The sequence below is a fragment of the Ranitomeya variabilis genome, chromosome 2 (genome assembly GCF_051348905.1).
Source record: "Ranitomeya variabilis isolate aRanVar5 chromosome 2, aRanVar5.hap1, whole genome shotgun sequence".
NCBI classification, from domain to species: Eukaryota; Metazoa; Chordata; class Amphibia; order Anura; family Dendrobatidae; genus Ranitomeya; species Ranitomeya variabilis.
In genome coordinates, this window is record NC_135233.1 from 1,012,201,770 (window position 1) to 1,012,273,858 (window position 72,089).

A 72,089-nucleotide genomic window follows, 5' to 3' on the forward strand; every position below is an offset into this window, starting at 1 on the left:
CCTTAGAGTCTAGGTAGGGAATGCAGCAGCAATTTTAGGGTAATTTAATGGGAACTTGTCAGCAGGATTTTGCTGAGTAAACTGTAGACACAGTCAGGTTGGCGCCGTTATACTGATTAAAATGATACCTTGGTTGAAATCTGTCTTGTGGTTGTTATTTAACCTGTATTTGTAGTTTTCAGTTAATGAGATTCTGGTACTTCGGGGCAGCCTGTGGGTTGGGCTTTATTTGATGCTCTGCTTACATATGCACTGTATGGGCTTATGAGAGGTTACTGATCCTTCAGTGACCTGCCCCCTACTTTACATAATGCACATAATATTGTGGGCTTAGAAAAAAATTACATCCGACAAATTGGTGCCAGCACCTGCACAGCAGCATCTATCTATTACTGATAGATGCCTCTGCGCAAGTGACGCCTCCGCCAAATAGCCGCTGACAGTTTTGTTTTTCCCCAGCAAAATGGTGTCAGTGGATGCTACTACATAAGTGCCACCACCAATTTTCTGGAGAAAAAAAATGTGGCTGCCGCAAAATGGCGCCGGTGGTGGTGCCTGCGCAGTAGCCTATAACAGCATGTGGATAGATGCTACTGCATAAGCACCACGGGCACCAATTTGCTGTAGCCACACTTTTTTTCCTTCAGTAAAATGGCGGCAGAGCTTGGGCAGTAGCATCTATCGGCAAGCGATAGATGCTACTGCATATGCAAAGCCGCTGGTGCCATTTTGCTAGAGGAAATGTTTTTTTTTTTTTGCTGCAGCTTAATGGCATCGGCAGCGGTGCTTGCGCTGTAGCATCTATATGTAAGAGATAGATGCTACTGTGCATGTGCCACTTGTGCCATTTTGCAATGTTATATGCATTATGTAAAATAGGAGGCATAAGCCCATAAAGATGCATATAAAAGCAGAGCACCACAAAAAGCCCCACCCACAGGCTGCCCCAAAGCAAGAGTTGCGAGTTTCTAGCATTGCACATGCAAGTGTGACACCGGCCTTAATGCCGGTGTCACACTTGCGTGTGCAATGCTGGAAACTCGCATCAATACCCGGGACTAGGGTTGAGCGACTTTCATTTTTTTAAGATCGAGTAGGGTTTTGGGAAACCCGATTTTGTCCAGAGTCGAGTCGAGTGCAGTCGGCCGATTATCGCTAAAAGTCGGGGATCGACCGAAACACGAAACCCAATGCAAGTCAATGGGGAAGCATAGTCGGCAGTGAGTGGAGGCCAGGAAAACACCTACAGTGCCCATTTTAATGCCAAAAACATCCATTCTTGTTTCTGAAGCTTGCCAATCTTAATTAACTGTATAATAATAGTTGGGCATAGGGAATTGGGGGAAAGTTGTGGGGGGAGTAGGGCTGGCTCAAGTTTTTCGTGGGCCCAGGAAATGCGGACTACGTCACGGCGGTGTTGCAGGGAAAGGTAAGTATTTAAACGTTGCAAGTGCTGTGATCCTGAGCAAGCAGGGGGGGGCCCACTCGTTCGCATTGCCACTGGCACAGGGCCCCTCAAAGTACGGCGGTGTGTTTGCATGGCGGGGGCGCCTCCCACCAGCAGCGACACTTTTGCGTACTCTGAGGGGCCCTGTGCCAGTGACGTCGCCAACGAGTATGCCCCCCCACCTGATGAAGGAACCTGCACTTTCATCTGCAACTTCCTCTTTGTCCCTGTGTAAGGTGGTATAACATGCGGGAAGGGGAACCTTACTTTCAGCAGGGTCAGATTCTGGCTGTGTAGAGTACAAGGGGAATGTAGTGGTCTAGGTCAATGTACCAGCAGACTCATTTAGCAGTGGCTGGGCAATGGGCAGGATGAGGAGGAAACAGATATAGGGCCAAAGAATAAAGTAGGCTACATGCAGTTCAAAATTGGTAACAGGACTAAACAGGCGGCATTGCTTTGTTCAGTGGAGTAGCAAACCCAAGAGCAGCAGACACTGTTTCAAGGGCCTAACCACACTAGTAGGCCAAATGCAGTTTAATATCTGATAGTATAGGGCGAAAGCCAGAATGTGGAAGCTCAGCTTTGTTCAGTTGAGGACAACACCAGGGAGGGGCAGACACCTTTAGTAGGCCGGAAAAGCCTATTGCATTTTTTAAAATGGTAATTTGGAGCAGAAGGTTGAAGCTCAGCTTTATTTAGTTGAGGACAACACCAGGCAGGGGCACACAGACAGACACCTTTAGTAGGCCGGAAAAGCCTATTGCATTTTTTAAAATGGTAATTTGGAGCAGAAGGTTGAAGCTCAGCTTTATTTAGTTGAGGGCAACACCAGGGAGGGGCAGAAGCCGTTAGTAGGCCCTAACCACCATTTTTTTTTTTTAAAACCACTTAATGAGAGCCGGAAGGTTGAAGCTCAGCTTTATTTAGTTGAGGACAACACCAGGCAGGGGCACACAGACAGACACCTTTAGTAGGCCGGAAAAGCCTATTGCATTTTTTAAAATGGTAATTTGGAGCAGAAGGTTGAAGCTCAGCTTTATTTAGTTGAGGGCAACACCAGGGAGGGGCAGAAGCCGTTAGTAGGCCCTAACCACCATTTTTTTTTTTTAAACCACTTAATGAGAGCCGGAAGGTTGAAGCTCAGCTTTATTTAGTTGAGGACAACACCAGGCAGGGGCACACAGACAGACACCTTTAGTAGGCCGGAAAAGCCTATTGCATTTTTTAAAATGGTAATTTGGAGCAGAAGGTTGAAGCTCAGCTTTATTTAGTTGAGGACAACACCAAGGAGGGGCAGAAGCCGTTAGTAGGCCCTAACCACCATTTTTTTTTTTTAAAACCACTTAATGAGAGCCGGAAGGTTGAAGCTCAGCTTTATTTAGTTGAGGACAACACCAGGGAGGGGCAGAAGCCGTTAGTAGGCCCTAACCACCATTTTTTTTTTTTAAAACCACTTAATGAGAGCCGGAAGGTTGAAGCTCAGCTTTATTTAGTTGAGGACAACACCAGGCAGGGGCACACAGACAGACACCTTTAGTAGGCCGGAAAAGCCTATTGCATTTTTTAAAATGGTAATTTGGAGCAGAAGGTTGAAGCTCAGCTTTATTTAGTTGAGGGCAACACCAGGGAGGGGCAGAAGCCGTTAGTAGGCCCTAACCACCATTTTTTTTTTTTAAAACCACTTAATGAGAGCCGGAAGGTTGAAGCTCAGCTTTATTTAGTTGAGGACAACACCAGGCAGGGGCACACAGACAGACACCTTTAGTAGGCCGGAAAAGCCTATTGCATTTTTTAAAATGGTAATTTGGAGCAGAAGGTTGAAGCTCAGCTTTATTTAGTTGAGGACAACACCAGGGAGGGGCAGAAGCCGTTAGTAGGCCCTAACCACCATTTTTTTTTTTTAAAACCACTTAATGAGAGCCGGAAGGTTGAAGCTCAGCTTTATTTAGTTGAGGACAACACCAGGCAGGGGCACACAGACAGACACCTTTAGTAGGCCGGAAAAGCCTATTGCATTTTTTAAAATGGTAATTTGGAGCAGAAGGTTGAAGCTCAGCTTTATTTAGTTGAGGACAACACCAGGGAGGGGCAGAAGCCGTTAGTAGGCCCTAACCAAAGTTGAAGGCCAAATGCAGTTTAATTTCTGATACTATAGGCCGAAAGCCAGAAGGTGGAAGCTCCGATTTAGACAGTGGAGGACAATTTGAATTAGGGACTGCAGACAGACTTAGTAGGCTGTCCCCTGTGGACCATGCATCCACCACATTAACCCATTGCGCCGTAATGGACACGTAATCTTCCGTGGCCATGCCTACAGGTCCATGCGTCTGTTGTCAGGTGCACCTTTGTACTCACAGATTGCCAGAGTGCATGGACAATGCGGTCTTCTACATGCTGGTGGAGGGTTGGGATGGCTTTTCTCGCAAAAGAAGTGTCGACTGGTTAGCTTGTAGCGTGGTACAGCGTAGTCCATCATGGCCTTATTAATAGTAAATAAAATATATAACTAGGCTCTATGAACTTTTAAATAGGTTCCAGGGGTACACGGGCAGCATTGGTGTGGTCAGTGGAGGAGTATTGCAAGTAGGGGCTGCAGACAGGCTATCAAAGGCCTAAAATAACAAACAGTAGGCAGTCATGGCAGTTTTACATCGGTTACGTGGATACACAGGCAGGCACTCCAGGCAGCATTGTGGTCAGTGGAGGAGTATTGCAAGTAGGGGCCACAGACAGGCTATCAAAGGCCTAAAATAACAAACAATAGGCTCATTGCAGTTTTACAGCGGTTACATGGATAGACGGGCAGGCAGCTTGGTGGTGAGTGGAGGAGTATTTAAAGTAGGGACCGCAGACAGGCTATCAAAGGCCTAACATAACAAACAATAGGCTCATGGCAGTTTTACAGCGGTTACATGGATACACGGGCAGGCAGCTTGGTGGTCAGTGGAGGAGTATTTAAAGTAGGGACCGCAGACAGGCTTCAAAGGCCTAACATAAGAAAATGGGCTGGCTGTAGGCACTTTATAATTGGTTCCAGGGGTACACGGTTAGCAGTGGTCTGGCCAGTGGAGGACTAGTGGAAGGAGGGACCGCAGACAGGCTTCAAAGGCCTAACATAAAAAAATGGGCTGGCTGTAGGCACTTTATAATTGGTTCCAGAAGTACACGGGCAGCAGTGGTCTGGCCAGTGGAGGACTAGTGGAAGGAGGGACCACAGACAGGCTTCAAAGGCCTAACATAAAAAAATGGGCTGGCTGTAGGCACTTTATAATTGGTTCCAGGGGTACACGGGCAGCAGTGGTCTGGCCAGTGGAGGACTAGTGGAAGGAGGGACCGCAGACAGGCTTCAAAGGCCTAACATAAAAAAATGGGCTGGCTGTAGGCACTTTATAATTGGTTCCAGGGGTACACGGGCAGCAGTGGTCTGGCCAGTGGAGGACTAGTGGAAGGAGGGACCGCAGACAGGCTTCAAAGGCCTAACATAAAAAAATGGGCTGGCTGTAGGCACTTTATAATTGGTTCCAGGGGTACACGGGCAGCAGTGGTCTGGCCAGTGGAGGACTAGTGGAAGGAGGGACCGCAGACAGGCTTCAAAGGCCTAAAATAACAAACAATAGGCTCATGGCAGTTTTACAGCGGTTACATGGATACACGGGCAGCTTGGTGGTGAGTGGAGGAGTAGTGCAAGGAGTGTCTGTCCCAGTACTCCCAAAATATAAATAGATGTTAATGTCTCGCAAAACAACCAAAACAAAAAAAAAGGTGGCATACTTAGGTACAGGGGTGGGCTCATCTGCTGAGTTTCTGACATAGTAATTTGGCAGTAACTATTTAATGGTGCCAATATAGGACACAGACACAGACTACTTTAAGTTGCATCATAGATGTCTACAAATTTGTATTGTCAGTGCCAGACATTGAATGATGTCAGCGAATAGACTAAAGATTGGTGGAGCTGTGCGACATAATTTTGCATGTGGTAGAGCACATTTTGAGCTGGGGTACGGGGGGAACTCTCTAGAGGCCGGCGGGACCGCCCCAGGGCCCCTCATGTTACAACGGTGTGTCTGACGTTGGGTGCGCACCACCACCGCCAGAGACACTACATTGTACTATGAGGGACCCAGTAGCAATGCCGTCAACCAAAAGCGAGCACACCCACCTCTTCAGACAAACAGCAGTCTCACGGGTGCTTGCGCCAAGTCGCGATACCACGGCCCCGTGTGGGGAGTTTGGCCATTTAGGGAGGTGTAAACATGTCGTATGCTGTACAATCAGCTGCAGCAAATTAGACATTAGAAAAGTAATTCACAGGCAAGAGCCTTTCATAGGAAAGCTAGGTGTCGGCCGGGCAAGGTGGGGCAAAAGATTTCGAAATCCAGTTGTGGTTCATTTTAATGAATGTTAGATCGTCAACATTTTGGGTAGCCAGACGAGTCCTTTTTTCGGTTAATATTGAACCTGCAGCACTGAATACTCTTTCTGATAGGACACTTGCTGCCGGGCAAGCAAGCTCCTGCAATGCATATTCTGCCAATTCTGGCCAGGTGTCTAATTTGGAGGCCCAGTAATCAAATGGGAATGACGGTTGAGGGAGAACATCGATAAGGGATGAAAAATAGTTAGTAACCATACTGGACAAATGTTGTCTCCTGTCACTTTCAATTGATGCAGCAGTACCTGTCCTGTCTGCGGTCATAGCAAAATCACTCCACAACCTGGTCAGAAAACCCCTCTGTCCAACGCCACTTCTGATGTGTGCACCCCTAACACTCCTAGTCTGCTGCCCCCTGGAGCTCGTGTGAGAACGATCACGTGCGCTGTGTGCTGGGAATGCCTGAAGCAAACGGTCAACAAGAGTTGATTGTTTGGTTGCTAATATTAGTTCCAAGTTCTCATGTGGCATAATATTTTGCAATTTGCCTTTATAGCGTGGATCAAGGAGGCAGGCCAACCAGTAATCGTCATCGTTCATCATTTTCGTAATGCGTGTGTCCCTTTTTAGGATACGTAAGGCATAATCCGCCATGTGGGCCAAAGTTCCAGTTGTCAAATCTCCGGTTGTGATTGGTTGAGGGGCAGTTGCAGGCAAATCTACGTCACTTGTGTCCCTCAAAAAACCAGAACCCGGCCGTGACACGCAACCAATTTCCTGTGCCCCCGGGAAAGGTTCGGCATTAAAAATATACTCATCCCCATCATCCTCCTCGTCCTCCACCTCCTCTTCGCCCGCTACCTCGTCCTGTACACTGCCCTGACCAGACAATGGCTGACTGTCATCAAGGCTTTCCTCTTCCTCTGGTGCAGACGCCTGCTCCTTTATGTGCGTCAAACTTTGCATCAGCAGACGCATTAGGGGGATGCTCATGCTTATTACGGCGTTGTCTGCACTAACCAGCCGTGTGCATTCCTCAAAACACTGAAGGACTTGACACATGTCTTGTATCTTAGACCACTGCACACCTGACAACTCCATGTCTGCCATCCTACTGCCTGCCCGTGTATCCTCCCACAAATAAATAACAGCACGCCTCTGTTCGCACAGTCTCTGAAGCATGTGCAGTGTTGAGTTCCACCTTGTTGCAACGTCTATGATTAGGCGATGCTGGGGAAGGTTCAAAGACCGCTGATAGGTCTGCATACGGCTGGCGTGTACAGGCGAACGTCGGATATGTGAGCAAAGTGCACGCACTTTGAGGAGCAGGTCGGAGAACCCAGGATAAGTTTTCAATAAGCACTGCACCACCAGGTTTAAGGTGTGAGCCAGGCAAGGAATGTGTTTCAGTTGGGAAAGGGAGATGGCAGCCATGAAATTCCTTCCGTTATCACTCACTACCTTGCCTGCCTCAAGATCTACTGTGCCCAGCCACGACTGCGTTTCTTGTTGCAAGAACTCGGACAGAACTTCCGCGGTGTGTCTGTTGTCGCCCAAGCACTTCATAGCCAATACAGCCTGCTGACGCTTGGCAGTAGCTGGCCCATAATGGGACAACTGGTGTGCAACAGTGTCATCTGCCGATGGAGTGGTTGGCAGACTGCGTTCTGTGGAAGAGCTGTAGCTTCTGCAGGAGGACGAGGAGGAGGAGGAGGAGGGGGTGCGAACGCCTACAGCCAACTGTTTCCTAGACCGTGGGCTAGGCACAACTGTCCCTAAATTGATGTCGCCTGTGGACCCTGCATCCACCACATTCACCCAGTGTGCCGTGATGGACACATAACGTCCCTGGCCATGCCTACTGGTCCATGCATCTGTAGTCAGGTGCACCTTTGTACTCACAGATTGCCTGAGTGCATGGACGATGCGCTGTTTAACATGCTGGTGCAGGGCTGGGATGGCTTTTCTGGAAAAAAAGTGTCGACTGGGTAGCTCGTATCGTGGTTCAGCGTACTCCATCAGGGCTTTGAAAGCTTCGCTTTCAACTAACCGGTAGGGCATCATCTCTAACGAGATTAGTCTAGCTATGTGGGCGTTAAAACACTGTGTACGCGGATGCGAGGATAAGTACTTCCTTTTTCTAACCAGAGTCTCATGTAGGGTGAGCTGGACTGGAGAGCTGGAGATCGTGGAACTTTCGGGTGTGCCGGTGTACATGGCAGACTGAGAGACGGTTGGAGACGGTATTGTTTCCGCCGGTGCCCTAGATGCAATATTTCCTCCTACAAAACTGGTGATTCCCTGACCCTGACTGCTTTTGGCTGGCAAAGAAACCTGCACAGATACTGCCGGTGGTGCGGAAAATGGTGGCCTTACAGTGACGGAAGGGATGTTGCGTTGCTGACTAGCTTCATTGGCCGAGGGTGCTACAACCTTGAGGGACGTTTGGTAGTTAGTCCAGGCTTGAAAATGCATGGTGGTTAAGTGTCTATGCATGCAACTAGTATTTAGACTTTTCAGATTCTGACCTCTGCTTAAGCTAGTTGAACATTTTTGACAGATGACTTTGCGCTGATCAGTTGGATGTTGTTTAAAAAAATGCCAGACTGCACTCTTCCTAGACTCGGATCCCTTTTCAGGGATTGCAGACTGAGCTTTAACCGGATGGCAACGCTGTGCTCCAACAGGTTTTGGCTTTGACACGCGTTTTGGGCCAGATACGGGCCCGGCAGATGGAACCTGTTGCGATGTTGATGCCTGCTGCGGCCCCTCCTCCACCTCCGCTTCTGAACTACTGCCGCCTGCACCCTGTTCCCCCAATGGCTGCCAATCGGGGTCAATAACTGGGTCATCTATTACCTCCTCTTCGAGCTCGTGTGCAACTTCGTCTGTGTCACTGTGTCGGTCGGTGGTATAGCGTTCGTGGCGGGGCAACATAGTCTCATCAGGGTCTGATTGTGGATCTGTACCCTGAGAGGGCAATGTGGTGGTCTGAGTCAAAGGAGCAGCATAGTACTCTGGCTGTGGCTGTGCATCAGTGCACTCCATGTCAGAATATACTTGTAATGGGCATGGCCTGTTAAATGTTTCACTTTCTAAGCCAGGGACGGTATGTGTAAAGAGCTCCATGGAGTGACCCGTTGTGTCGCCTGCTGCATCCTTCTCTCTTGTTGTAGTTTTTGCTGAGGAGGACAAGGAAGCGACTTGTCCCTGACCGTGAACATCCACAAGCGACGCGCTGCTTTTACATTTACCAGTTTCGGAAGAGGAGGCAAAAGAGCTAGAGGCTGAGTCTGCAATGTAAGCCAAAACTTGCTGTTGCTGCTCCGCCTTTAAAAGCGGTTTTCCTACTCCCAGAAAAGAGAGCGTTCGAGGCCTTGTGTAGCCTGACGACGAAACTGGCTCCACAGCTCCAGACTTAGGTGGAATATTTTTATCCCCACGACCACCTGATGCTCCACTACCACTACCATCATTACCAGCTGACAATGAACGCCCACGACGACCTCTTGCACCAGACTTCCTCATTGTTTTAAAATCTTAACCAAAGTAACTTTATTTGTTGCTGTCAAACAACTTACACGGTGAGCTATAACTTCAGTATGATTTCAATATCCCTTAACAGGTTGGTGAGACCACAAGGAAAATCAGGCACAATGTTACACACTCTGTTTTCTGTGGCACAAAATCACAGAGATGACACACACGCAGGACTGTCACTCAAGCACTAATGTCAATATTAATCTCCCACCTAATTTATTTATTTTTTTTTCTCAGGGAGACTTTAGAAACCAAATAATATTAAAAAAAAAAAAAAAAAAAAAAGGCTTTCTATGGCCCACAATTAGAGAGAGAGAGGTGGCACACCCAGGAGTCAAGACTGGCGCACAAGCTGAAAGGGCAATATTACTCTCCCACTGTTTTTTTAAGTTTTTTTTTAATTTCAGGGAGACTTTAGAAACCAAATAATATTAAAAAAAAAATAAATAAAAATAGGCTTTCTATAGCCCACTGAATGAGAGAGAGAGGTGGCACACCCAGGAGTCAAGACTGGCACACAAGCTGAAAGGGCAATATTACTCTCCCACTGTTTTTTTATGTATTTTTTGTTTTTTAAGGGAGACTTCAGAAACCCAATAATATTTAAAAAAAAAAAAAATAGGCTTTCTATGGCCCACTGAATGAGAGGGAGAGAGGTGGCACACCCAGGAGTCAAGACTGGCACACAAGCTGAAAGGGCAATATTACTCTCCCACTGTTTTTTTATGTATTTTTTGTTTTTTAAGGGAGACTTTAGAAACCCAATAATATTTAAAAAAATAAATAAATAGGCTTTCTATGGCCCACTGAATGAGAGGGAGAGAGGTGGCACACCCAGGAGTCAAGCCTGGCACACAAGCTGAAAGGGCAATATTACTCTCCCACTGTTTTTTTTATGTATTTTTTGTTTTTTAAGGGAGACTTTAGAAACCCAATAATATTTTTTTAAAAAAATAAATAGGCTTTCTATGGCCCACTGAATGAGAGGGAGAGAGGTGGCACACCCAGGAGTCAAGCCTGGCACACAAGCTGAAAGGGCAATATTACTCTCCCACTGTTTTTTTATGTATTTTTTGTTTTTTAAGGGAGACTTTAGAAACCCAATAATATTTTAAAAAAAAAATAAATAGGCTTTCTATGGCCCACTGAATGAGAGGGAGAGAGGTGGCACACCCAGGAGTCAAGACTGGCACACAAGCTGAAAGGGCAATATTACTCTCCCACTGTTTTTTTATGTATTTTTTGTTTTTTAAGGGAGACTTTAGAAACCCAATAATATTTTAAAAAAAAAATAAATAGGATTTCTATGGCCCACTGAATGAGAGGGAGAGAGGTGGCACACCCAGGAGTCAAGACTGGCACACAAGCTGAAAGGGCAATATTACTCTCCCACTGTTTTTTTATGTATTTTTTGTTTTTTAAGGGAGACTTTAGAAACCCAATAATATTTAAAAAAATAAATAAATAGGCTTTCTATGGCCCACTGAATGAGAGGGAGAGAGGTGGCACACCCAGGAGTCAAGCCTGGCACACAAGCTGAAAGGGCAATATTACTCTCCCACTGTTTTTTTATGTATTTTTTGTTTTTTAAGGGAGACTTTAGAAACCCAATAATATTTAAAAAAAAAAATAAATAGGCTTTCTATGGCCCACTGAATGAGAGGGAGAGAGGTGGCACACCCAGGAGTCAAGCCTGGCACACAAGCTGAAAGGGCAATATTACTCTCCCACTGTTTTTTTATGTATTTTTTGTTTTTTAAGGGAGACTTTAGAAACCCAATAATATTTTTAAAAAAAAATAAATAGGCTTTCTATGGCCCACTGAATGAGAGGGAGAGAGGTGGCACACCCAGGAGTCAAGACTGGCACACAAGCTGAAAGGGCAATATTACTCTCCCACTGTTTTTTTATGTATTTTTTGTTTTTTAAGGGAGACTTTAGAAACCCAATAATATTTAAAAAAAAAAATAAATAGGCTTTCTATGGCCCACTGAATGAGAGGGAGAGAGGTGGCACACCCAGGAGTCAAGCCTGGCACACAAGCTGAAAGGGCAATATTACTCTCCCACTGTTTTTTTATGTATTTTTTGTTTTTTAAGGGAGACTTTAGAAACCCAATAATATTTAAAAAAAAAAATAAATAGGCTTTCTATGGCCCACTGAATGAGAGGGAGAGAGGTGGCACACCCAGGAGTCAAGACTGGCACACAAGCTGAAAGGGCAATATTACTCTCCCACTGTTTTTTTATGTATTTTTTGTTTTTTAAGGGAGACTTTAGAAACCCAATAATATTTAAAAAAATAAATAAATAGGCTTTCTATGGCCCACTGAATGAGAGGGAGAGAGGTGGCACACCCAGGAGTCAAGACTGGCACACAAGCTGAAAGGGCAATATTACTCTCCCACTGTTTTTTTATGTTTTTTTTTTTTTTTCAGGGAGACTTTAGAAACCAAATAATATTAAAAAAACCAAAAAAAAAATAGCCTTTCTATGGCCCACTGAATGAGAGAGAGAGGTGGCACACCCAGGAGTCAAGCCTGGCACACAAGCTGAAAGGGCAATATTACTCTCCCACTGTTTTTTTATGTATTTTTTGTTTTTTAAGGGAGACTTTAGAAACCCAATAATATTTAAAAAAAAAAATAAATAGGCTTTCTATGGCCCACTGAATGAGAGGGAGAGAGGTGGCACACCCAGGAGTCAAGACTGGCACACAAGCTGAAAGGGCAATATTACTCTCCCACTGTTTTTTTAGGTATTTTTTTTTTTTCAGGGAGACTTTAGAAACCAAATAATATTAAAAAAAAAAAAAAAAAAAAAATAGGCTTTCTATAGCCCACTGAATGAGAGATAGCACACACAGCAGTGGCACACAAGCCCTGACTGAGGCCAATATTTTTCTCCCACTGATTGATGTAGTGTTTTTGTGTTGAGGTAGAATTTAGAACACAAATCACGGAAAAAATAAATAGGCTTTCTATGGCCCACTCAGTGAGAGATGGCACACACAGGGATGGCACTGTAGCAGAAATGCAAATCTTAATCTCCCACAAAAAAAAAAAAAAAAAAAAAAAAAACAGGGACTGTCCTACAATTACTATCTCCCTGCAGTAATCTAAGCCAGGTATGGCAGGCAGCAATAGGAGTGGACTGATGCACAAATTAAATAAAAAGTGTGGACAAACAAAAAAGATAGCTGTGCAGAAAGGAAGGAACAAGAGGATATGTGCTTTGAAAAAAGCAGTTGGTTTCCACAGTGGCGTACACACAGCAATACAGCTATCACGGAGCCTTCTAGGGCAGCCCAATGAGCTACAGCGCTGAGGGGAAAAAAAAAAATAAATAGCTTCCACAGTCCCTGCACACCGAAGGTGGTGTTGGACAGTGGAAATCGCTGCAGCACAAGCGGTTTGGTGGTTAGTGGACCCTGCCTAACGCTCTCCCTGCTTCTGACGAAGCGGCAGCAACCTGTCCCTAAGCTCAGATCAGCAGCAGTAAGATGGCGGTCGGCGGGAACGCCCCTTTATAGCCCCTGTGACGCCGCAGACAGCAAGCCAATCACTGCAATGCCCTTCTCTAAGATGGTGGGGACCAGGATCTATGTCATCACGCTGCCCACACTCTGCGTTCACCTTCATTGGCTGAGAAATGGCGCTTTTCGCGTCATTGAAACGCGACTTTGGCGCGAAAGTCGCGTACCGCATGGCCGACAAGCACAGGGGTCGGATCGGGTTTCATGAGACGCCGACTTAGCCAAAAGTCGGCGACTTTTGAAAATGATCGACCCGTTTCGCTCAACCCTACCCGGGACTGCCGCCAGCGGTTCATACTGGAGCATTTAGCTGCATAGAAATACATGCAGCTGCACGCTCCGGTGTCGAGTGCTGGCGGTAGTGGCAAGTATTGAGGTGAGAGACTCGCGCGAGTTTATCGCATTGCACACGCAAGTGTGACACCGGCCTAACTGAAATCTACAAATGCAGATTAAGAAACAACCACAAGACAGATTTCATCAACCCAGTTATCATTTTAATCAGCATAACAGCGCCAAATTGGCAGCGTCTGTCTGCAGTTTACTTAGCAAAATCCTGATGACAGGTACACTTTAAGAGAGGGTTTCAGAGTACACAGCAATAAAAACGAGGAAAAAAACACATGCGGATTACGTGCAGAAAAAGTCCGGTTTTGTTCAGGAAATTTCTGCAGATATTCCTGAATGTGTGCACATAGCCTATCAGTGACACCATCAGTTTGATCAGTGTCCTGCAAAGTTTGGGCTGTCTGATCACAAATGACTAACAGACAACATTTTTGGACCATTTTTAATTAACCACTTCACAACATGCACCGTATTAGTACGGCGCATGTTGTGTTCCTCCCTTTGACGAGAGCTCCGGCGCTGAGCCCACATCTTTCCCCGCACATGTCAGCTGTTTTGAACAGCTGATATGTGCTTCTAACAGCTGCGGGTGGAAACGCGATCCACCCATGACTGTTAACTAGTTAAATGTCGCTGTGAACCTTTGACATCGGAATTAACGCGTGCTTCTGGTGAGTGCGCCGGAAATCCCACCCATCGGTTGCCCCGTCATGTGATTGCTTTTATCATTACTTACTACCCCTTGTCACCTTTAACAGGATCACACACCTCTAACTCTAGCTGATTTCCGCAGCAACACTATATACTCATTCTAGAAAGAACCTCCACCAAAGGTATGTCTGCCTTCTCTAGTGTATAAGATATATGCTTTGCCTTTGAAACTTAGTTTCTCCATAGCATGTCCTTGTATCATACCAATATATGTACCTGCAAAAAAACATATATATATCTGTAAAAAACATATATCTTTAGATATGTTTTCTTTTTGGCTAATGGTCCTGACATGTTTTCGAATTGTATATATGCTTCGTCAACTGTATATATGTATGTATTTGATTTTTTATATATTTATTTTGTGATTTTCTGTTTGTTACAGCGATATTGTGATCAAGGCCACGGGTTGCCCGAAACGTAAAAATATTAGCCTACCGCTTCAATATTGTTCGAATAAACTTTTCACCTGAGCATTTTCCATGGTACGAGTGCAGTGATATTATTACTCTACGATTGATGGGACCATTGGCTCCGTTCACTATCACCGTCACATCCACACCAGTCAAGTGCTAGCCTTCTGTAGTTTCTACGTGATTGCGGGTCACCAATGTGTTGGCATGACAACCAGAGGTCTTCAGAAAACCTCTATGCTTGTTACTACCAGATTGCTATGAGTGCCGCCCGGTGGTTGGCGCTCATAGCAAGTGAGCAATTCTGCTACATACAGGCGATCTGATCATTGCCTGCATGCAGCAGAGCCGATTGGATTATAGCAGCTTCTAGTCTCCCATGGAGACAATTGAAGCATGCCAAAAGTAAAAAAAATATTTTAAGAAAAAATTAAAAATATAAAAGTTCAAATCACTCTCCTTTTGCCTCATTCGAAATAAAACAATTAATTATATCAAGCTATAACAAAAATTAATCCAAACAGTAAACGGTGTAGCAACAAAAAAAAATCAAAACGCCATTATTACATATTTTGGTCGCCGCAACATTGCATTAAAATGCAATAATGGGCGATCAAAAGATCATATCCACACCAAAATAGTATAATTAAAAGTGTCTGCTCGGCCCACAAAAAAGAAGCCCTCATCCAAACCGAGATCACAAAAAATGGAGATGCTACAGGTCTCGGAAAATTTCGCAATTTTTTTTTCTTTTAAACAAACTTTTGATTTTTTTCACTACTTAAAAAAAAAGAACCTTGACATGTTTGGTGTCTATGAACTCGTAATGACCTGAAAAATCATAATGGCAGGTCAGTTAAACATCTTAAAAACAGTCTATGAAAAGGTTGTGGAATTGCACTTTTTTTGGAATTTCACCACACTTGGAATTTCTTTTCATGTTTTTGAGTACATGATATGGTAAACAAATGATTTTGTTCAAAAGTACAACTTGTCCCACAAAAAACAAGCTCTCACATGGCCACATTGATGGAAAACTAAAAAAAGCTATGGATCTGGGAAGAAGGGAAGCAAAAAACAAAAACACAAAAATGAAAAAGGGCTCAGTCAGGGGTTAGAAAAAGAAGATCTGCGAGTGTGATATGTTAAATGGGCTGTTAGTTACTATAAGGTCATCATTCATTTCTATGGTGAGGACACTGACAGTATTATATCCGTGCATGTGCTAAAAAACATGAAAGTGTTTAGATGCACTCATCCTCAATTGGAGGATTTTTAGTATTGGTATTTGTGGTGAATTAAATGACAGGAAATTAATTTTTGTGGGGCAAATGTGTTGAATATGACAGAGTCAAATTTAAAAAAAAATCATAAATCTGGTTTAAATTGTATCTGCACAGCTACCAGCTCTCAAAGTTGTGAGAGTGGCATAAAATATTGAAATGTCATATATTGCAGCAAAACAAAATCTGTGACAAAAAAGTATTTACGAACTTTCCCCTGGACATGTCAATAGCAAATCTTTTTTGAACATTATAGCTTTTGGTCCCAGCTGAAGACAAAAGCCAACATTCAGCTATGTACACATTCACAGATTCTTTTTAAAAAAACGATGACACCAATTGTGCCCAATCTCACTTCAATTGGTGGGTAGAGTAAAAATGTAAGAAATGACTGATGACATATTTATCCTCTTACAAACATAAGACAAAATATTGTGTGATATGTGAGGTCACTGCGCAAGAAGCAAGCTCAGAAGTTGGGCCTGCATTATTGCAGATAATGGCTGCGCAGATAACAGCCATCATTTGCCTCTAACAGCAGCAAATGGAGCTGAGCTCCATACGCTGCTGATAACTTTTTAAACGTCGCTATCAATCTCTAAAAGAAGAATTACATGTCCCATTGTATCCTGTCCAAAACTAAACTACGGGGCACCGATTGGTGTTATGGCAGCTAGGGGTCTGCTGATGACCAACTTACCTACCAGGATGGTGCTTTGGTGATGACAATTCAGGATGTGGCCAGTGCATCTAATGGTATCACATAGCCGCCATATTAACTTGCTACTGAGAATTGCAAGTGCACGTCATGACTTATTGCTGATAACCCTCAAATGATCTCTGTCTCTTTAGGTTCCCAGATACACACCTCACAGGAGTATGAGGAGGGGAGAAATGTTTATCAACTAAGTATATAATTGAACTATGATAATTTTATAGGGACCAGCCTTTCTGTAAATTTTTAATATATATTTGGCTTATTTCTATGGAGGTTACATTTTTACCTTTGTTGACATTGCATATTGATTCTCTATTGTGAGATAAATTATATTTTAAGTTTCCATAGACAAAACTGTTTGATTACCCCAGGAACATGAAATAGAGAGCCAGCATTGAGTTGGGGGTGCCTTTGGTGCTTATCCATTAGGTTGCCAACCTCTACATCATGTTAAGTCTTTTAAAATGATGTTTAGTAATTAGTGATTGAGTCATATGTCTATTTTGCTGAAAGACCCTATAATTAAATATTATATTATCAAATAGGTTGCTACTGTACCACACTAATAATATTTTAAGAGATTTCTCAGGAAAATATTTGTTTTAAATTAGGGTTAATGTTGCTAGCATGGTCACATATAGAAACCTTGCTTTCTGTTTGATATCAAAGTTTTTCTTGGTTAACAGTAAAATGAATGGCACCATTCAAAACGTGTCCCACAAAAAACACATTCATTCAGCCATGAGGATGGGAAAATAACACAGTTCTGGCTCATAAAAGAAGGGGACAAAAAAATTGACAACTAGTGTTGAGCGATACCGTCCGATACTTGAAAGTATCGGTATCGGAAAGTATCGGCCGATACCGGCAAAGTATCGGATCTAATCCGATACCAATACCCGATACCAATACAAGTCAAAGGGACTCAAGTATCGGACGGTATCCCTGATGGTTCCCAGGGTCTGAAGGAGAGGAAACTCTCCTTCAGGCCCTGGGAACCATATTAATGTGTAAAATAAAGAATTAAAATAAAAAATATTGCTATACTCACCTCTCCGACGCAGCCTGGACCTCACCGAGGGAACCGGCAGCGTTCTTTGCTTAAAATGCGCGCTTTTCCTTCCTTCCGTGACGTCACGGCTTCTGATTGGTCGCGTGCCCCCCATGTGGCCGCGACGCGACCAATCACAGCAAGCCGTGACGTAATTTTCAGGTCCTTCTAGGCATTCAGTATTTTAAAATTACGTTCCGGCTTTGTGATTGGTCGCGTCGCGGTCACATGGGCGACGTGACCAATCACAAGCCGTGACGTCACGGGAGGCAGGAGACATGCGCATTTTTAAAATTACGTCACGGCTTGTGATTGGTTGCGTGCCGCCCATGTGACCGCGACGCGACCAATCACAGCAAGCCGTGACGTAATTTCAGGTCCTGATGCCTATTTCTGCATTCAGGACCTGAAATTACGTCACGGCTTGCTGTGATTGGTCGCGTCGCGGTCACATGGGTGGCACGCAACCAATCACAAGCCGTGACGTAATTTTAAAAATGCGCGCATCTCCTGCCTCCCGTGACGTCACGGCTTGTGATTGGTCGCGTCGCCCATGTGACCGCGACGCGACCAATCACAAAGCCGGAACGTAATTTTAAAATACTGAATGCCTAGAAGGACCTGAAAATTACGTCACGGCTTGCTGTGATTGGTCGCGTCGCGGCCACATGAGCGGCACGCGACCAATCAGAAGCCGTGACGTCACGGAAGGAAGGAAAAGCGCGCATTTTAAGCAAAGAATGCTGCCGGTTCCCTCGGTGAGGTCCAGGCTGCGTCAGAGAGGTGAGTATAGCAATATTTTTTATTTTAATTCTTTATTTTACACATTATTGTTGTATTTTACACATTAATGTTGTTTCGATACTGATACCCGATACCACAAAAGTATCGGATCTCGGTATCGGAATTCCGATACCCGCAAGTATCGGCCGATACCCGATACTTGTGGTATCGGAATGCTCAACACTATTGACAACACAAAAAAAAAAAGAAAAACTGACAGTGGTTAAAGAGTCAACTCCCTTGGGACCTGTTGATCAATTTGTTGCAAATCATAGCAATGTCACCTCCAGAGGGACTGACTTAAGAAACATCACACATAATCATTTTTTTTCACAAAGTCACCACTGAATTAAGGGTCATAAGAATATAATACATGAATATTTCCTTTGACTAAAGCTTTCTCAAGCAAATAATTGTCCTCAGTCAGGCTATTTATAGAAACTCAGTAATAGAAGGGATGAAAAGAATAAAATATATTAGAGTTAAATTTGTGTAAAGCATTGGTGAAGTTCAAAGTTTATTTATTTTTTAATTTCTGCTGCATAATTATATATTCTTTCCTTTTACTTTGATATAAATGAAGAAAGTTCCTTTTAAATCTACATGAGTCTGTTTTTTTTTTGCATTTGACTCAACAGCATCCCACAGCCTGTTCAGAATGACTTTGAATTCGGAACTGTGATTAAAGTACTGTTATCTCATATTTCCCTTCAAACACATTGCAAAAGCCTGCAAAGATCTCTGCATTTCCTGTATTTCCACTAAATAGTCATCTACTTGGAAAATGCCTCAGAGCTATGGCACTAATTATACAAAATATACATAAATATTCCAATAAATTAATTGGGTTTTTACCTTCTTAACAGTGGGGCACATGGTGTTATTTCAGTGTCATTTTTTTTGCAAGATGTAAAACCAAGAGTTTTTACCAAGACAGTTAATAAAAGTGGTAAAGTTGCTGGATTTTTCATAATCAGTACAAGAAAGTTTTATAGTAACTGTTTCTGCCTAAAAGAAAAGTTTTCACAAGCAACAATCACATGTACACTGGAGCTCCCAGCTGGAAATACCGTCACTCTTAATCATTTCCACACTTATTCGCCCTTAGTTGTCCTTTCTTGCTGGGTAAAGGCATCTTAACCCACTGGTTGTTAGTAGTGTTGAGCGATACCGTCCGATACTTGAAAGTATCGGTATCGGAAAGTATCGGCCGATACCGGCAAAGTATCGGATCCAATCCGATACCGATACCCGATACCAATACAAGTCAATGGGACTCAAGTATCGGACGGTATTCCTGATGGTTCTCAGGGTCTGAAGGAGAGGAAACTCTCCTTCAGGCCCTGGGATCCATATTAATGTGTAAAAGAAAGAATTAAAATAAAAAATATTGCTATACTCACCTCTCCGACGCAGCCTGCACCTTACCGAGGGAAGCGGCAGCGTTCTTTGTTTAAAATTCGCGCTTTTCTTTCCTTACGTGAAGTCCCGGCTTGTGATTGGTCGCATGCCGCCCATGTGGCGGCGACGCAACCAATCACAGCAAGCCGTGACGTAATTTCAGGTCATTCAGTATTTTAAAATTACGCTCCGGCTTTGTGATTGGTTGCGTCGCAGTCACATGGGCGACGCAACCAATCACAGCAAGCCGTGACGTAATTTCAGGTCCTTAAGGATTTTAAAATTACGTCCCGGCTTTGTGATTGGTTGCGTCGCAGTCACATGGGCGACGCAACCAATCACAAGCCGTGACGTCACGGGAGGCTGGACACGCGCGCATTTTAAAATGGGCGCGTGTCCAGCCTCCCGTGACGTCCCGGCTTGTGATTGGTTGCGGCGCGGTCAACCAATCACAAGCCGGGAGGCTGGACACGCGCGCATTTTAAAATGGGCGCGTGTCCAGCCTCCTGTGACGTCCCGGCTTGTGATTGGTTGCGGCGCGGTCAACCAATCACAAGCCGGGAGGCTGGACACGCGCGCATTTTAAAATGGCTTCCCGGCTTGTGATTGGTTGACCGCGCCGCAACCAATCACAAGCCGGGACGTCACGGGAGGCTGGACACGCGCCCATTTTAAAATGCGCGCGTGTCCAGCCTCCCGTGACGTCACGGCTTGTGATTGGTTGCGTCGCCCATGTGACTGCGACGCAACCAATCACAAAGCCGGGACGTAATTTTAAAATCCTTAAGGACCTGAAATTACGTCACGGCTTGCTGTGATTGGTTGCGTCGCCCATGTGACTGCGACGCAACCAATCACAAAGCCGGAGCGTAATTTTAAAATACTGAATGACCTGAAATTACGTCACGGCTTGCTGTGATTGGTTGCGTCGCCGCCACATGGGCGGCATGCGACCAATCACAAGCCGGGACTTCACGTAAGGAAAGAAAAGCGCGAATTTTAAACAAAGAACGCTGCCGCTTCCCTCGGTAAGGTGCAGGCTGCGTCGGAGAGGTGAGTATAGCAATATTTTTTATTTTAATTCTCTCTTTTACACATTTTTACATTAATGTTGTTTCGATACCGATACCCGATACCACAAAAGTATCGGATCTCGGTATCGGAATTCCGATACCCGCAAGTATCGGCCGATACCCGATACTTGCGGTATCGGAATGCTCAACACTAGTTGTTAGTCAATCATGAAATGGGACTCTGAAGAGCCCCCTTTGATGGGAGCAGTGGTCGATTATGCTCACTGTGGTTAAATTAATTGTTTTGGGAGTGTGGAAAGACCAACTGAGCTCAAAGCTCAACTATCACCACTGCATTCTTATGAGATCCTACAGAACCTCAATTCTCAGTTTCGATAACGATTCTACAAGTCAAACCCCAAGCAATCAGTAAGCTAGTCATTGGATTTCGGATTACTGCCAAACCTGAGAATACCCCTAAATTTGACAACAAATCAATTTCCAAGTTTCTGACTTTTCTAACACATTGGAAGGGTGTTGTACCAGTCAAACATGGAGGGCACGTGATGGTTGCTTGATCACCACAGTCCCTTAATTCTTTTATTGGTAGATAGAAAATTCAGCATTTATATGATGCTGCTAAAAAAAGGAGGGGATAATGATTTCTTGGCTCCTATTACATTTTGAGGCTGCTTTTTGAAGATATGCTTGGTCTGGTCTCAAAATCACTATCTTCTGAGATCGGTATAAATTGGTGGTTGACCTGTATAAATGGGTGGTTGACAGATAAAATATATAAATCACTGACCCTGTGGGCTGATGTTAGGGCCACTAATATCACTGTTTTTAGTGTGAGTATCTTGGCAGGTAACTCCTCTAAGGGTTTAAAGGGAGATCTTGTTAGTGCTTCCAGAACCAGGTTCAAATCCCAAGATAGCATCTTTGGGGCCAGAATTGGTCTTGATCTGTCACGCCATAATGAACCTAATTATCCATCTATCTGCTGCTAGGCTGTAATTACATAATGCACTTAAAGCAGTTACCTGCACCTTAAGGGTGCTAGTGTCTGGGCCCATCTAAATACCCCTTGGAAGAAATTCCAATAAGGCTTTTATTGAGACTTTTTCCCCCACTGATCGTCCTGAACTAGGCAAGAATTTTGTCCATGTCCTCCCATATATCCTAGTTGTTACTGGCTTCCTGCTGAGCAGCAGGGTAGAGACTAAGACCAAGGAGAAGCCCTTTGGAAATAATAGCGACCTCTCAAACTCCAGGCCATCAAATGCAGACCTGACATTTGAGGATGACACACTGGGCCCTGCCTGGGGAGAATATTCAGGAGAACCCAGGAATCTGACAAGGACATTATCCTCATCCACGAGAACCATGGCCTCTTGGGCTAAAATGGAGCAATTAGAATGATGTCTACTCTCTCCTCCCAAATCTTCCTTAGGACTGCCAGAATTAACACCAACAGGGGGAAGGCATAAGCTATTTAGCTATTTTGAAGTCCCAGGGAATTTGTAGTGCATCCATAGCACTGTTGTGATTTTGCTTTTTGCTCCCTCTAGTGGTCATTAGTGATTTGACTCTGGAGCGTCTGGCTTTTCCTATATCCTCACCTGGGCCGTTAGTTCAGGGGCGTTGCTATATAAGCTCCCTGGACCTTCAGTTCAATGCCTGGCATCGTTGAAATCAGAGCTAATCTGTTGTGCTCTTGTCCTCTGATCCTGGTTCCTGTTTTTCAAGCTAAGTCTGCTTCTTTGCTTTTTGCTTTTGTTTTGTTTGGTATTTTTGTCCAGCTTGTTCCTATCTGTATCCTGACCTTTGCTGGAAGCTCTAGGGGGCTGGTGTTCTCCCCCCGGACCGTTAGACGGTTCGGGGGTTCTTGAATCTCCAGCGTGGATTTTTATAGGGTTTTTGTTGACCAGATAAGTTATCTTGCTATATTCTGCTATTAGTAAGCTGGCCTCTCTTTGCTGAACCTGGTTCATTTCTGTGTTTGTCATTTCCTCTTACCTCACCGTTATTATTTGTGGGGGGCTTGTATCTTGCTTTGGGGTCCCTTTCTCTGGAGGCAAGAGAGGTCATTGTTTTCTTCTCCTAGGGGTAGTTAGATTCTCCGGCTGGCGCGAGTCATCTAGCGATCACCGTAGGCATGATCCCCGGCTACTTCTAGTGTTGGCGTTAGGAGTAGCTATTTGGTCAACCCAGTTACCACAGCCCTATGAGCTGGATTTTTGTATCTTGCAGACTTACACGTTCCTCTGAGACCCTGTCCACTGGGGTCATAACAGTATGCCAGGCCAGTATTAAATGTTTAATGCATTGCAGAAGTGGGATTATAAGAAAGAAAATTTTGAGTTTTTTTCTTTTCCCTCTCTCATTTTTTTTTTTTCTTTTCCCCTTTACCTCAGAGTGGCTTAAGCTTGCTGCAGACATGAATGTCCAGACCTTGATTACAAGTGTGGACCAGCTTGCCGCTCGTGTGCAGGGTATACAAGATTATGTTACCAGAAATCCTAGATCTGAACCCAAGATTCCGATTCCTGAACTGTTTTCAGGAGACCGATTTAAGTTTAGGAATTTCAGGAATAATTGTAAATTATTTTTGTCCCTGAAACCTTGTTCGTCTGGAGACTCTGCTCAACAAGTAAAAATTGTTATTTCATTCTTACGGGGTGACCCTCAGGATTGGGCTTTTTCATTGGCGCCAGGAGATCCGGCATTGGCTGATATTGATGCGTTTTTTTCTGGCGCTCGGTTTACTTTATGAGGAACCCAATCTTGAGATTCAGGCAGAGAAAGCCTTGCTGGCTATGTCTCAGGGCCAGGACGAGGCTGAGGTGTATTGCCAAAAATTTCGGAAATGGTCCGTGCTGACACATTGGAACGAGTGTGCACTGGCCGCTAATTTTAGAAATGGCCTTTCTGAGGCCATTAAGAATGTTATGGTGGGTTTTCCCATTCCCACAGGTCTGAATGATACCATGTCCCTGGCTATTCAAATTGACCGGCGGTTGCGGGAGCGCAAAACCGCAAATTCCCTCATGTTGTTGTCTGAACGGACACCTGATGTGATGCAATGTGATAGAAAAACCGCAAATTCCCTCATGGTGTTGTCTGAACGGACACCTGATTTGATGCAATGTGATAGAATCCTGACTAGAAATGAGAGGAAAATTCATAGACGCCGGAATGGCTTGTGCTACTACTGTGGTGATTCTACACATGTTATCTCAGCATGCTCTAAACGTATATCTAAGGTTGTTAGTCCTGTCACCGTTGGTAATTTGCATCCTAAGTTTATTCTGTCTGTAACTTTGATTTGCTCACTGTCATCTTATCCTGTCATGGCGTTTGTAGATTCGGGTGCTGCCCTGAGTCTTATGGATCTCTCATTTGCTAAGCGCTGTGGTTTTATTCTTGAACCATTAGAAAATCCTATCCCTCTTAGGGGTATTGATGCTACGCCATTGGCAGAAAATAAGCCGCAGTATTGGACACAGGTTACCATGTGCATGACTCCTGAACACCGCGAGGTGATACGTTTTCTCGTTCTACATAAAATGCATGATTTGGTTGTTTTGGGGCTGCCATGGTTACAGACCCATAATCCAGTCCTTGACTGGAAGGCTATGTCAGTGTCTAGTTGGGGCTGTCGTGGTATTCATGAGGATTCCCTGCCTGTGTCTATTGCTTCTTCTACGCCTTCGGAAGTTCCGGAGTACTTGTCTGATTATCAGGATGTCTTTAGCGAGTCCAGGTCCAGTGCATTGCCTCCTCATAGGGAATGTGACTGTGCAATAGATTTGATTCCAGGCAGTAAATTTCCTAAGGGAAGACTGTTTAATCTGTCGATACCTGAACATACCGCTATGCGTTCATATATCAAGGAGTCTCTGGAGAAAGGACACATCCGTCCGTCTTCTTCCCCTCTTGGTGCGGGATTCTTTTTTGTGGCTAAAAAGGACGGATCTTTGAGGCCTTGTATTGACTATCGGCTTTTAAATAAGATCACTGTCAAATTTCAGCATCCTTTGCCGCTGTTGTCTGACTTGTTTGCCCGGATTAAAGGTGCCAAGTGGTTTACCAAGATAGACCTTCGTGGTGCGTACAACCTTGTGCGCATTAAGCAAGGGGATGAATGGAAAACCGCATTCAATACGCCCGAAGGTCATTTTGAGTACTTGGTGATGCCTTTTGGGCTCTCTAATGCCCCTTCAGTTTTTCAGTCCTTTATGCATGACATTTTCCGGAACTATCTGGATAAATTTCTGATCGTTTATCTGGATGATATTCTGGTTTTTTCTGATAATTGGGACTCGCATGTGGAGCAGGTCAGGATGGTCTTTAAAATTTTGCGTGAAAATTCTTTGTTTGTCAAGGGCTCAAAGTGTCTTTTTGGTGTACAGAAGGTTCCCTTTTTGGGGTTCATTTTTTCCCCTTCTGCTGTGGAGATGGACCCAGTCAAGGTCCGAGCTATTCTTGATTGGACTCAGCCCTCGTCAGTTAAGAGTCTTCAGAAGTTCTTGGGTTTCGCTAACTTCTACCGTCGTTTTATCGCTAACTTTTCTAGCATTGTGAAACCTTTGACGGATATGACCAAGAAGGGCTCCGATGTGGTTAATTGGGCTCCTGCTGCCGTGGAGGCTTTCCAGGAGTTGAAACGTCGGTTTACTTCGGCGCCTGTTTTGTGCCAGCCTGATGTCTTGCTTCCCTTTCAGGTTGAGGTGGATGCTTCAGAGATTGGAGCAGGGGCCGTTTTGTCGCAGAGAGGCCCTGGTTGCTCTGTTATGAGACCTTGCGCCTTTTTCTCTAGGAAGTTTTCGCCTGTGGAGCGAAATTATGATGTGGGCAATCGGGAGTTGTTGGCCATGAAATGGGCATTTGAGGAGTGGCGTCATTGGCTCGAGGGTGCTAAGCATTGTGTGGTGGTCTTGACTGATCACAAAAATCTGATGTATCTCGAGTCTGCTAAACGCCTGAATCCTAGACAGGCCCGCTGGTCATTGTTTTTCTCCCGATTTGACTTTGTTGTCTCGTATTTACCAGGTTCAAAGAATGTGAAGGCCGATGCTCTTTCCAGGAGCTTTGTGCCTGATGCTCCTGGAGTCGCTGAACCTGTTGGTATTCTTAAGGATGGTATTATCTTGTCAGCTATTTCTCCTGATCTGCGACGTGTGTTGCAGAGATTTCAGGCTGATAGGCCTGATTCTTGTCCACCTGACAGACTGTTTGTGCCTGATAAGTGGACCAGCAGAGTCATTTCCGAGGTTCATTCCTCGGTGTTGGCAGGTCACCCAGGAATTTTTGGCACCAGAGATCTGGTGGCCAGATCCTTTTGGTGGCCTTCCTTGTCTAGGGATGTGCGGTCATTTGTACAGTCCTGTGGGACTTGTGCTCGAGCTAAGCCTTGCTGTTCTCGTGCCAGCGGGTTGCTCTTGCCCTTGCCTGTCCCTAAGAGACCTTGGACACATATCTCCATGGATTTCATTTCTGATCTTCCGGTGTCTCAGGGCATGTCTGTTATCTGGGTGATATGTGATCGCTTCTCCAAGATGGTCCATTTGGTTCCTTTGCCTAAACTGCCTTCCTCTTCCGATCTGGTTCCTGTGTTTTTCCAGAACGTGGTTCGTTTGCACGGCATCCCTGAGAATATTGTGTCAGACAGAGGATCCCAGTTCGTTTCCAGATTCTGGCGATCCTTTTGTAGTAGGATGGGCATTGACTTGTCGTTTTCGTCTGCTTTCCATCCTCAGACTAATGGACAGACGGAGCGAACTAATCAGACTTTGGAGGCTTATTTGAGGTGTTTTGTCTCTGCTGATCAGGACGATTGGGTGACCTTCTTGCCGTTAGCTGAGTTTGCCCTTAATAATCGGGCTAGTTCCGCCACCTTGGTTTCGCCGTTTTTCTGCAACTCTGGTTTCCACCCTCGTTTTTCTTCGGGTCATGTGGAACCTTCTGACTGCCCTGGGGTGGATTCTGTGGTGGATAGGTTGCAGCGGATCTGGAATCTTGTGGTGGACAACTTGAAGTTGTCACAGGAGAGGGCTCAGCGCTTTGCCAACCGCCGCCGCGGTGTGGGTCCCCGACTACGTGTTGGGGATTTGGTGTGGCTTTCTTCCCGCTTTGTTCCTATGAAGGTTTCCTCTCCCAAATTTAAACCTCGTTTTATTGCTCCTTACAAGATATTGGAAATTCTTAATCCTGTATCCTTTCGCCTGGATCTACCTGTGTCGTTTGCTATCCACAACGTGTTTCATAGGTCCTTGTTGCGGCGGTACGTTGTGCCTGTGGTTCCTTCTGCTGAGCCTCCTGCTCCGGTGTTGGTTGAGGGCGAGTTGGAGTACGTGGTGGAGAAGATCTTGGATTCTCGTCTCTCCAGGCGGAGGCTTCAGTACCTGGTCAAGTGGAAGGGCTATGGTCAGGAAGATAATTCCTGGGTGGTCGCCTCTGATGTTCATGCGGCCGATTTAGTTCGTGCCTTTCACGCCGCTCATCCTGATCGCCCTGGTGGTCGTGGTGAGGGTTCGGTGACCCCTCACTAAGGGGGGGGTACTGTTGTGATTTTGCTTTTTGCTCCCTCTAGTGGTCATTAGTGATTTGACTCTGGAGCGTCTGTCTTTTCCTATATCCTCACCTGGGCCGTTAGTTCAGGGGCGTTGCTATATAAGCTCCCTGGACCTTCAGTTCAATGCCTGGCATCGTTGAAATCAGAGCTAATCTGTTGTGCTCTTGTCCTCTGATCCTGGTTCCTGTTTTTCAAGCTAAGTCTGCTTCTTTGCTTTTTGCTTTTGTTTTGTTTGGTATTTTTGTCCAGCTTGTTCCTATCTGTATCCTGACCTTTGCTGGAAGCTCTAGGGGGCTGGTGTTCTCCCCCCGGACCGTTAGACGGTTCGGGGGTTCTTGAATCTCCAGCGTGGATTTTTATAGGGTTTTTGTTGACCAGATAAGTTATCTTGCTATATTCTGCTATTAGTAAGCTGGCCTCTCTTTGCTGAACCTGGTTCATTTCTGTGTTTGTCATTTCCTCTTACCTCACCGTTATTATTTGTGGGGGGCTTGTATCTTGCTTTGGGGTCCCTTTCTCTGGAGGCAAGAGAGGTCTTTGTTTTCTTCTCCTAGGGGTAGTTAGATTCTCCGGCTGGCGCGAGTCATCTAGCGATCACCGTAGGCATGATCCCCGGCTACTTCTAGTGTTGGCGTTAGGAGTAGCTATTTGGTCAACCCAGTTACCACAGCCCTATGAGCTGGATTTTTGTATCTTGCAGACTTACACGTTCCTCTGAGACCCTGTCCACTGGGGTCATAACAAGCACATGGCCTTTCTCCTGGAGAAGGCCAGGGAGACACACAGCAGAGAAAGGGCAACACTGTAAAAGGCATTGGCCAATTTCAAGACACCAGCCCAGCACCCATGACCTGATTACTGGGTACTTTTGACAAGAAGGGAAAAGTTTTTAAAGAATGTCAAGCAATACCTAGCCAACTAAACCTACTCCATAATTCCTTTCTGACTTTCAACTATTGGGTCTCAAAGCTGAACACCTAAGATAAGCTGTCACTCTATGCCCTGGAGATGTTGTGCTACCTTGCCACTGACATCTTGTCTGAGTGGGTTTTTAGTGCTGCTGGGGGGGTCATAACAAACAGGCGCATTAATCTGTCAGAGAATGCAGACAGGCTCACTCTCACAAAAATTAACAAATCCTGGATTAGCCAAGACTTTTCTACACCACCAGATGACAGCAGCATGTAAACTATTTGTAGCATTCAATATTTTAATGAAGCCCACCAGATGTTGCCTTTCAGGGGTCTATGGATGACCCTCCTCATAATTTCTTTCTGGCTTTGCACTTTCTGCACAGCTATTATGTCTCTAAGTACGTCAAATAAACTTTCAAAATATTTTTGTGCAAAATTTTCTTTTGGATTCAATGACTCAACCATACAGTGTTATAGTTGCATTTCAGTGGTATGTAAAGCTCACAAAAAGTGTAAAAAATATTTCAGGATTAGATTACTCATCCATATATTATTATGTGCTTTCTGACACATTTTGGTGGTATATAACAGTAGTAAAAAGGGGTTGAAAATTTTGCTTGTTTCTTCACATTTCTTAACCATACACTATTCCTTGCCCTGGGGTACATTTTTGCAATGTATAACATTCAAAAAAAAGTTTTAAAATTTTGCTGGGTTTCATTTCTCAGCCATACAGTATTTTGTGTTTTTGAGTACATTTCATTGGTATATAACCCTGAAAAAAATTGTTAAAAAAAATGTATTGGTATTATATTACTCATCCATAGGGTACAAAAATACTATTGGGTACATTTTGTTGCTTTACAAGCTTAAAAAAAAATATTTAAAATTTTATCAGTATTTTATTGCTAATTCATAGACTATTCCATCACCTGGAGAACATTTTGTTGGTATATAAACCTCCCAAAACTTGTTTACAAAATTTATCGGTATTCTTTTGTTCATGCATAAGGTATTACATATATTTCATATATTTTGGTACATTTTGTTGGTATATAATACAGAAAAAAATTGTTAAAAAATGTATTGCTATTATAATGCTCACCTATAGACTATTCCGTGCTCTGGAATATATTTCCTTGGTATGTAAACATCTCAAAATTTGTTTGCAAAATTTGTCAGTAATATATTGCTCATCCATAGGGTATTACATCTTCTTGGGCACATTTTGTTGGTAAACAACCCTCAAAAAACGTGTTCAAAAACGTAGGCTGTGTGCACACATTGCACATTATGTGCGTTTTTATCGTGTTTTTTTCTAAACAGATTTGTGGCAAAACCAGATGCCAGCAAAGTGAATGAGAAACCAGAAGTGTCATGCACATAGTGAGTATTTTTTGACTTGCAGATTTGGTGCACAAAATAATCTGCAGCATGTCAAATTTCTGTGCTTTTTTCCCTGCGTTTTTCAACATTCACTTCACTCAACTCAATTAAAATCATAGGAAAAAACGCAAGACATGCAGAAATTTTACTCAACGTGTGCACATACCCTTACCTGTATTATATTGCTCACCTATAGAATATTCTGTGTTCTGGAGTACAATTTCTTGGTATATAACGCTCAAAAGTGCATATCCTTTTTGAGTCTAGGATTACGAATACATGACAATTTGAACAGAATGTGTATGAGGCCATCCTTTGTATCTAATACAGGGTTTATCTGAGTCCCTTATTTTTTTCAGTTCTTGCTTCCTTCATAAATGAAACTGAAATTTCCTGTTTTTTTTTTAAAAAAACAAAAATAACAATTTTGATTTACTTAAATTATATATATTTTTAAATCCTTTAAAAATGTTGTCTTATATACAAGTCATTATACAGGAAAAAAAGGTTTCATAAATTTCATTTTACGAGGAAAAAAAATGTTATCATCGGTTGGTTTTGAATGTTTTATTGTCATTCCTTAAAGTGGAATAAAAGTGTGACCCCATTGTTGTCAACAGCGATCTGGGAGATAGATGTGTCCAGGGGACCTCACCATGCTGTTCTCCTTCCATTCACCACTTTTCCTATTCATTTAAACATTTTCACTGCTCTCTTCGTAGGTTCTAGGTCCTGCCGTAAAAAAAGGCTTGACTTTCCCTTTGACTCCCATCACATTCGTTACACGAAATAAGCATGGAAGTAATAGGAATTGCTTGGTTCGAGCAATGAGAACGCAAGCATTTTAATGCTCATTCATCCATAGTGCCCACCTATAACTTTTAAAAATTGTAAGGGCTCCAATTCCTCACTATACAAATTCAATAAATACAAGAAACTTGCACTAGTCTCTCGCATCAATACACGGCAAAGCCGCCGGCACTCGGGACCGGAGTGTGCAGTTTCATATATTTTTATGCAGCCGCACGTTCCGGTCCCGAGTGCCGGCGGCAGAGCCAGGTATTGATAAGAGATACTCGCATTGCACCCGCAAGTGTGACCCCGGCCTTAGCAGTAGGCTCAACAGGCAAATCCTTTCACAACCTCTGGGTGGCCAGAAATAGAAATATAGGGGCCAATTGAAAATGAGCACAGCTTTAGCAATTTGAAACTGCGTATTTTGACAATCTTTCCCACAAAATTTAATTTAAGGTGAATTAATTCACACAAATCTAAACATTGGAAGACATGTAAATGCTCAGGAAATACACACGTGGAAGAGAGAGAAAGGGCCCCTCTGACCATAAGAGCTTGTACTCTACGTTAACCCAGGAATAACTTACCCACTGAATCTGGAGATGGAAAACGATTCTGCATTATAAACTGTGTTCCACTGGGAAGCGCTGATCTGTGATGATCCACATACTGACCACCACTGTACAATTTATGATAATCCGCAGAGCATTATAGGAGACCTGTTGGGAAACACAAAACTACTTTATTCTGCTTTCTTAAGCTTTAGCGAAATAGAAATTAGCACCAGGGCATGCTTTTTTTTTGTAAACTGTGAATCGAATCTCAAAAGGTTTGAATTAGCATAAAACTATAAATTTCAGACAGTTCAACTCAAACTCGACCAAAGTGGATGGATCAAAATATTCAGGAGTAAAATACTTTGAGTTGTTTCAAAATGTTTGCGTAATGCAAAGTTTCACAAATAATTTACAACTTTTGACATTACAAACAGGAGTAGGGGAGGAGCTGGAGCAAGGCATAGCTACACGCACTTGTCAGATTTATGCATTTGACAAGAAACACAGAGGAACATGCCACCAATAATATGGTCTGGATTCAGTAAGTGGCAAGCACTTCATAATGAATTTGGTGCCTCTTATTCATGTATGCCTCTTATTAAGCCTAGCATGCAAAACACCAGTCATAATTAGGGATGAGCAAACCAGAACTTTCCAGTATGGCATTTGTACTGGACACCTAGTGTCCAGTACCAAACCTCTAGCACAGACTTTTTAATGTATGTCCGGTTTCCTGTTCGAGTTCACAAGCCTAAAAAAGCTTGTTGAAAGGCTGCAGCACAGCCAATCAAAAAGCTTTTAGACTGTGGGCACAGTCGGAGCCATCACAGCTATGCTAAGTATTAGTATGTCTATGACTGGCCAATGCAGAACATGACCCGGCCTGTATATAGGCCAGATCATGAGTGCTGCTGCAATTATGCTCTCATTAGTGTAGGGATAGGACACAGCTGGAGTGACGGACAGATAGTGACTGCGCACACTGCTACCCATATATGTGGTATTACTGTGCTAACAGCCGCATTGTGTACTCTACACTCATATCTGTGGGAGCACTGCCCTTTAAGCTGCTGTGTGTACTCTGCACCCATATATATTGGAGTACTCTCTTTTAAGCAGCTGTGTGTACACTGCACCAATTTACCTGTGAGAGTACGGTCCTTTAAGCCTTTGTGTGTACTCCGCACCCCCACCTGTGCGAGTACTGACCCTTAAGCTTCTGTGTGTACTCAGCACCCCCTGCCTATGTGAAATTTTCTGGACTGATGAGAGGGGTTGAGCGACTTTTATTTTTATAGGATCGGGTCGGGTTTCACGAAACCCGACTTTCTCAAAAGTCAGATCGAGTGAAATCGGCCGATCCTATAAAAAAGTCGGGGTCGGGGTCGGCCGAAACACGAAACCCAATGCAGTGCAATGGGATACTATGGTTCCCAGGGTCTGAAGGAGAGGAAACTCTCCTTCAGGCCCTGGGATCCATATTTAAGCGTAAAATAAAGAATTAAAATAAAAAATATTGATATACTCACCTCTCCGATGCAGCCTGGACATCGCCGCTGGTAACCAGCATCTTTCGTTCCTAAGAATGGCGCTTGAAAGACCTTTCGATGACATCACGGCTTGTGATTGGTCGCAGAAAGAAGCCGAGGGTGAGTATATTCCTATTAGGTATATACTCACCCTCGGACGCGCCCTGCTTCTTTCCGGCAGCCTTCCTTCTTAAGAATGAGCGCGTGTAGGACCTTTCGATGATGTCACGGCTTGTGATTGGTCGCGGCGGCCCACGTGACCGCTCAGCGATCAATCAAAAGCCGTGACGTAATTTTCATGTCCTAAATTCCTAGAATGAGGAATTTAGGACCTGAAAATTACGTCACGGCTTTGTGATTGGTCGCTGAGCGGTCACGTGGGCGGCCGCGACGAATCACAAGCTGTGACATCATCGAAAGGTCTTTCAAGTGCCATTCTTAGGAACGGAAGATGCCGGTTACCAGCGGTGATGTCCAGGCTGCGTCGGAGAGGTGAGTATATCAATATTTTTTATTTTAATTCTTTATTTTACACTTAAATGTGGATTCTGATACCGATTTCTGATATCGCAAACATATCGGAACTCGGTATCGGAATTCCGATACCAGATTCAGAAGATCGCCGACCTCATGGCCGACCTCACACAGGGGTCAGGTCGGGTTTCATGAAACCCGACTTTGCCAAAAGTCGGCGACTTCTGAAAATGGCCGACCCATTTCGCTCAACCCTACTGATGAGTGCTTTCTATTATAAAATTTGTGCAATCCGGCACTCTCAAAAAAAGTCTTATTTTCATTGCAGTCAAGAAATAGTGTATCAGTATATCATGTTTCAGTCTTGGATGACCGTCATCAGACTTACACTGCAACAACAAGACAAAACAAGCACTTATGTCAGAAGTTCCCCAAACTGTAACTCCTGCTGGGAACTCAATGGCGCTGGCAATGGCTGGCGCGGTGTCTTTTCCAGGAAGGTCCTGTGGGCATCAATGCCCCGTCTTCTGGTGGCAGCGGTTGGTCTCCAGTAACTTCCGCTGAGCCTAGTCCATATGCTACAATGGCTGATAAGGGTGCGGGCCACAGTACTGTATGAGCCCAACGTGGCTCAGCAAATATAAACTAACAAAATCATGGGTCTCCCATGAGCGGGAAAGTATATGCTGGTAAGGTGGGTTACACAAGTCTATGCAGTACTCGGTTCTCTCTTTGCGGCACGTGCACTGTACTCATGGTCATGAAGCAAATGGCACCTCGATCTCTGTCAGCCACTCTGTGCACTGCACTTTTCTCACTATGCTGCATGCTGCCTGCTCCTGCCAAGACTGATATGCAGACAACCACCGGCATGCTGCTTCTCTGGCAGGGTGCTGCACCAGTTCTCTCTCTGGCAGCACGCACACAGTAATCACTAGCCAGGAACGTTCAGCACCTTGCTCCGTGGTAATCAATGGGTACCCTGTTCATCTCACAGTCTCTGTCAGTGGTGGGGGTGCTTGAGCACAGGGCTGCACTATACGGATGCTCCAGGACCGCCGCACTAACTGGTCCCTGTGGCTGGTGGTGGGAGACACGGGACACTGAGCTGCACATGGCTGGTGCTCCCAGGATGGAGCACTTCTCTCCCTGGCTGCTGATGAACACATCTGGCTCTGCAGTCTCTGCAGTGGTCCCTCCTTCTGGATTCCTGCTGGGCACACTGCTCCCCTCAGCATGGTGGTCCTCTTCAGACAGTAGGGCCCTGTCGCAGTGCCGGTACTTTGTGGTGGGGAGGGGAAGCGGAGCACGCTGCTCACCTCCAAGCACGCTGCCCTGGGTTGGCACCAAACTGCCCTGCTGCGCTTTTCCCTTTTATATCTCACCCCCCTTGGTCAGGAGGAAGTTCTCCCTCACTCCAGCTTCTCCCAGGCAACAAAGGAAGGTCCGCCTCACTAAAGCTTCCTCCCGTGAACAGAGGATGCAGACTTTTCAGTTCCAGACCCGGCACACAAGTACCCGTGGTCTGTTCGTCCTCCTTACATTTATCTGTTCAGGTTCCTCCTCCTACTCTTCTGCCTCCAACATGTCTTCTTTTGGTCACAGGAAGACCTGCACCACCAACTTGAGCACAGCCAGGGGAAAATAATCGCAGGCGGCACTTAACATCCTCTGTTTGGGGGACAAATCCCACAATGTGCAAGAACTGTGGACGGGGATCAAATAGCAGATAGATGAGTGGTTGGTGCTGGTAAACATGAATCCCAGCCTGATGGTGTGCGATAATGAGCCTAGTTGATTTGACGCAAATCCCTTGCCTAGCGGGGGGACAGTTTAGGAGGACAATGACGATGAGGAGAAGGAGGAGGTGGAGAAGGAGGAAAAACCATCTTCACAGCAGGGTGGCACTCATATCTGCTTACGGGCATCATTGGAGCATGGTTGGGGGACATAAAGTACCCAAACAATATGTCTCCAAGTGAGGACTGCTTTTCATAGTCTCTGGTCACCTGGCACACATGAGCCAATACATGCTGCAGTGCTTGTGGAATGACCTCTGATTTGCACGTAATGTTAGCAGTGCAGATTACTGGGTGGCCACTCTGATGGATCCCAGCTACAAGGACAATGTACCATCATTACTTCTGTCACTGGAGAGGGATCACAAAATGTGTGAACTAATGGCTTTCCCACCTGACAGCGGGGTCTCAGCAAGGCATAGGCAGTGGAGGAAGTCCCCAAAGCAGCTGGAGCACGGCTAGCACCTTGGAGGGCAGGGTTAGAATGGCTGAAATGTGGCAAAATTTTATGAGCATACCACAACATTAGCATGAAGCAGCATTACAACAACGTGGTGGAATAGTACGCGTTCAAACATCTCCACGTACTAACAGATGGGCCTGCCCCATTTAACTTCTGAGTCTCCAAATTGGACACATGGCTCAAGATAGCCCTTTATGCAATGGAGGTGTTGCCCTGCCCAGTGGTAAGTGTACAGTCAGAACATGTGTTTATCATGGTATGGGGTGTCAACACAAACAAGTGCATCTGCCTGTCCCCATCCTACTTGGGGAATCTAACATTCCTTAAAATGAACCAGGCGTGGACCCCACAAGACTTGTTCATCCATTTGGATGACTAGAAAACTTTAACAGTTGCTCTCAGCAAGTCTTAAACTCTGTTTGCCATTCATTTCATATGTGGGCCTCCACCCAACCTACCACATATACCACCATGTCCACCTCATCCTCCACTTGGACCTGTTCCTCCTGGTTCAAGATTCTTATTTTTTTAACATTTTTTTATTCTTAGGCAACCATGTCTGTGCTAGTACTGTGCCAAATGTTGCTTTGTGTATTCTTTAACTCATATCTGTGGGAGTAATATGCCATTAAGCCACTGTGTGAATTCTGCAATCCAGCCTGTGGAGGTATTGTGCCCCACTGCTTGGGTATTATTATTATTTATTATTATAGCACCATTTATTCCATGACGCTTTACATGTGAGGAGGGGTATACATAACAAAAACAAGTACAATAATCTTGAACATACAAGTCACACATGGTACAGGAGGAGAGAGGACCCTGCCCGCGAGGGCTCACAATTTACAAGGGATGGGTGAGGATACAGTAGGTGAGGATAGAGCTGGTCGTGCAGTGGTTTGGTCGATCGGTGGTTACTGCAGGCTATAGGCTTGTCAGAAGAGGTGGGTCTTCAGGTTCATTTTGAAGGTTTCGATGGTAGGTGAGAGTCTGATATGTTGTGGTAGAGAGTTCTAGAGTAGGGGTGATGCACGAGAGAAATCTTGTATGCGGTTGTGGGAAGAGGAGATAAGAGGGGAGTAGAGAAGGAGATCTTGTGAGAATCGGAGGTTGCATGCAGGAAAGTACCTGGTATGAATTTTGTTGTTGGAGAAAATGTGCAAATTTGAAAAATGTTGCTTCTGAAGGGGTACTCTGCCCCATGCTCTGTGGGTGAAATTTGTAAGCTGCTTCTGAAGGGTACTCTGCCCCATGCTCCGTGAATGGAATTTGTAAGCTGCTAATGTAGGGGTACTGTGCCTCATGGTCTGTGGGCAAAATTTGTAAGCTGATAATGTAGGGGTACTATGCCCCATGCTCTGTGGGTGAAATTTTTATTTTGATTGGAAGAAACTAGCATCTGTCTCCTTGAGTTCACAGCAGCTAAAATGTCTATTTTATTCATTTATTTCTTATGTTACCATGCTTGCTATGGTGGCTAAACCCCTTTAAGTCATTTCCCTATTCACATCTTTGCAGGACAATTGTCCTGCTCTTACCCCTATTTAGCTTCCTTTTGCAGCCCCCAAAACCTGACTATGACTATTTTACAGCCTTTTTAAAGCACTGAAGTCAGGTTCCTATTTAAAATGGGTTTGTTCTGGGTCAATTTCAGACCCAAACCAGACCCGGTGAATCTGAACATCCACAGGTTCGCTCATCTCTACTTATAATCAATTGGGGCAAAAGACTGTAGGCATCTCCCAGAAGGGAATGTGTGCTATAGTGCACCACGTCTTAAGGTACCTTCACACTGAGCAACTTTACAACGAGAACGACAACGATCCGTGACGTTGCAGCGACCTGGATAGCGATCTCGTTGTGTTTGACACGCAGCAGCGATCTGGATCCTGCTGTGATATCGCTGGTCGGAGCTAGAAGTCCAGAACTTTATTTCGTCGTCAGATCACCCGCTGTCATCGCTGGATTGGTGTGTGTGACACTGATCCAGTGATGTGTACACTTGTAACCAGGGTAAATATTGGGTTACTAAGTGCAGGGCCGCGCTTAGTAACCCGATCTTTACCCTGGTTACCATTGTAAAAGTAAAAAAAAAAACAGTACATACTCTCCTTCTGAAGTCTGTCACGTCCCCCGGCGTCCACGCACTGCTGCAGAGAGCTTTCCCTGCACTGTGTTAGCGCCGGCCGTAAAGCAGAGCACAGCGGTGACGTCACCGCTGTTACTGCCGGCGCCGCTGACACATTCAGTGCAGAAAGCCCTCTGCAGCAGCGCGTGGACGCCGGGGGACGTGACAGACTTCAGAAGGTGAGTATGTAGTTTGTTTTACTTTTACAATGGTAACCAGGGTAAATATCGGGTTACTAAGCGCGGCCCTGCACTTAGTAGCCCGATGTTTACCCAGGTTACCCGGGTGCTGCAGGGGGACTTCGGCATCGTTGAAGACAGTTTCAACAATGCCGAAGTCATTCCCCTGATCGTTGGTCGCTGGAGAGAGCTGTCTGTGTGACAGCTCCCCAGCGACCACACAACGACTTACCAACGATCACGATCGCTGGTCGTGATCGTTGGTAAGTAGTTTAGTGTGACGGTACCTTTAGGATATGTTGAGCCAAAAGATAAGGTAAGGAAAAGAGGGACACATCTGCAGATATGCATCTTTACTACAAAAGTTGTTAGAAGCTGTGCTTAATTTTCATAACTGCTGGAACAGTTACTTTGTTTATTAAATTATAATTATTAAGCCTTCTCTATCTCACTGGTAGCCAGAAAATTACTCTAGAAAACAAAATTCACCTGTCAAAAAAAGTTGTTTTGCACCATTTTCAAGAAGGAAAACTATTTCAGTTACTTTTGACATTACTGTAATGGAAGAGAGCCTACACAGAATGAGTAACTGCATTTATTTGTGAAGCCCAATCAATAAATAAAACTAAAACACCGAAAACCTAATTCAGAAAACTCACAAAGCCTAAATAATTGCAGCTAATTGCAATGAATGTGGTGATACTCTCAGGCCCACCTGTTGTTAACTGAGAAATCACTAAACTGGATGTCATTTTAAAATTCCTTCTCTATTTCATTTTATTTACTTTTGCATTAGGGCTCATTCAGATAACACATAATGAAATTCAATGGGCCAGTTCAGATGAGTGCTTTTCCTCAAAGGGGTGAACATACCACTAATGCAGCTGCACTAAGCCTCGGAGGTTCCAAAGCTCCGGAGGGTCCATGGCCAGATTGCCTTCATGTGTGCCAAGCATAGGAGAAAATGGAAATGGAGCAGAGCTGTAGGGTTCTGTCCTCTGCTTCCTGTTTGTGCTTTCTTTCTGACACAGCCGCGCAGCTGGATGATGTCAGCATTCAGCATGCCTGTGTCAGAAAGAAAACTGCCGCCGATGCTGTGAGGGAACGTGCAGAGAGGTGGCTAGTGATGTTTAAGGTTTTTTTTAACAATACATTGGGGAGTGATGGAGAGGATAATGATGGGTTGATGGGGGAGAGAGCAATGATGGAGATGGTGGAGAGGGCAATGATGGAAGTGGTGGGGGAGAGGGCAATGATGGAGATGGTGGAGAGGGCAAATCTCCAAGGAAAAAAATATGCAGCATGTGCATGAGACTTCAGGGATCTGATTCACATTGCATGTGCTGTAAAACCTTGCATATTTTCTGTATACACATATCCTTACAGTTCTGTATACACATAGCCTTACAGTTACTTACCTTACTTACCTTACACATAGCCTTACAGCCCCAGACTCATGGGGAGAGTCACAGAAACTGAATAATTTATTTTATTGAGTGGCAGTAAATATAGTTAATGGGGGTTTCAGTGCTGCTTATCACTTTATAATTTTAATGGTGTGGTGCATATCTGCGGGGGGAGACACAAGCAAGTACACAATGTTAGCGATCTCGATATTTTCAGAGCTGCGATGATCATCGTGACAAGACTAGTCATGGCTGGGAGATGTCAACATGAAGGTCTTACCAGATGGAGAAGAAACAGCAGAAAACTGCTGCTCTAATTGGACGGGACATCTGCAGTAAGTGCCTGGATGTAAATATTATTCTGTATCTGTTCTGTGTGACTTGGAGTAATAATCTTATTTTTAAAATCCCTTTTTCTACATTCTCACATTTGTGTGAAATGTCCATGTGCTTCCAGATTTTTTTATCAGGCGGCATATGGACTCATAAAGTTGTATAGGTCCACTCACACATCCGTGAAAATCATGGATCTGAGAAGGAGATGTGTGAGGGTGAGAGAATGTTTTTCTCTGATCTGATTTTGAGGATCAGAATGGGACATACTCAATGCGGCTGTAAAAACGTGCAGCACACCGACACTGCACATGGTTACAGGAATGTAGCCTTATTATGTATAGCACAGTTCCTTAGTATGTAGTGTACTCACTAATTATGTATAGCATAGTCCCTTTGTATATAGTCTACTCACTTATTATGCATAGTGCCATCCTTAGTTGCATAGTTTCTTCTTTTATTATGTATAACACCGTGCCTTATTAAATGCCATCCACTCTAGTTATATATGACGCTGTCCCTTAGTGTATAGCTTATTCTGCTGTTATGTACAGCACTGTCTCTTGCATACTGTATTCTTGTTTTTTTTGCTATTCACAGCACCTGCTTTTATTACATAGTTCCCTTTCTTGTTAGAATATAAAATTACTGCTGATGGGGCAATATCTGACCAGAAGACCAGTCTATCAGCTCCTCCATTAGAAAAGAAGCTTTCCTATGCTCCATCAGCAGTCCTTCCATTATGTATCTTAACAAGAGAGGATGGTATGTAATATATGGTCCGATATGTAAGGGACGGAGCTGTACATAACAAGAGAGTGCACGGTGTAATAACAGACGGCAATGTACATAATAGACTATGTAAGATAAATACATGTATGGCCTCTTTCACATGTCAGTGTCTCCGGTATGTGTAGTGACAGTTTTCTCACGTACCGGAGACACTGACACACGTAGACCCATTCAAATGAATGGGTCTATGCACATGTCTCCGTGTTTTCACTGACCGTGTGTCCGTGTTGAAAACACGGAGACATGTCCGTTTTTCTCCAGCAGCACGTACAGTAATACGTCCTGCACACGGAGAACAGTGTGCACTCTCCTCCGTGTGCACGTACCGCCCACAGGAGAGACAGCGCTACAGTAAGCGCTGTCCCTCCAGCGTGTGGTGCTGAAGGAGGCATTCATCTCTTCTCCCCTGCAGGAGAGAAGAGATGAAAGATCAAGTTTTTGTTCTTTTTTGTTAAAAATAAAGTTTGCAGGTGACCTCCTGCCTCTCATCCCCAGTGCGCCACCCGGCCCCTTGCAGAGAAATACTCACCCAGCTCCTGCGATGTCTCCTCTCAGTGCCGGCAGCCTGTCCTGTGTGAACGGTCCCACGTGACCGCTCACACAGTACAAGCTGCCAGCGCTGAGAGGAGAGGGGAGACATCGTGGGAGGTGGGTGAGTATTTGTCTGCAAGGGGCCGGGTGGCGCACTGGGGATGGGAGGCAGGAGGTCACCTGCAAACTTTATTTTTAACAAAAAAGAACAAAAACTTGATCTTTCATCTCTTCTCTCCTGCAGGGGAGAAGAGATGAATGCCGCCTTCAGCACCACATGCAGGGGGGACAGCGCTTACTGTAGTGCTGTCTCTCCTGCACAGTCCGTGTGGTCCTCAGGCGGCACACGGGTGGCACACGGCTGCCGCATGTGTGCCACACGGATGTGCCACGTGAGCACACGGACACATGGACACGGATAACTCCGGTACCGATTTCTCCGGTACCGGAATTATCTGGACGTGTGAATCTGGCCTATGTGTGTGTGTGACTAATATATATATGGAGCTTTGTCACCACAGAAGGAGGGAAGCCCAGACACTTTTCCTGCACAGGGGTCACAACTTACCAGTGTCTGCCCCGGTCACAGACTTACTGTCAGAGTGAAAAAAAAATCAATTTGCACTAGACTCTTCCATTTTTCAGATTAGATTCATCCATTTAGCTCTATGGGTGCATTAAAAATGGATGTCATATGGCTAGCATTCAATTAAAAACAAAGAACATTGTATTTGGCTATTTACAGCGTGCATATACAGTCATGGCCGAAAATTTTGGCACCCTTGAAATTGTTCGAGAAAATGAAGAATTTCTCCCATAAAATTAAAGCAATTACACATGTTTAGTTATGCACATGTTTATTTTTTTTATGTACATTGGAACAAAACAAATAAAAACACAGAAAAAAAAGCAAATTGGACATAACTTCATACAAAACCCACAAAAGTAATATAATGGCTACTCTTTAACCTCTTATTGACATATGAAGTCCAGTTACGTCATATACCTGCTTCCTAAAAACCTGCCCACATCTTTGTGAGCATAAAGCTGAGCTTTACCTTCAGCTGTTAACCTGTTGAATGCTGCTGTCAGTCTGTGACAGTGACATTCAAAGCATGCAGCGCAGAGACACGTTTTTCTAACGGACGATGGTCACGCCTGTGATGTGATAATTGAGCATCGATGAGATGAGATGACAGCTGCATGTCTATTCCTGTGAAAGCTAGAATGGATTTTATAGGACACCATGTTTTTTTATATAAATCCAGCAGTACTATGATATTGCTGTACTATATATAGCACAAGGGATTGGATGGATGATCACAGGGTCAAATTTTCTAAAGGGACTACCAAATAGAATAAAAAGTTAGAAGAAATTCATTTAACCCCTTCACCCCCAAGGGTGGTTTGCACGTTATGGACCGGGCCAATTTTTACAATTCTGACCACTGTCCCTTTATGAGGTTATAACTCTGGAACGCTTCAAAAGACATACTACACACATACTAACCAAACTGATATGGTATAAACGCTTGCCCGTGCACTACAGCTGTAATTCCAGCCGGAGGGTAAACAATTGCTGAAATAGAGGTTAGATATACATGAGAGTAATAGGGGGAGAGGGGGGGAAATTCATGGGTTACCAGATTGTGGACACATATAAGCCTTCTTTATGTGTCCACAATCTGGTAACCCATGTAGTATGTCTTTGGCACATAGTCCACCCTTATGGCCTATATAACTAAGTACATATTGACCTGGAGCACCATCCCCCCCTCCCTGATAATAAAGGTGACAATCAATGGGGTCTTCTCTCTGGAATCTAGCCAGACTACAGCATTCCCATATAACACCTCTCTTTTGAGATCGAAGGGTAATATCCCACTTAGCACATTCCAGGTGTACATTTGGGTATATATACTGTTTTTATTGCAACCTCATGGTACATTGTTCCTTTCAGGTTACACATTTGGGTCCTCCTATCTGACTCATCAGCCATACGGTATCCTTACTTTAAACAACAGATTTCCATTGGGGTATGTTCTCTTGCCTGGTCTGGCTCCATATCACATGCATACATTTCTTTCAAACCATTCTCTTTGATCTCTGTGACTTCTTATCCTTCTGGACTTCACTTACCGGATGCAGTTTGTGCTCTTTATCTTGATATATATTTGTCCTACCATGGCTGCCAGTGTCTTTGACATGTATTCATTCATGTAAATATGTTAATATGTATATGTATACTTATTTGTTTTTGATATTCTGTCTGCCTTCTTGCTTGTTGCAGCGATTTTTGTGAGCAAGGCCACGGGCTAGCCGAAACGTTAATTCGCCAAGCATTTGTCTACTGACTCAAGTCAAATAAACTTCTGATATATGCAACTTGAAATTATATGAGTGCAGTGATTACTTTGACTCAATGGCTGAAATCGAGATCGGATGCCATGTCGCTTTTGGAGAGCCCCTGATGTGCCTAAACAGTGGAAACCCCCCAATTATAACTGAAACCCTAATCCAAACACACCCCTAACCCTAATCCCAACGGTAACCCTAACTTTTATGATGAGCTAGTGGTTAGGAGCACTAGAAATGACCAGATGAGCAAACTAGCAATACAGGACGAGCTCTGGGAAGTGGGAGCTCTGCTGACCACAACCCCTAATCCTATCACAACAACTAGAAATAGCCGTGGAGCGTTCCTGACTCTGCCTAGACGCCTCTTCACAGCCTAAGAGCTAACTACCCCTAAAGATAGAAAATACAGCCTACCTTGTCTCAGAGAAATTCCCCAAAGAAATAGGCAGCCCCCCACATATATTGACTGTGAGTTAAGATGGAAGTCACAAACACAGGAATGAAATAGGTTTCAGCAAAGGAGGCCAGGCTTAACTAAACAGACTGAGGATAGAAAAGGTATCTTTGCGGTCAGCATAAAAAACTAACAAAAAACCCTGCAGAGTGTGCAAAAGAAACCACCGCACCGACTCACGGCGCGGTGGTGCCACTCTGCATTCCAGAGCTTCCAGCTAACAGGACAAAATCATGATAGCAAGCTGGACAAAAATACAGTGGTAATAAATAAGCTAGCAGGGACTTAGCTTTTGCTGAAGTAGACAGGTCATCTGAAAGATCCAAGAGAACTGAACCAGTACTAGGACATTGACAGCTGGCATCAAGTAACGATCTGAGTGGAGTTAAATAGAGCAGCCAGCCAAGGCCTAAACGAGGTCAGCTGGGGAAGGAACCTCAGAACCAGCAGCTCCACTCACAGCCACCAGAGGGAGTCCATGGACAGAACTCGCCGAAGTACCATTCACAACCACAGGAGGGAGTTCGAGAACAAAATTCACAACAGTACCCCCCCCCTTGAGGAGGGGTCACCGAACCCTCACCAGAGCCTCCAGGCCGATCTGGACGAGCCAAATGAAAGGCACAAACAAGATCGGCAGCATGAACATCAGAGGCAACCACCCAGGAATTATCCTCCTGAGCATAACCTTTCCACTTGACTAGGTACTGAAGTTTCCATCTCGAAATACGAGAATCCAAAATCTTCTCCACCACATACTCCAACTTCCCCTCAACCAACACCGGGGCAGGAGGATCAACGGAGGGAACTATAGGAGCCACATATTTCCGCAACAACGACCTATGGAACACATTATGGATGGCGAAAGAAGCTGGAAGGTCCAAACGAAATGACACAGGATTAAGAATTTCAGAAATCTTATAAGGACCAATGAAACGAGGCTTAATCTTAGGAGACGAAACCTTCATAAGAACATAACGAGACGACAACCAAACCAAATCCCCAACACGAAGTCGGGGACCAACACAGCGACGGCGGTTAGCGAAACGTTGAGCCTTCTCCTGGGACAATGTCAAATTGTCTACTACGTGAGTTCAAATTTGCTGCAACCTGTCCACCACAGAATCCACACCAGGACAGTCCGAAGGCTCAACCTGCCCTGAAGAAAAACGAGGGTGGAAACCAGAATTACAGAAAAAAGGCGAAAGTGGCCGAGCTGGCCCGATTATTAAGGGCGAACTCAGCCAAAGGCAAGAAGGACACCCAATCATCCTGATCAGCAGAAACAAAACATCTCAGATATGTTTCCAAAGTCTGATTGGTTCGTTCAGTTTAGCCATTTGTCTGAGGATGGAAAGCTGAAGAAAAAGACAAATCAATGCCCATCCTAGCACAAAAGGACCGCCAAAATCTTGAAACAAACTGGGAACCTCTGTCCGACACGATGTTCTCCGGAATGCCATGTAAACGAACCACATGCTGGAAAAACAATGGAACCAAACCAGACGAGGAAGGCAATTTAGGCAAAGGTACCAAATGGACCATCTTAGAGAAGCGATCACAAACCACCCAGATAACTGACATCCTCTGAGAGACAGGGAGATCTGAAATAAAATCCATGGAAATATGCGTCCAGGGCCTTTTCGGGACCGGCAAGGGCAAAAGCAACCCACTGGCACGAGAACAGCAGGGCTTAGCCCGAGCACAAGTCCCACAGGACTGCACAAAAGAACGCACATCTCGTGACAAGGACGGCCACCAAAAGGATCTAGCCACCAAATCTCTGGTACCAAAGATTCCAGGATGACCAGCCAACACTGAACAATGAACCTCAGAGATAACTACTAGTCCATCTATCAGGGACAAACAGCTTCTCCGCTGGGCAACGGTCAGGTCTATCAGCCTGAAACTCCTGCAGCACCAGCCGCAAATCAGGGGAGATGGCAGACAAAATTACCCCCTCTTTGAGAATACCAGCCGGCTCAGGAACTCCCAGAGAATCAGGCACAAAACTCCTTGAAAGGGCATCAGCCTTCACATTCTTAGAACCCGGAAGGTACGAAACCACAAAATTGAAGCGGGAGAAAAACAGCGACCATCGAGCCTGTCTAGGATTCAACTGCTTGGCCGATTCGAGATAAGTCAGATTCTTGTGATCCGTCAAGACCACCACGCGATGCTTGGCTCCTTCAAGCCAATGTCGCCACTCCTCAAACACCCACTTCATAGCCAACAACTCTCGATTGCCCACATCATAATTGCGCTCAGCAGGCGAAAACTTTCTAGAAAAGAAAGCACATGGTTTCATCACAGAGCCATCAGAACCTCTTTGAGACAAAACAGCCCCTGCTCCAATCTCAGAAGCATCCACCTCGACCTGAAACGGGAGCGAAACATCTGGCTGACACAACACAGGGGCAGAAGAAAAACGACGCTTCAGCTCCTGAAAAGCCTCAACAGCCGCAGAGGACCAATTGACCACATCCACACCTTTCTTGGTTAAATCAGTCAATGGTTTAACAACACTAGAAAAATTAGCAATGAAGCGACGGTAAAAATTAGCAAAGCCCAGGAATTTCTGAAGGCTCTTCACAGAAGTAGGCTGAGTCCAATCATAAATGGCCTGAACTTTAACAGGCTCCATCTCGATAGTAGAAGGGGAAAAAATGAAGCCCAAAAATGAAACCTTCTGAACTCCAAAGAGACATTTAGACCCCTTCACAAACAAGGAATTAGCACGAAGGACCTGGAACACCATTCTGACCTGCTTCACATGAGACTCCCAATCGTCCGAAAAGACCAAAATATCATCCAAATATACAATCATGAATCTATCCAGGTACTTTCGGAAGATGTCATGCATAAAGGACTGAAACACAGATGGAGCATTAGAAAGCCCGAATGGCATCACCAAGTACTCAAAATGGCCCTCGGGCGTATTAAATGCTGTTTTCCATTCGTCGCCCCGTTTAATACGCACAAGATTATACGCCCCTCGAAGATCTATCTTGGTGAACCAGCTAGCCCCCTTAATCCGAGCAAACACAAATCAGACAATAGCGGCAAAGGGTACTGAAATTTGACGGTGATTTTATTGAGAAGGCGGTAATCTATACAAGGTCTCAGAGAACCATCATTCTTGGCCACAAAAAAGAACCCTGCTCCCAACGGTGACGACGACGGGCGAATATGCCCTTTCTCCAAGGACTCCTTTATATAACTCCGCATTGCGGCGTGTTCTGGCACAGATAAATTGAACAGTCGGCCCTTCGGAAACTTACTACCAGGAATCAAATTAATAGCACAATCGCATTCCCTATGAGGAGGTAGGGCACTGGATTTGGGCTCATCAAATACATCCCGGTAATCTGACAAGAACTCAGGGACTTCAGAAGGATGGGAAGACGAAATAGACAACAATGGTACATCCCCATGTACCCCTTGACAACCCCAACTGGATACAGACATTGATTTCCAATCCAATACTGGATTATGGACCTGTAGCCATGGCAAACCCAAAACGACCACATCATGCAGATTATGCAACACCAAAAAGCGTATATCCTCCTGATGTGCAGGAGCCATGCACATGGTCAATTGAGTCCAGTACTGAGGCTTATTCTTGGCCAAAGGAGTAGCATCAATTCCTCTCAATGGAATAGGATATTGTAAGGGCTCCAAGAAAAAACCACAGCGCCTGGCAAACTCCAAGTCCATCAAATTCAGGGCAGCGCCTGAATCCACAAATGCCATAACAGAATAGGACGACAAAGAGCAACTCAGAGTAACGGACAAAATAAATTTTGGCTGTACCGTACCAACGGTGACAGACCTAGCGAACCGTTTAGTGCACTTAGGACAATCAGAGATAGCATGAGTGGAGTCACCAGAGTTAAAACACAGCCCATTCTGACGTCTGTACTCTTGCCGTTCAGCTCTGGTCAAGGTCCTGTCACATTGCATAGGCTCAGGCCTCTGCTCAGAAAACAGCGCCAAATGGTGCACATTTTTGCGCTCACGTAAGCGTCGATCGATCTGAATGGCCAAGGACATCTACTCATTCAGACCAGCAGGCGTGGGGAATCCCACCATAACATCCTTAAGGGCTTCAGAAAGACCCTTTCTGAAAATTTCCGCCAGGGCACACTCATTCCACTGAGTAAGCACAGACCACTTTCTAAACTACATTTCTAAAATATACCTCTGCTTCATCCTGACCCTGACACAAAGCCAGCAAAATTTTCTCTGCCTGATCCACTGAATCTGGTTCATCATAAAGCAATCCAAGCACCAGAAAAAACGCATCTACATTACGCAATGCAGGATCTCCTGGCACAAGGGAAAATGCCCAGGCTTGAGGGTCGCCACGTAGCAAAGAAATAATGATTTTTACTTGCTGAATGGGGTCACCAGAGGAGCGGGGTTTCAAAGCAAAAAACAGTCTACAATTATTTTTGAAATTCAGGAACTTAGATCTATCCCCAGAAAACAAATCAGGAATTGGAATTCTGGGTTCTAACATCGGGTTCTGAACTACATAATCTTGAATGCCTTGTACCCTTGCAGTGAGTTGATCCACACAAGAGGACAGATCTTGAATGTCCATATCTACACCTGTGTCCTGAACCACTCAGAGATTTAGGGGAAAAGAAAAACAAAACACGCTGCAGAAAAAAAAAATGGTCTCAGAACTTCTCTTATCCCTCTATTGAGATGCATTAACACTTTACGGGCCAGCTGTACTGTTATGATGAGCTAGTGGTTAGGAGCACTAGAAATGACCAGGTGAGCAAACTAGCAATACAGGACGAGCTCTGGGAAGTGGGAGCTCTGCTGACCGCAACCCCTAATCCTATCACAACAACTAGAAATAGCCGTGGAGCGTTCCTGACTCTGCCTAGATGCCTCTTCACAGCCTAAGAGCTAACTACCCCTAAAGATAGAAAATACAGCCTACCTTGCCTCAGAGAAATTCCCCAAAGAAATAGGCAGGCCCCCACATATATTGACTGTGAGTTAAGATGGAAGTCACAAACACAGGAATGAAATAGGTTTCAGCAAAGGAGGCCAGGCTTAACTAAACAGACTGAGGATAGAAAAGGTATCTTTGCGGTCAGCATAAAAAACTAACAAAAAACCACGCAGAGTGTGCAAAAGAAACCACCACACCGACTCACGGCGCGGTGGTGCCACTCTGCATCCCAGAGCTTCCAACTAACAGGACAAAATCATGATAGCAAGCTGGACAAAAATACAGTGGTAACAAATAAGCTAGCAGGGACTTAGCTTTTGCTGAAGTAGACAGGTCATCTGAAAGATCCAAGAGAACTGAACCAGTACTAGGACATTGACAGCTGGCATCAAGTAACGACCTGAGTGGAGTTAAATAGAGCAGCCAGCCAAGGCCTAAACGAGGTCAGCTGGGGAAGGAACCTCAGAACCAGCAGCTCCACTCACAGCCACCAGAGGGAGTCCATGGACAGAACTCGCCGAAGTACCATTCACAACCACAGGAGGGAGTTCGAGAACAGAATTTACAACACCTAACCACACCTCTAACCCAGACACACCCCTAACCCTAATCCCAACCCTATTCCCAACCGTAGATGTAATCCAAACCCTAACCCTAACTTTAGCCCCAACCCTAACCCTAACTTTAGCCCCAACCCTAACTGTAGCCTTAACCCTATCCCTAGCCCTAACCCTGGCCCCAACCCTAACCCTAGCCCCAACCTAACCCTAGCCCCAACCCTAGCCCCAACCCTAACCCTAGCCCCAACCCTAGCCCTAACCCTAGCTCCAACCCTAGCCCTAACCCTAGCCCTAGCGCTAACCCTAACCCAAACCCTAACCCTAACCCTAGCCCTAACCCTAGCCCTAACCCTAATGGTAAAATGGAAATAAATACATTTTTTAAATTTTCTTATATTTTTCCCTAACTAAGGGGGTGATGAAGGGGGGTTTGATTTACTTTTATAGCGGGTTTTTTAGCGGATTTTTATGATTGGCAGCTGAAAGAAGCTTTTTATTGCAAAAAATATTTTTTGCATTACCACATTTTGAGAGCTATAATTTTTCCATATTTGAGTCCACAGAGTCATGTGAGGTCTTGGTTTTTGCGGAACGAGTTGACGTTTTTATTGGTAACATTCTCGGGCATGGGAGATTTTTTGATCGCTTTTTATTCCGATTTTTGTGAGGCAGAATTACCAAAAACCAGCTATTCATGAATTTCTTTTGGGGGAGGCGTTTATACCGTTCCGCGTTTGGTAAAATTGATAAAGCAGTTTTATTCTTCGGGTCAGTACGATTACAGCGATACCTCATTTCTATTTTTTTATGTTTTGGCGCTTTTATACGATAAAAACTATTTTATAGAAAAAATAATTATTTTGGCATCGCTTTATTCTGAGGACCATAACTTTTTTATTTTTTCGCTGATGATGCTGTTTGGTGGCTCGTTTTTTGCGGGACAAGATGGCGTTTGCAGCGGTACCATGGTTATTTATATCTGTCTTTTTGATCGCGTGTTATTCTACTTTTTGTTTGGCGGTATGATAATAAAGCGTTGTCTTTAGCCTCGTTTTTTTTTTTTACGGTGTTGACTGAAGGGGTTAACTAGTGATATAGTTTTATAGGTGGGGTCGTTACGGACACGGTGATACTAAATATGTGTACTTTTATTGTTTGATTTTTTTATTTAGATAAAGGAATGTATTTATGGGAATAATATATATATTTTTTTCTTTATTTAGGAATTTTTTTTTCTTTTTTTTTACACATGTGGGAATTTTTTTTTTTACTTTTTTACTTTGTCCCAGGGGGGGACATTACAGATCGGTGATCTGACAGTGTGCACAGCACTCTGTCAGATCACCGATCTCACTTACAGCCGTGCAGGCTGCAGCTTTCATCTGCAGCCTGCACGGCACCCAGAAGTAATCCCTGCAGGACCCGGACACAGCCCCGCAGCCATTTTGGATCCGGGGCCTGCAGGGATAGGAGGTAGGAGACCCTCGCAGCAACGTAATCACATCGCGTTGCTCCGGGGGTCTCAGGGAAGCACGCAGGGAGCCCCCTCCCTGCGCGATGCTTCCCTGTACCGCCGGCATACCGCAATCATGTTTGATCGCGGTGTGCCGGGGGTTAATGTGCCGGGGGCGGTCCGGGACCACTCCTGGCACATAGTGCCGGATGTCAGCTGCGATAGGCAGCTGACACCCGGCCGCGATCGGCCGCGCTCCCCCTGAGCGCGGCCGATCGTGCTGGACGTACTATTCCGTCCTTGGGAATTAGGGCCCACCCCACATGGACGGAATAGTATGTCCAATGGCAGAAAGGGGTTAAACATGAAAAAAATCAGAAAGTTTGAATTATCTCCTTTTTCACTCATTAAAAATCAAGAAGAAAAAGAAAACAACATATGTGGCATAGCTACGTCCATAAAGTCCTATTTATTAAAAAAACTAGTTGGTGGCCCGATTCTACCGCATCAGGTATTCTAGAATATGTATGTATGTATATACGTCGTGAATGGGGGTTAAATTCCGTGCCAATGTCGCTGATTGGTCGCACCCAGCTGGCCGATCAGCGAAGCGTGGTTCAAATCTGGTGCCAATTCGCGGCCGGACTGCGCCTGTCGCTGATTGGTCACTGCCGGCCGGGCATGACCAATGACCGAAGCGGTGTTTAAATCCCGCACCCAAAATATATCTGATTGGTCGTGCCCAGCTGGCCGATCAGTGAAGCGTAGTTCAAATCTGGCGCCAATTCGCGGCTGGACTGCGCCTGTAGCTGATTGGTCGCGGCCGGCCGTGCGCAACCAATCACTGAAGCGGTTTTTAAATCCCATGCCAATATCGCTGATTGGTCATGGCCAGCCGGGCTCGACCAATCAGTGAAGCATGGTTTAAATCCCTCGTCAATTGTGGCTGGACTGCGTCTGTCGCTGATTGGTTGCAGGATGTCGGGGGTTCGGGTGCTGGATGTCAGGGATTCAGAGTGCAGGATATAGTACAGCCACGAAGTATATAACACAGCCACGTAGTATATAGCACAGCCACATAGTATGTAGTATATAGCACAGCCACGTAGTATATAACACAGCCGCGTAGTATATAGCAGCAACATAGTATGTAGCAGCCACATAGTACATAGCAGGAACATATTATTTAGCGCAGCCACATGGTATATAGTAGCCACGTAGTATATAGCACAGCCCACGCAGTACATAACGCAGCCCATGCAGTATATAACACTGCCCACGTAGTATATATCAGTCACGCAGTATATAACACAGCCCACATAGTATACAGCAGTGTGGGCACCATATCTCTGTTAAAAAAAAGAATTAAAATAAAAAATAGTTATATACTCACCCTCTGGCGTCCACCGAAGTTGTCCCAATGCGTGCGAGGCTGCCGCCAGCTTCCGTTCCCAGAGATGCATTGCGAAATTACCCAATGACTTAGCGGTCTCGCAGTCAGTTTAACGGACTGCTAAAACGCTATGTGGGCGGCGGGCGCTGACTGGAAGGGGAGTATGGAGAGGGCACTGACTGCAGGGGAGTAGGGAGAGGCCATTTCGTGGCTGGACTGTGCCCGTCGCTGATTGGTGGCAGTCGGCTGGCCGCGACCAATCAGCGACTTGGGATTTCCGTGACAGACAGACAAACAGACAGACAGACAAAAAGAAACACAGACAAAAATAAAATAAAAATAACAGAATTGCTGTTTTTTGAATTGTCACAAAGTTAAAAATTCAGTAAGAGCGGATCAAACCAATATATTATGAGATGAATTGAGCGCATTGTTTGAAATTCAAATTTGCAGACCACCAAATTTTCACCGAAAATTTGTTTTGGGGAAAATAAATTTCCATAAATCTCAATACAGGAAAGAAGGAGTATGTGTGACAGGTAAGTTTATATTTTTGCTAAGCAAATCTCGCAGTTTTCAATTCACATGAAACTGCGACAATTTGACAAAAACTTGATCCTCTGTGGCTTGATCCGCTTATCTCCAATTATGGATATTTACTATGCTGTGATTCTTGATTTTGGATATAATAATTTAGTGAGAAAGATGCAGTCTCCGGTGCTCATCACATTGCATCAAGCAGTCTCCACTTGCTTCTTTTGTCTCAAGAATGATAGGCACAAAGGGTGCAGCTTCACTCAATAATGTGATAGCCTGGAATATGATTCCTACATTTTTCTGTTACGCATTCCCTGTATGACAACAAAGTCAGCATTTTATTCTCATGCTGATTGTTTCTGTTCTACTGTACCATAAGAATTTGATGCTCTAGGGAGCTTTGCTTACCCAGATAGAAAGATGAAAAAGCAAAATAATTGTTTCATCATGATGAATCCAAAAAGAGAAACAAATCACCTTTTTTAGTTCTGCCAATTAGCTATTTTTTCTTTTGCAAACGGGGATTTGTTGCATATGGGACAATGGATGAATAAATATTTAAATATCAGCATTTCAGCCTCCATAGTCTTATAAGAAGCAGATACAAAAAGGAATAACTGTCACGGGGAGACTAGGTGGGCGAGAGCTAATAAACCGGGCCCCTGCAATTTCCCTCAGACTAGGGAAATCCTGACTGACCCTCTACCTGGAGTTTACACTGATAGTGTGCATGTCCAGGCCTCGAACCTCACCCTGTCTCCTGTTTCAACCCTAGGCTGAAACCTCCGCCCACCACCCAGTGAAGAGGTAATACACCAATACCCACAGTAAGCACAGACAAGGATAAAGGAAAATATACACCACGCCGCAGTCACTCAGGAATACACTATAAATGAGCAGGGCAAAATAAATACAAATATAGGAAGTAGTAAATAAGACAAATGAAAATACACCACCAGCAACGAATCTTTAACAACCAGCTCACCACTCCAGACCGAGATAACAACGCACAAGACAGAAGCTATAATCGGCGACGCCCAATGATCAGAAGAACTATTTAAAGGCAATGGGCATGGCCCAGCTTCCAATCCGAGGATCAGGTAAATTAACCCCGGTACAGCTAGATAAATTCTAGCCGACGCCAATGAGCAAATAGTGGTCAAAAGCGGAATTGCCGCTGTCTGTCGAACGACCTGGTCTGAACAGCGTCCGACATGACAATAACTCCAAAAAGGAATGGCTGCTGGTAAAAACCAGTATTGCTAAATGTCCATTGAGTTTCTTACCTATTGTCTATGGGGATATTACTAAACTGATTACTAATGTCCAAGAAAAAAATATTTAAAAATGTTCAAGGAAAAATCAGAGATTCTGATTGCTACTTCAACTATATAAAAGATAATATGTCTATTTTAGCAATGGTAATTAGATACCACAAAATTAGAAAACAACAAAAATCAAAGTCTGGGCCAATAGAGAGCAACAGAGAATAGCAGAGTCAAATGAGACATGAACAGTTAGCTAGGACTAAGTCCTAAACAGGCCACTAGCAAAAGCAAGAGACCTCATTATTACAGTGTCCAAACACTGGCAGATAGAGACAGAATAGGGCCCGTGTGAAGGAACAATATAAGGGCTCTCTGCAGCCCAAAAGTTCATCATGATGCACAATTCCAACTGCTCTGGAGGTGGAAATGGGTCCCCTGCCTCTTGAGTTCCTGTGTGGCTGCACAGGTTGCTCCTATGACATGTACACTCCTGGTCTTAGGACATAATAGGAGATTACGCCAAGGCCGTTATTCTTTAAAATGTAATGCGTTGAATTAATTAATTCACTGAAAAGTAATCACATTATTCATTCACTCTCAATCCATTTTATACCATTTTTCACTTGTCACCCACAGATGCTTTACAACTATAAATACATTTTGACGATGCTTCAGATATAAATAGCACATACTTGATAAATGCTCTTATTTTAAATAACTTTTCTTTAATTAGGCAAATTTGTGAATTGAGGTTTGGTTGAATACAAATTCAGTAGATGAGTTAAACCTTTCCTTGCAGCTATTTTATGTATTTCATTAGCATACATTACATAGAATGAAAGCACTGTTTGTTCGTAAGTAGATAGCCCACATGTTGCATTAGTTTCACAATTTCGGGAATTCAATTAAAAATCGTCTGTTCTTACACACTCTTACTGAAAGGGTAAATTTTAAAAAGATTTTGCAAGGCAAGTTTGATACTATGTAGCTTGATGAAAAGACTGGATATAAGTGGCCACAAAAGTTGAAATTCTCTGAATCTTTTGAGGTTTTGGTGAAAAGACTGAGTGGAAACTCTCCAAATTCTCCTCAAAACCACATAATTCCTCAAAAACTTGGAGCTTCTACTCCAAAAACTCATCAAAAGACAAAAGGCCCAATTAATCAAGACCGACATTCTTTAAGAGCACTGGATTAGTGGTGAGCACCAATGGCTGTGCTTTGTATGGAACAGTAGTAGGGCATCTGTAAAGGTATGAAGTCCTCTTTATGCCACCTCCATGTGGCAAAAGTCTACAGACACAGCCAATAAAACATATGTCAACATAAAGCTTATGATTATACAAACATACCAATTTAGCAAAATTTTCCAAATGATGGACAGGAGCCATGAGTGTTATTCTGGTGCAAAGTTTGTTAAAATACAAACTTTATAGCAAAGATTGAGGATGTCTTTTGACAACCATTGGGTAATAACAGTTCATCTGAGACAAGATGGGACACAAGAAATGATTACCCAAATGTTGGCAAAAGACTCTGGATGTAGGAAAAGCTATTTTGATGGGGTGAGACTGTTAAAGTTTCTGCCATGTTTGCTCAGACTGATGAACAATTTTTATTGGATACATTTCACAGCATTGGGTTGTTTTTTTGATTGGTCATAAGCATTTCAATATATAAAATAAGCTATTTTTTATTTCCTATTATGGTATTATTCCTGCTTATTGACAATGTGATTTAAGAGTTACTAAATACATAGTGGATCTTTATATGATTCTTGAACCTGGTGTTGCTTTGTTGGCGGCTATACGAACACGCAGCGGTTTAAATCACATCAGGGACCAATATTGGCCTCTGTCTTCAATATCCAGCTATCTAGTGTGCTGTGAACAAAAAAAGAAAAAAAAAAGCCAGCTCACCTAATGAAACACCGGTGCACGGAGGGCCATCCTGGTCAGACGTGAATGCATAAGGAAGAAAAAAATTCACCTCCAGCTCCTGGGATAAAATTACCAAATTTGTTTATTCAAAAATATCTTTAAAATTCCATTAAGGATTCCGGGACACAAAACATCAGACAGATGAAAGAGCGACACGTTTCGATCAACACAGTGATCTTTATCAAAGCTCAGCTATCATCCAGATAAACAATCATAAATTTATCCAGATACTTCCGGAAAATATCATGCATAAAGGAGTGAAACACTGAGGGAGCATTAGAGAGCCCAAAAGGCATCACCAAGTACTCAAAATGACCCTCGGGCGTATTAAATGCAGTCTTCCATTCATCTCCTTGCTTAATGCGCACAAGGTTGTACGCACCACGAAGATCTATCTTGGTGAACCACTTGGCACCTTTAATCCGGGCAAACAAGTCCGACAACAGAGGCAAAGGATACTGAAATTTAACAGTGATTTTATTCAGAAGCCGATAGTCAATACAAGGTCTCAAAGATCCGTCCTTCTTGGCCACAAAAAAGAATCCCGCACCAAGAGGGGAAGAGGATGGACGGATATGCCCCTTCTCCAGAGACTCCTTGATATACGAACGCATTGCGGCATGCTCAGGTACAGACAGATTAAATAGTCTTCCCTTAGGAAATTTACTACCTGGAATCAAATCTATGGCGCAGTCACAGTCCCTATGAGGAGGCAGAGCACTGGACCTGGACTCGCTGAATACATCCTGATAATCAGACAAATACTCAGGAACTTCCAAAGGAGTAGAGGAAGCAATAGACACCGGCGGAGAATCAGCATGAATTCCCTGACAGCCCCAACTTGACACAGACACTGCCTTCCAATCCAAGACTGGATTGTGGGTCTGTAACCATGGCAGACCCAAAACGACCAAATCATGCATTTTATGCAGAACAAGAAAACGAATCACCTCCCGATGTTCAGGAGTCATGCACATGGTTACCTGCGTCCAAAACTGCGGTTTATTTTCCGCCAATGGCGTAGCATCAATACCTCTAAGAGGAATAGGATTTACCAACGGTTCAAGAACAAAACCACAGCGCTTGGCAAATGACAGATCCATAAGACTCAGGGCAGCGCCTGAATCCACAAACGCCATAACAGGGTAAGAAGACAATGAGCAAATTAAAGTCACAGACAAAATAAATTTAGGTTGCAAATTACCAATGGCGACAGGACTAACAACCCTTGTTAGGCGTTTAGAGCATGCTGATATAACATGTGTAGAATCACCACAGTAAAAACACAACCCATTCTGACGTCTATGATTTTTCCGCTCATTTCTAGTCTGAATTCTATCACATTGCATTAAATCAGGTGTTTGTTCAGACAACACCACCAGAGGATTAGCGGTTTTGCGCTCCCGCACACGCCGGTCAATTTGAATAGCCAGCGCCATGGAATCGTTCAGACTTGTAGGAATGGGGAAACCCACCATCACATTCTTAATGGCTTCAGAAAGGCCATTTCTGAAATTTGTGGCCAGAGCACACTCATTCCACTGAGTAAGCACGGACCATTTCCGAAATTTTTGGCAATACACTTCAGCTTCATCCTGGCCCTGAGAAATAGCCAGCAAGGCTTTTTCTGCCTGAACTTCAAGATTGGGTTCCTCGTAAAGCAATCCGAGCGCCAGAAAAAACGCATCAATATTTGCCAATGCCGGATCTCCTGGCGCTAGCGAGAAAGCCCAATCCTGAGGGTCGCCCCGTAAAAAAGAGATAACAATTTTAACTTGCTGAGCTGAATCTCCAGATGAACGGGGTCTCAGAGATAGAAACAATTTACAATTATTCCTGAAATTCCTAAACTTAAATCGGTCTCCAGAAAACAGTTCAGGAATAGGTATTTTAGGTTCAGACATTGGACTACTGGTAACAAAATCTTGTATGCCCTGTACACGAGCAGCAAGCTGGTCTACACTTGTAATCAAGGTCTGGACATTCATGTCTGCAGCAAGCACAAGCCACTCAGAGGTAAAGGGGAGGAAGAGAGGGAAAAAAAAAAAAAAAAAACCTCAGAATTTCCTTTCTTATTATCCCACTTCTGCAATGCATTAAACATTCAATGTTGGCCTGGCATACTGTTATGACCCCAATGGCAGAGGGTCTCAGAAATAATTACTAAGTCTGCAAACACAAAAAACCAGCTCATAGGGCAGTGGTAACTGAGCTGACCATATATCTAATCCTAGCACCACAAATAGCAGCAGCCGGGGAACATGCCTACGTTGGTTCTAGACGTCTCGCGCCAGCCGGAGAACTAACTAACTCTAGAAGGGAAAAGAAAGACCTTTCTTGCCTCCAGAGAAAAGACCCCAAAAGTTGGATACAAGCCCCCAACAAATAATAACGGTGAGGTAAGAGGAAAAGACAAACGTAAGAATGAGCTAGGAATTTAGCAAAGAGAGGCCCACTAGCTAATAGCAGAATATAGTAAGATGACTTATATGGTCAGCAAAAACCCTATCAAAATATCCACGCTGGATATTCAAGAACCCCCGAACCGTCTAACGGCCCGGGGGGAGAACACCAGCCCCCTAGAGCTTCCAGCAAGGTCAGGAATCACATTTAGTACAAGCTGGACAAAAATGAGAGCAAGCAAATAACCAAAAAACAAAGAAGCAGGACTTAGCTTAATTTTGCACGAACCAGGACCAGCAGACAGGAGCAAACAGAAAGGATCTGATTACAACGATGCCAGGCACTGGACTAAGGATCCAGGAAGTTTATATAGCAACACCCCTGGACTAACGACCCAGGTGGGTGCCAAACTGAGGAAAGACCATCCCAGAGTCATATCACTAGTAACCACAAGAGGGAGCCAAAAAGTCTAATTCACAACACACAGCCAACAGAGTCAGCAAAAAGCAGAAGTGACTGTTACATGACTTGGAGCTCAGGCTGCTTGCCTCATTTGCAAAGGGGTGAGGCGGAAGACAGATGTCCACGGTCTGCAGGTGCAAACTCTGCGCTTTCAGCAGGGGACAGGGTGAAAGACAAAGCAAAGGAATTAGAGGCACTCTAAGAGAACCAATCTAAAACCACCTCTACTTGTTCGGGCCTCACCATTCTCTCAGGCCTACTGTCACCTGCATGCCCCAGAATAAGGTGTTTTATTTGGGCACGTAGCAGGTACAAATTTACCACATCCTCTCCTTGCACCAGCTACACCACCACCAGCAACAGCAGCATGGCCCCATCCCTTTATTGATGCTTCCCTCATTTTTGCACTCCAAAAAAGTGCAGAATATTACACGGCCTGTATACAGAGAGAGAGAGCATGTCCAGCAGATTATTACACTGCCGGTATGCAGAGTACCCCCACAGAAGCTGATTTCAGAGTACTCCAATGAGGATGTTTTTCAGAGTACCCCAAAATAGGTTATTTTCAGAGTACCCCCAATGAGGCTGCTTTTCTCTGTAGCCCCAACTAGGCTATTTTACAGACTACCAACAGAGAGGCTGTTTTTAGCGTACCGCTTAGAATCTAACACTGCCCCTGACTTGAGTCATGTCTTGTCCCTATGCTAGCCAGAGCACAATGGTGGTGCCACCCATGATCCAGAAGTTATACATGATGAGTCAGATAGTGCACCGGTCAATCACAGCCATGCTAATGCTTGGAATGGCTGTGATGGCTGAGGAAGTGTCCACAGTCAAAAACCTTGCTGATTGGCCATGCTGCAGCCTTTCAACTATATGGTTCGAGTTCACTCATCTCTACCAAAGATACATAAGTATAAATAAAAGGAGTAGTTATGCAATGCAGTCTGAGCATGCGTGCTATGTGAATGACAAAACCAAGGCCATGTTCACACATTCAGTACTTGGTCAGTATTTTACCTCAGTATTTGTAAGCCAAAACTAGTACTGGAACAATCAGAGGAAAAGTATAATAGAAAAATGTCACCACTACTCTATTTATCACCCACTCCTGGTCTTAGCTTACAAATACTAATGTAAACTACTGACCAAATACTGAAAGTGCGAGAGTGGCATTATGAGAAAAAACGTTTCTTCACCTTGCTAGGTTTTCTGAATGACTTGTGTTGCCGATTTTGATCCAGCACACATTAATATTGGATATTTCTTTGTGATTTTGCATGGACCACTCAGCTGACACAAAGTCCGAAATGTTAACAGTCCCATAAGTGCAGGTGCTATCTGTGAAAAAAACGGATGACACTCATGTGGGAAAAAACATGTGAATGAGCCTTTTCCCATTTAAGCAAACAGTGATGCTAGAAAAAGATGTAGCATAGAATGCAGTGGAGCTACATAAATATGTACAGTAGTTGAGAGCGCCATGCATAAAATTTAAATAGAGTAACTCAACATCTGTAGGAATGGCTTGTTTACAGTTGTATATCCACAGTTTAGATACAGAACATTATGTGAACCTTGCCTTACATACAGATGCAGCATTTGCCAAAAGATTGCTCGCTGGACCACAAACATGCGTTTAATATGAAAGAACACTTGTATGAAATTTGTGTAAATTGATTATTGCAATTAGTGATGACGAGCAAATATGCTCGTTACTCGAGATTTCCTGAGCACGCTCGGGAGTCCTCCGAATATTTTTTAGTGCTCGGAGATTTAGTTTTCTTCGCTGCAGCTGAACGATTTACATCTGTTAGCCAGCATAAGTACATGTGGGGGTTGCCTGGTTGCTAGGGAATCCCCACATGTACTTATGCTGGCTAACAGATGTAAATCATTCAGCTGCGGCGAAGAAAACTAAATCTCCGAGCACTAAAAAATACTCGGAGGACACCCGAGCGTGCTCTGGAAATCTCGAGTAACGAGTATATTCGCTCACCACCAGGGGCGTAATGACCGCGGTCGCAGCGGTCGCCATTGCGACCGGGCCCCGCAGGTCAGGGGCCCTGGGCCGGCAGGTCAGACATCAGGGCCGGACTGGCCATCGGGCACTTCTGGCAAATGCCAGAAGAGCCGATGCCAGTAGTGGGCCGCTGCACTGTTCCTCCCCCGGAACCCATCGCATGACACCGGTCTATGACACCGGTATAGTTCAATGCAATAATGGAGGAGAGAGCGTCACCTGACACTCCCTCTCCCATCATTCCCCGCTCTGCCTCTGACAGTACACTGCGCGATGATATGACGTCATCGCGCACCTGCAGTGTCCTGGGCAGACTTCAGCCGCCAGGAGCAGCGCGGGCAAAGGGAAAGGTGAGGAGAGTTTTTTTCTTTTTAACCGGACTGTGGGGCCATTATCGGGGGGGGGGAGATGAGATGTGGGCTGTGCTCTATATACCCCTGTGCTGGCTGTGCTATATATATCCCTGTGCGGGCTGTGCTGTATATACCCCTGTGCAGGCTGTGCTGTATATATCCCTATGCGGGCTGCGCTGTATATATCCCTGTGCGGGCTGTGCTCTATATACCCCTGTGCTGGCTGTGCTGTATATATCCCTGTGCGGGCTGTGCTGTATATACCCCTGTGCGGGCTGTGCTGTATATACCCCTGTGCTGGCTGTGCTGTATATACCCCTGCGCCGGCTGTGCTGTATATACCACTGTGCGGGCTGTGCTGGATATACCACTGTGAGGGCTGTGCTGTATATACCCCTGTGCGGGCTGTGCTCTATATACCCCTGTGCGGGCTGTGCTGTATATACCCCTGTGCGGGCTGTGCTGGATATACCACTGTGCGGGCTGTGCTGGATATACCCCTGTGCGGGCTGTGCTGTATATACCACTGTGCAGGCTGTGCTGTATATACCACTGTGCGGGCTGTGCTGTATATACCCCTGTGTGTGCTGTGCTGGATATACCACTGTGCGGGCTGTGGTGTATATATCCCTGTGCGGGCTGTGCTGCATATACCACTGTGCGGGCTGTGCTTTATATACCACTGTGCGGGCTGTGCTGGATATACCCCTGTGCGGTCTGTGCTGGATATACCACTGTGCGGGCTGTGCTGTATATACCACTGTGCGGGCTGTGCTGGATATACCACTGTGCGGGCTGTGCTCTATATACCACTGTGCGGGCTGTGCTCTATATACCACTGTGCGGGCTGTGCTGGATATTCCACTGTGCGGGCTGTGCTGGATATACCCCTGTGCGGGCTGTGCTGGATATACCACTGTGCGGGCTGTGGTGTATATATCCCTGTGCGGGCTGTGCTGTATATACCACTGTGCGGACTGTGCTGTATATACCACTGTGCCGGCTGTGCTGGATATACCACTGTGCGGGCTGTGCTGAATATACCACTGTGCGGGCTGTGCTGAATATACCACTGTGCGGGCTGTGCTGAATATACCACTGTGCGCGCTGTGCTGGATAGACCACTGTGCGGGCTGTGCTGGATATACCACTGTGAGGGCTGTGCTGGATATACCACTGTGCGGGCTGTGCTGAATATACCACTGTGCGGGCTGTGCTGAATATACCACTGTGCGGGCTGTGCTGTATATACCACTGTGCGGGCTGTGCTGAATATACCACTTTGCGGGCTGTGCTGGCACCCAACACCATATTGCAGTGCAGGAGATTCCTGCAACAGTCCGAGGCGTATCTAGGGGAAGGTAGGGGGTAGGGGGGGCGGGACAGGGTTAGGGGGGGGGGCCCATTTGGAAGTTCGCATCGGGGCCCATAACTTTGTAGTTACGCCACTGCTCATCACTAATTGCAATTCATAGTAAAATAGTGAGGATTTTGTTAAATGAAACACAAAATGGCACAATATGTTTATACCAAAAATCACAGAAACAATTGGATTTCTTGCCAAGTCCCCTTCCCTTTTTCTTAAAGTGAAACCACCATTGCTCCTCTCCTCACCCATATACAGATCTAGTATTTGTTCGTATAACACGCATATCAAGATGCAACATGATGTCATCATGGCGCACAAAATGTAATTCTTCACCAAACTTAAAGATTTATTCTCATCATCAAAATGAGTTCAAATTGCAAAATGTACAAGTGCCTCTAACTATATTAGAATGTCATCAAAACGTTAATTTATTTCATTTCTTCAATACAAAAAGTGAAACGCATATATTATATAGAGTCATTACAAACAGAGTGATCTATTTCAAGTGTTTATTTCTGTAAACGTTGATGATTATGGCTTACAGCCAATGAAAACCCAAAAGTCATTATCTCAGTAAATTAGAATACTTTATAACACCAAAATGTTGGCCTACTGAAATGCATGTTCAGTAAATGCACTCAATACTTGGTCAGGGCTTCTTCTGCATCAATTACTGCATCAATGAGGTGTGGCATGGAGGCGATCAGCCTGTGGCACTGCTGAAGTATTATGGAAACCCAGGTTGCTTACTGTTGATACTGTTTTTTTTAAACCAGGTATTGGTACTTTTTGCAGTGTGGACAGGTGCTAAGTCCTACTGGAGAATGAAATTTCCATCTCCAAAAAGCTTGTCGGCAAAGGGAAGCATGAAGTGCTCTAAAATTTCCTGGTAGATGGCTGCGCTGACTTTGGTCTTGATAAAACACAGTGGACCTAAACAAGCAGATGACATGGCTCCCCAAACCATCAATGATTGTGGAAACTTCACACTAGACCTCCAGCACCTTGGATTGTGGCTTCTCCCCTCTTCCTCCAGACTCAGGGACCTTGATTTCCAAATGAAATGCAAAATGTATTTCCATCTGAAAACAACACCTTGGACCACTGAGAAACAGTCCAGTTCTTTTTCTCTTTGGCCAATGTGAGACACTTCTGGCATTGTCTATGGGTCATGAGTGGCCTGACACAAAGAAATGCAACACTTATAGCCCATGTCCTTGATACTTGTGTGTGGCAGTTCTTGAAGCAATAACTCCAGCAGCAGTCCACTCCTTGTGAATCTTCCCCCAATTTCTGAATGGCCTTTTCTTAGAATCCTTTCAAGGCTGCGGTTATTCCCTTTGCTTGTGCACATTTTTCTACCACACTTTTTCCTTCCACTAAACTTTCCATTAATATGCTTGGATACAGCACTCTGTGAACAGCCAGCTTCTTTAGCAATGACCTTTTGTGGCTTGCCCTCCTTGTGGAGTGTGTCAATGACTGCCTTCTGGACGTCTGTCAATATATCAGTCTTCCCCATGAAACAGACTAAGAGACCTTTCTAAATGCTTAGGAAGCCTTTCCAGGGGTTTTTTGCTAATTATTCCAATTTACTGAGATAATGACATTTGAGTTTTCATTGGCTGTAAACCATAATCATAAACATTAACAGAAATAACACCTTCTAACAAGACAATGACCCTAAGCACACAGCTAAAATAACAAAGGAGTGGCTTCAGAACAACTCTGTGACCATTCTTGACTGTCCCAGCCAGAGCCCTGCCCTAAATCAAATTGAGCTTCTCTGGAGAGACCTGAAAATGGCTGTCCTCCAATGTTCACCATCCAACTGATGGAACAGGAGAGGATCTGCAAAGAAGAATGGTAGAGAATTCCCAAATCCTACATAAATAAATATTATTATAATTATTTTTTGATTGCACCAGCATTGCAATGCATTATACCTGTAATTGGTGCAATTCCCAGAGCCTCTTAGAATGGCCTAAGCAGGGCACCATATCTGAAAGACCTGAAGGTGATCATGACTACTTCAGGTTGCCATGATGACTAGGGTTGAGCGAAACGGGTCGATCATTTTCAAAAGTCGCCGACTTTTGGCTAAGTCGGCGTCTCATGAAACCCGATCCGACCCCTGTGCTTGTCGGCCATGCGGTACGCGACTTTCGCGCCAAAGTCGCGTTTCAATGACGCGAAAAGCGCCATTTCTCAGCCAATGAAGGTGAACGCAGAGTGTGGGCAGCGTGATGACATAGATCCTGGTCCCCACCATCTTAGAGAAGGGCATTGCAGTGATTGGCTTGCTGTCTGCGGCGTCACAGGGGCTATAAAGGGGCGTTCCCGCCGACCGCCATCTTACTGCTGCTGATCTGAGCTTAGGGACAGGTTGCTGCCGCTTCGTCAGAAGCAGGGAGAGCGTTAGGCAGGGTCCACTAACCACCAAACCGCTTGTGCTGCAGCAATTTCCACTGTCCAACACCACCTTCGGTGTGCAGGGACTGTGGAAGCTATTTTTTTTTTTTTTTCCCCTCAGCGCTGTAGCTCATTGGGCTGCCCTAGAAGGCTCCGTGATAGCTGTATTGCTGTGTGTACGCCACTGTGGAAACCAACTGCTTTTTTCAAAGCACATATCCTCTTGTTCCTTCCTTTCTGCACAGCTATCTTTTTTGTTTGTCCACACTTTTTATTTAATTTGTGCATCAGTCCACTCCTATTGCTGCCTGCCATACCTGGCTTACATTACTGCAGGGAGATAGTAATTGTAGGACAGTTTTTTTTTTTTTTTTGTTTTTTTTTGTGGGAGATTAAGATTGGCATTTCTGCTACAGTGCCATCCCTGTGTGTGCCATCTCTCACTGAGTGGGCCATAGAAAGCCTATTTATTTTTTCCGTGATTTGTGTTCTAAAATCTACCTCAACACAAAAACACTACATCAATCAGTGGGAGAAAAATATTGGCCTCAGTCAGGGCTTGTGTGCCACTGCTGTGTGTGCTATCTCTCATTCAGTGGGCTATAGCAAGCCTATTTTTTTTTTTTTTTTTTTAATATTATTTGGTTTCTAAAGTCTCCCTGAAAAAAAAAAAAAAAACTAAAAAAACAGTGGGAGAGTAATATTGCCCTTTCAGCTTGTGTGCCAGTCTTGACTCCTGGGTGTGCCACCTCTCTCCCTCTCATTCAGTGGGCCATAGAAAGCCTATTTATTTTTTTTTTTAAATATTATTGGGTTTCTAAAGTCTCCCTTAAAAAACAAAAAATACATAAAAAAACAGTGGGAGAGTAATATTGCCCTTTCAGCTTGTGTGCCAGTCTTGACTCCTGGGTGTGCCACCTCTCTCCCTTTCATTCAGTGGGCCATAGAAAGCCTATTTATTTTTTCCGTGATTTGTGTTCTAAATTCTACCTCAACACAAAAACACTACATCAATCAGTGGGAGAAAAATATTGGCCTCAGTCAGGGCTTGTGTGCCACTGCTGTGTGTGCTATCTCTCATTCAGTGGGCTATAGCAAGCCTATTTTTTTTTTTTTTTTTAATATTATTTGGTTTCTAAAGTCTCCCTGAAAAAAAAAAAAAAACCTAAAAAAACAGTGGGAGAGTAATATTGCCCTTTCAGCTTGTGTGCCAGTCTTGACTCCTGGGTGTGCCACCTCTCTCCCTTTCATTCAGTGGGCCATAGAAAGCCTATTTATTTTTTTTTTTAAATATTATTGGGTTTCTAAAGTCTCCCTTAAAAAACAAAAAATACATAAAAAAACAGTGGGAGAGTAATATTGCCCTTTCAGCTTGTGTGCCAGTCTTGACTCCTGGGTGTGCCACCTCTCTCTCTCATTCAGTGGGCCATAGAAAGGCTATTTTTTTTTTGGTTTTTTTAATATTATTTGGTTTCTAAAGTCTCCCTGAAAAAAAAAAAAAAAAACATACAAAAAACAGTGGGAGAGTAATATTGCCCTTTCAGCTTGTGTGCCAGTCTTGACTCCTGGGTGTGCCACCTCTCTCCCTTTCATTCAGTGGGCCATAGAAAGCCTATTTTTTTTTTTTTTTAAATATTATTGGGTTTCTAAAGTCTCCCTTAAAAAACAAAAAATACATAAAAAAACAGTGGGAGAGTAATATTGCCCTTTCAGCTTGTGTGCCAGTCTTGACTCCTGGGTGTGCCACCTCTCTCCCTTTCATTCAGTGGGCCATAGAAAGCCTATTTTTTTTTTTTTTTAAATATTATTGGGTTTCTAAAGTCTCCCTTAAAAAACAAAAAATACATAAAAAAACAGTGGGAGAGTAATATTGCCCTTTCAGCTTGTGTGCCAGTCTTGACTCCTGGGTGTGCCACCTCTCTCCCTCATTCAGTGGGCCATAGAAAGGCTATTTTTTTTTTGGTTTTTTTAATATTATTTGGTTTCTAAAGTCTCCCTGAAAAAAAAAAAAAAAACATACAAAAAACAGTGGGAGAGTAATATTGCCCTTTCAGCTTGTGTGCCAGTCTTGACTCCTGGGTGTGCCACCTCTCTCCCTTTCATTCAGTGGGCCATAGAAAGCCTATTTATTTTTTTTTTTAAATATTATTGGGTTTCTAAAGTCTCCCTTAAAAAACAAAAAATACATAAAAAAACAGTGGGAGAGTAATATTGCCCTTTCAGCTTGTGTGCCAGTCTTGACTCCTGGGTGTGCCACCTCTCTCTCTCATTCAGTGGGCCATAGAAAGGCTATTTTTTTTTTGTTTTTTTTTATATTATTTGGTTTCTAAAGTCTCCCTGAAAAAAAAAAAAAACATACAAAAAACAGTGGGAGAGTAATATTGCCCTTTCAGCTTGTGTGCCAGTCTTGACTCCTGGGTGTGCCACCTCTCTCCCTTTCATTCAGTGGGCCATAGAAAGCCTATTTATTTTTTTAAAAAAATATTATTGGGTTTCTAAAGTCTCCCTTAAAAAACAAAAAATACATAAAAAAAACAGTGGGAGAGTAATATTGCCCTTTCAGCTTGTGTGCCAGTCTTGACTCCTGGGTGTGCCACCTCTCTCCCTTTCATTCAGTGGGCCATAGAAAGCCTATTTATTTTTTCCGTGATTTGTGTTCTAAATTCTACCTCAACACAAAAACACTACATCAATCAGTGGGAGAAAAATATTGGCCTCAGTCAGGGCTTGTGTGCCACTGCTGTGTGTGCTATCTCTCATTCAGTGGGCTATAGCAAGCCTATTTTTTTTTTTTTTTAATATTATTTGGTTTCTAAAGTCTCCCTGAAAAAAAAAACAAAACCTAAAAAAACAGTGGGAGAGTAATATTGCCCTTTCAGCTTGTGTGCCAGTCTTGACTCCTGGGTGTGCCACCTCTCTCCCTTTCATTCAGTGGGCCATAGAAAGCCTATTTATTTATTTTTTTTAAATATTATTGGGTTTCTAAAGTCTCCCTTAAAAAACAAAAAATACATAAAAAAAACAGTGGGAGAGTAATATTGCCCTTTCAGCTTGTGTGCCAGTCTTGACTCCTGGGTGTGCCACCTCTCTCCCTCTCATTCAGTGGGCCATAGAAAGCCTATTTTTTTTTTTTTTTTATATTATTTGGTTTCTAAAGTCTCCCTGAAAAAAAAAACAAAACCTAAAAAAACAGTGGGAGAGTAATATTGCCCTTTCAGCTTGTGTGCCAGTCTTGACTCCTGGGTGTGCCACCTCTCTCCCTTTCATTCAGTGGGCCATAGAAAGCCTATTTATTTTTTTTTTAAATATTATTGGGTTTCTAAAGTCTCCCTTAAAAAACAAAAAATACATAAAAAAACAGTGGGAGAGTAATATTGCCCTTTCAGCTTGTGTGCCAGTCTTGACTCCTGGGTGTGCCACCTCTCTCTCTCTAATTGTGGGCCATAGAAAGCCTTTTTTTTTTTTTTTTTTTTTTTAATATTATTTGGTTTCTAAAGTCTCCCTGAAAAAAAAAAAAACATAAATTAGGTGGGAGATTAATATTGACATTAGTGCTTGAGTGACAGTCCTGCGTGTGTGTCATCTCTGTGATTTTGTGCCACAGAAAACAGAGTGTGTAACATTGTGCCTGATTTTCCTTGTGGTCTCACCAACCTGTTAAGGGATATTGAAATCATACTGAAGTTATAGCTCACCGTGTAAGTTGTTTGACAGCAACAAATAAAGTTACTTTGGTTAAGATTTTAAAACAATGAGGAAGTCTGGTGCAAGAGGTCGTCGTGGGCGTTCATTGTCAGCTGGTAATGATGGTAGTGTTAGTGGAGCATCAGGTGGTCGTGGGGATAAAAATATTCCACCTAAGTCTGGAGCTGTGGAGCCAGTTTCGTCGTCAGGCTACACAAGGCCTTGAACGCTCTCTTTTCTGGGAGTAGGAAAACCGCTTTTAAAGGCGGAGCAGCAACAGCAAGTTTTGGCTTACATTGCAGACTCAGCCTCTAGCTCTTGTGCCTCCTCTTCCGAAACTGGTAAATGTAAAAGCAGCGCGTCGCTTGTGGATGTTCACGGTCAGGGACAAGTCGCTTCCTTGTCCTCCTCAGCAAAAACTACAACAAGAGAGAAGGATGCAGCAGGCGACACAACGGGTCACTCCATGGAGCTCTTTACACATACCGTCCCTGGCTTAGAAAGTGAAACATTTAACAGGCCATGCCCATTACAAGTATATTCTGACATGGAGTGCACTGATGCACAGCCACAGCCAGAGTACTATGCTGCTCCTTTGACTCAGACCACCACATTGCCCTCTCAGGGTACAGATCCACAATCAGACCCTGATGAGACTATGTTGCCCCGCCACGAACGCTATACCACCGACCGACACAGTGACACAGACGAAGTTGCACACGAGCTCGAAGAGGAGGTAATAGATGACCCAGTTATTGACCCCGATTGGCAGCCATTGGGGGAACAGGGTGCAGGCGGCAGTAGTTCAGAAGCGGAGGTGGAGGAGGGGCCGCAGCAGGCATCAACATCGCAACAGGTTCCATCTGCCGGGCCCGTATCTGGCCCAAAACGCGTGTCAAAGCCAAAACCTGTTGGAGCACAGCGTTGCCATCCGGTTAAAGCTCAGTCTGCAATCCCTGAAAAGGGATCCGAGTCTAGGAAGAGTGCAGTCTGGCATTTTTTTAAACAACATCCAACTGATCAGCGCAAAGTCATCTGTCAAAAATGTTCAACTAGCTTAAGCAGAGGTCAGAATCTGAAAAGTCTAAATACTAGTTGCATGCATAGACACTTAACCACCATGCATTTTCAAGCCTGGACTAACTACCAAACGTCCCTCAAGGTTGTAGCACCCTCGGCCAATGAAGCTAGTCAGCAACGCAACATCCCTTCCGTCACTGTAAGGCCACCATTTTCCGCACCACCGGCAGTATCTGTGCAGGTTTCTTTGCCAGCCAAAAGCAGTCAGGGTCAGGGAATCACCAGTTTTGTAGGAGGAAATATTGCATCTAGGGCACCGGCGGAAACAATACCGTCTCCAACCGTCTCTCAGTCTGCCATGTACACCGGCACACCCGAAAGTTCCACGATCTCCAGCTCTCCAGTCCAGCTCACCCTACATGAGACTCTGGTTAGAAAAAGGAAGTACTTATCCTCGCATCCGCGTACACAGGGTTTTAACGCCCACATAGCTAGACTAATCTCGTTAGAGATGATGCCCTACCGGTTAGTTGAAAGCGAAGCTTTCAAAGCCCTGATGGAGTACGCTGAACCACGATACGAGCTACCCAGTCGACACTTTTTTTCCAGAAAAGCCATCCCAGCCCTGCACCAGCATGTTAAACAGCGCATCGTCCATGCACTCAGGCAATCTGTGAGTACAAAGGTGCACCTGACTACAGATGCATGGACCAGTAGGCATGGCCAGGGACGTTATGTGTCCATCACGGCACACTGGGTGAATGTGGTGGATGCAGGGTCCACAGGCGACATCAATTTAGGGACAGTTGTGCCTAGCCCACGGTCTAGGAAACAGTTGGCTGTAGGCGTTCGCACCCCCTCCTCCTCCTCCTCCTCGTCCTCCTGCAGAAGCTACAGCTCTTCCACAGAACGCAGTCTGCCAACCACTCCATCGGCAGATGACACTGTTGCACACCAGTTGTCCCATTATGGGCCAGCTACTGCCAAGCGTCAGCAGGCTGTATTGGCTATGAAGTGCTTGGGCGACAACAGACACACCGCGGAAGTTCTGTCCGAGTTCTTGCAACAAGAAACACAGTCGTGGCTGGGCACAGTAGACCTTGAGGCAGGCAAGGTAGTGAGTGATAACGGAAGGAATTTCATGGCTGCCATCTCCCTTTCCCAACTGAAACACATTCCTTGCCTGGCTCACACCTTAAACCTGGTGGTGCAGTGCTTATTGAAAACTTATCCTGGGTTCTCCGACCTGCTCCTCAAAGTGCGTGCACTTTGCTCACATATCCGACGTTCGCCTGTACACGCCAGCCGTATGCAGACCTATCAGCGGTCTTTGAACCTTCCCCAGCATCGCCTAATCATAGACGTTGCAACAAGGTGGAACTCAACACTGCACATGCTTCAGAGACTGTGCGAACAGAGGCGTGCTGTTATTTATTTGTGGGAGGATACACGGGCAGGCAGTAGGATGGCAGACATGGAGTTGTCAGGTGTGCAGTGGTCTAAGATACAAGACATGTGTCAAGTCCTTCAGTGTTTTGAGGAATGCACACGGCTGGTTAGTGCAGACAACGCCGTAATAAGCATGAGCATCCCCCTAATGCGTCTGCTGATGCAAAGTTTGACGCACATAAAGGAGCAGGCGTCTGCACCAGAGGAAGAGGAAAGCCTTGATGACAGTCAGCCATTGTCTGGTCAGGGCAGTGTACAGGACGAGGTAGCGGGCGAAGAGGAGGTGGAGGACGAGGAGGATGATGGGGATGAGTATATTTTTAATGCCGAACCTTTCCCGGGGGCACAGGAAATTGGTTGCGTGTCACGGCCGGGTTCTGGTTTTTTGAGGGACACAAGTGACGTAGATTTGCCTGCAACTGCCCCTCAACCAATCACAACCGGAGATTTGACAACTGGAACTTTGGCCCACATGGCGGATTATGCCTTACGTATCCTAAAAAGGGACACACGCATTACGAAAATGATGAACGATGACGATTACTGGTTGGCCTGCCTCCTTGATCCACGCTATAAAGGCAAATTGCAAAATATTATGCCACATGAGAACTTGGAACTAATATTAGCAACCAAACAATCAACTCTTGTTGACCGTTTGCTTCAGGCATTCCCAGCACACAGCGCACGTGATCGTTCTCACACGAGCTCCAGGGGGCAGCAGACTAGGAGTGTTAGGGGTGCACACATCAGAAGTGGCGTTGGACAGAGGGGTTTTCTGACCAGGTTGTGGAGTGATTTTGCTATGACCGCAGACAGGACAGGTACTGCTGCATCAATTGAAAGTGACAGGAGACAACATTTGTCCAGTATGGTTACTAACTATTTTTCATCCCTTATCGATGTTCTCCCTCAACCGTCATTCCCATTTGATTACTGGGCCTCCAAATTAGACACCTGGCCAGAATTGGCAGAATATGCATTGCAGGAGCTTGCTTGCCCGGCAGCAAGTGTCCTATCAGAAAGAGTATTCAGTGCTGCAGGTTCAATATTAACCGAAAAAAGGACTCGTCTGGCTACCCAAAATGTTGACGATCTAACATTCATTAAAATGAACCACAACTGGATTTCGAAATCTTTTGCCCCACCTTGCCCGGCCGACACCTAGCTTTCCTATGAAAAGCTCTTGCCTGTGAATTACTTTTCTAATGTCTAATTTGCTGCAGCTGATTGTACAGCATACGACATGTTTACACCTCCCTAAATGGCAAAACTCCCCACACGGGGCCGTGGTATCGCGACTTGGCGCAAGCACCCGTGAGACTGCTGTTTGTCTGAAGAGGTGGGTGTGCTCGCTTTTGGTTGACGGCATTGCTACTGGGTCCCTCATAGTACAATGTAGTGTCTCTGGCGGTGGTGGTGCGCACCCAACGTCAGACACACCGTTGTAACATGAGGGGCCCTGGGGCGGTCCCGCCGGCCTCAAGAGAGTTCCCCCC